We start from the raw sequence: 60,948 nt of genomic DNA on the forward strand, positions 1-60,948 counted from the left end.
GGGATTGAACCTGTGACCCTTGCATTGGAAGCTTGGCCTTTTAACTCCTGGACCACCAGGAAAGTCTCCCTAGCTGCACTATCTATTGCCTGGTTTGTCCCTACAAGCTGTGGAGGGCAAGATAATGGTCTCCCAGGAACGTCTGAATCCTAACGCCTGGAACTTATGAAGATGCTCCCTTACATACATGGTAAAGGAAATCCGCAGGTGGTATTAAGTTAAAGCTTCTAACAAGAGAGATGATCCTGGATTCCTCGGGGGCCCAGTGTCATCACAGGGTCCTTGTAAGAGGGAGGGGGAGGGTCAGAGGCAGAGAGATGGGAGATACTGCTCTGCTGGCTGTGAGAAGGGAGGGAGGGGCTGTGAGCCAGGGATGCGGCACCTCTAGAAGCTGGAAAAGGCAGGAGCCAGTGCTCCCCTGGAGCCTCTGGAGGGACCAGCCTAAGACACCCATTTTGGACTTCTGACCTCTGGAAATGGAAGATTAATTTGCATTCTTTTCAGTCACTACATTTATGGTAATTTTTGCTATAGTCACCCTGGGAAACCCATACAAAACCCTCATAGGATATTCTGTCTGGTGCAATTACCCCCCCCTTTTTTTTTAAAGAAAAGAAATATATACTAATTGAAAAAAAGTCAAATAATCAGAGAAGCAAGAAAAAAAGAAATCACCCTTATCCCACCATGTAGAGATAAGCACTGTTGATACCTCAGTGTGTATACAAAGATTATACATGTATATATATTTAAGAATAATGGGACCTTAAGTTTTGGGTTTTTTTTTTTTTTTTTTGCCGCACCATGCAGCATGTGAACCCGGGCCGCTTGCATCCCTGCCTTGGAAGCACAGTCTCAACCCCTGGACCACCAGAGAAGTCCTAGGACCTTTTAAATGTACTGGTTTGTAACCCATTTTTCTAGTTACTATACCTTGACCATTTCAAAATATTTTCTTTGGATAAATTTCCAGATATGGAATCTCTGGGCCAAAGGGTATGCATATTTTTAGGCACTTTTGGTCAAGCAACTTTTTTTTCAGGTGTTTTCATTTCTGTGTGTTTTTCTAAAATTAATATATAGGCTATAGACAATAAACCGTACAGATATTATGTATAGAGTTGGATGAATTTCACAAATGTACACACCCATGCAAACTCAATTTTTGCTTTTTTTTGTGGTTAAATAAATGTTTTATTTTGGATATAGTTTAGATTTACAGAAAAACTAAAAAGATTCCAAAATTAGAAAGACTTCCTATCTACCCTTAACCCAGCTTCCCCTAATGCTATCATACATCACCATGGTGTATCTGTCACAAGGAACCAACACCTGTAAACCCTAAACTGTCTTCACATTTCTCCAGTTTTTTCCACAAATGCCCTTTTTCCATCCAAGACCACATCCTGCAGTGAATCAACTGACTTTCCCCCCTGAAAAAAAATTGTAGGGACTTTCTGGCAGTCCAGTGGTTGGTTAAGACTCTGAGCTTCTGATGCAGGGTGCCTGGGTTCGAACCTTGGTCAGGGAACTAAGTTCCTGTGGGGAACTAAGCCCCATGCTATGGCCAAATAAATAAATAAATAAAGATAAATAATTATAATAAAACATACATACCAGGGCTTCCCTGGTGGCTAAGACAGTAAAGAATCTGCCTGCAATGCAGAAGATCCAGGTTCAATCCTGGGTCGAAAAAGCCCCTGCAGAAGGGAATGGCTACCCACTCTAGTATTCTTCCCTGGAGAATCCCATGGACAGAGGAACCTGGGCAGCTACAGTCCACGGGGTCACAAAGAATTGGACACAACTGAATGACTAACACTTTCACTTTCATACGTACCATAACATTTACCACTTTAACCCTTTCTAAGTGTGCAGTTCAGTGGCACTAAGTACATTCACATTGTCGTGCAACCATACCCACCATCCATCTCCAGGTCTTTCTCATCTTCCCCAACTGCAACTCTGTCTGCGTTCATTCCGTTGGCTTTTGAGAGTGTGTACAGAACTTTACAGCCCTCCCAGGAAGGCAAGTGTGTATTTGTGTGTTTGTTATGATACACTATGAATCCAAATTTATCTCCATTCTCTCAGAACTGATAAGTTAGCCTTCAGCATCTTGGCATCTTTATTCAAAGTCACTGGTGAAAAAGATTAGATTGATAAGGACTTCCCTGATGGTCCAATGGTTGGGATTTCCCCTTCCAGTGCAGGGGATGTGGATTCAATCTCTGACTGCTAGGCTCTCACATGCTTCCTTGCCAGGGGACCAAAACATGGAACAGAGGCAATATTGTAACAAATTCAATAAAGACTTTCTAAATGGCCCACATCAAAAAAAAAAAACTCTTTAAAAATTAGATAGATACTGCTTAGATAAGTGTAAAAACATAGACACACACACATATATATGACATGTTGAAGTCCTAACTTCCAGTACCTTAGAGGGAGAGTTTATTTGCAGATAAGGTAGTTGAAGATGTAATTAGTTAACACAAGATCATGCTGGAGCAGAGTGGACCCCTAATCCAATGTGACCACTGACCTTACAAGAAGGGGACATTTGGACAGATACAGATGACCACAGAGGGGAGATGACCTTAAGGGACCTGGGGGAAGCCAGCAACTCGCAAGCCAGGGGAAGCCTGAGGCTACTGGAAGGAAACCAGGAGAAAGGTCTGCAACTGATCCTTCCCGCAGAGCCTTCAGAGGGAGAATGGCCCTGCCCACAACTCACCTCTGGGCTCCTGGCCTCCAGGACAGAAAGGGAATATATTTCTGCTGTTCCCAGCCACCCAGTTTGTAGTCCTTTGTTACAGAAGGTCTGTTGTTGTTCAGTTGCCCAGTCATGTCCGACTCTCTGAGACCCCATGGACTGCAGCACACCAGGCTTCCCGGTCCTTCACTATCTCCCAGAGTTTGCTAAAACTCATGTCCATTGAGTCAATGATGCCATCCAACCATCTCATCCTCTGTCATCCTGTTCTCCTCCTGCCTTCAATCTTTCCCAGCATCAGGGTCTTTTCCAATGAGTTGATTGTTCGCATCAGGTGGCCAAAGTATTGGAGCTTCAGCTTCAGCATCAGTCCTTCCGGTGAATATTCAGGGTTGATTTCCTTTAGGATTGATTGGATTGATCAGCAAAAAGATGTAACACAGAAGCTGTAGAAAACGAATTTATGTACATATTTCATAGGCTCCTTATAAGAGGGAGTTACAAAGGTCGGTCAGAGAGAAATGAGAGGATGTCAAGCTGCTGGTTTTGAAGATGAAAAAAGAGATCATGAGCCTTTAAAAAATAAACATAAGGGGACTTGCCTGGTGGTCCAGTGGCTAAGACTCCAAGCTCCCAATGCAGGGGGCCTGAGTTCAGTCCCTGGTCAGGGAACTAGGTCTCTCATGCTGCAACTAAGATCTGGCGCAGCCAAATGAGTAAATAAATAAATGTTGTAAAACATAAGTGTGGGGACTTCCCTGGTGGTCCAGTGGTTAGGACTCCAAGCTTCCACTGCAGGGGGCACGAGTTCCATCCCTAGTTGGGAAACTAAGACCCCACATACCTCATCACATGGTTGAGAAAAAAAAAAAAAAAGACCTTGTCTACCTTCCCCTACTGTGGTCTCCATCTGTATAGGCCGGGATGCCCATACCAGCATCCCAACTGGCCTAGCCCTGCCCAGGGCTCTTACACAGTCATCAGTGTGATTAACAAAACATAAAGCAGGGCACAGGTCTGCTCAAACCCAAGCTGATGTCTTTCCATCAATATTTTTGGGGTAGGAGGAACATTTTAATTTTTTTTTTTTGCTGTGCCATGAGGAATGTGGGATCTTAGTTCACTGACCTGGGATCAAAACCGTGCTCCCTGCATTGGGAAGGGAAGTCCCTCGACTTTTTTAATTTTAATTTTTTGAAAAGAAAAACATTTGGGAATTCCCTAGTGTCCAGTGGTTAGGACTCTTCATTGTCACTGCTGAGGGCCTGGGTTCAATCCCTGATTGGGGAACTAAGATCCCACAAGCCATGTGTCGTGGCTAAAACAAAGAGAAAGAAAGGAAAAACATTTAGTTTTACTCATAAATGACCACAGTTCATAAAAATGGGATGTGAGAAATCACTAGGGACCACAGGAGTATCCAGACTTCGGAATGAGATTGAGCCCAGCCACTCCCATCTCTTGTTCCAGGCCTACTTTTCTTTACAACCTAAAGAAAAAAACTTGGGGCAACATACATGAGACATAAATTTTACCAATTTAACCATTTTTAAGTGTTTATTTAGTGACACTTAAGTATATTCACACTGTTGTGCAACCATCCCCACCATCATCTGCAGAACTTTCTCATCTTCTCAAACTGAAACTCTGTCCCAGTGAAACACTGACTCCCTATCCCCTCCCCCAGCCCCTGGCCCCACCATCTCCTTCCTGTCTCTGTGGATCTGACTTCTCTAGGGACCTCCAGTGAGTGGAATCAGACAGTGTGTGTCCTTCTGGTTTATTTCACTGAGCATCACGTCCTCAAAGTCCATCCAGGTTGTAGCAGGTGTCAGAATCTCCTTCCTTTTGAAGGCTGAGTAATATTCCACTGTGTGGACGGACCACATTTTGCTTATTCATTCATCCATCAATAGACATTTGGGTTGTTGCCACATTTTAGCTATTGTGGATACAGCTGTTGTTAAACATGCATGTTGCTTTGCTTTTTAAAACTGATGTCATTCACATACCAGAATATTCACTCTTTAATATGTACAATTCAGTGGTTTTTACAGAATCGTGAAATCATCACTACTATATAATTTTCAAACACTTCCATCACCCCAAAGAACAACCTCATCCCCCTTAGCAGTCACTCCCCTCCACCAGGTCCTGGCACCCACAAATCCACGCCCTGTGTCTGTAAATCTGCCTGTTCTGGACGTTTCCCATCAGTGGAATCACAACTGTGTCCTCCTTCTGTGTCTGCTCCTCTCACTGAGCATCGTGTCCCCAGGGTCCATCCATGTAGTAGTCAGTGTCAGGGCTTCACTCCTTCTTATGCCTGAATCCATGACCTGCAGGTGCCCGGGTCACTGCCCTAGAATCTATTGCTCCAGCCTCACTGGTTTCCTGCCTGATCCTCCATCATGAATCCAAGCCCCACACTTTACCCTTTACCCTCACACCTGGGAACCTGCCCATCCTTATTCAGATCTCGGTTCTCTACCACCTCCTTGGAATAATTCTCCCTGATGATCATTTCAATAAAAGAACTGACCCCTTAGACAAACCTAGTCTTGGTCTGATTCTATGGGGTTTCTTGGGGTTTCATGCCTTTTGCCATTTGGGGGCTATTTTACAACTATGGAGAAGGCAATGGCACCCCACTCCAGTACTCTTGCTTGGAAAATCCCATGTATGGAGGAGCCTGGTAGGCTGCAGTCCATGGGGTCGCTAAAAGTCAGACATGACTGAACGACTTCACTTTCGCATTTCACTTTCATGCATTGGAGAAGGAAATGGCAACCCACTCTGGTGTTCTTGCCTGGAGCATCCCAGGGATGGCAGAGCCTGGCGGGCTGCTGTCTATGGGGTCGCACAGAGTCAGACACGACTGAAGCGACTTAGCAGCAGCAGCAGCATGTTGTAGAAAATGGATGCTTATGGCAATGATTCTTTTTGTTTTTGTTATTTATTTATTAATATTTTTGGTCACATTACACGGATTTTGGGATCTCAGTTCCCTGACCAGGGATTGAACCCAGGACCATGGCAGTGAAAGTGCAGAGTCCTAACCACTACACTACCAGGAAATTCCTTGGCAATCATTCATTAAAAAAAAATTTGTTGTTATTCAGTCACTAAGTCATGTCCAACTCTTTGCAACCACATAGACTACAGCACACCAGGCTTCCCTGTCCTTCACCATCTCCTGGAGTTTGCTCAAACTCATGTTCATTGAGCCAGTGATGCTATCCAATCATCTCATCCTCTGCTGCCCACTTCTCCTGTCCTCAACGTTTCCCAGAATCAGGGTCTTTTCCAATGAGTTGGCTCTTAGTATCACGTGGCCAAAGTATTGGAACTTTAGCTTCAACATCAGTCCTTCCAATGAATATTCAGGGTTGATTTCCTTTAGGATTGACTGGTTTGATCTCCTTGCTGTCCAGGGGACTCTCAATAGTCTTCTCCAGCACCACAGTTCGAAAGTATAAATTCTTTGGCTCTCAGCCTTCTTTAAGGTCCAACTTTCACATCTATACATGACTACTAGAAAAATCATAATTTGACTATATGGACCTTTGTCGGCATATTTTTAAAATTTTCTTCCCCAATTCATTTATTTTCTTATTTTTATTAATTTACTCTTTGGCCACACAGCATGTGGGATCTTAGTTCCCAGACCAGGGATCAAACCCGTACCCCTTACAGTGGAAGCACAGAGTCTTGATCACTGCACTGCCAGGAAAGTCCCTGGGAATGATTCTTGTCAAGAGAGATACAAATTAATTGTGCTCAATCATGTCTTGCTTCTGTCTGTAATTCATCCAAGCGTTGCTCACCTGTCTCTATGTGAGTGTTCTTTGGATTTTCCTTTGAACCCATTGTAACACCTTGCTGGTTCCCTCATTAATGAATGAATGAAATAAAATCTTTTGACCTGTGTTCATTTAAAAAAAAAAAAAAGGGCCCCAGGCCCCCATCACTGTCTATTCAGTTTCTCTGGTAACTGTCTTCAGTGAATCACTGATAATTTTCTGAAATTCTTTATGTATGTGTCTATTTGCTTATTATCAGTATTCTCCACTTGAATGTGAGCTGGAGATTGGGAACTTGGCCCATGGGAGGCGCCAAGGGCTAGCTAAGTGGGTTTCCAGGCAGACCAACCACTGAGCAGAACATTCTAGAATTGTCAGGGTGTCCACATTAGGCTCAGTGACACCCCTGGGTTTTAGGACCTGCCTACAACCCCGCCATTTTCAAAAGAGAAATGCTTACCCTAGCTTTCTTTCCCAGAACTTCTTCTAGAAATATCAGCTAGGATTCCCAAGGCTTGTGTGCAAACTTCTTCAACACCTCAATCTGTGAGCTTCCTGGGCCCAGTGACAGACCCCAGTGACATCCCCAACAGCCAGGGAATGCCCCTCATCCACTCCCTCTTGGATCTTGGTTGAGAGAATAGTCAATGCCTAAAAACATAATCTAACTCGGAAAAGAATTTGACAAAGAATATATACATGTATATGTATGGGCTTCCCCGGTGGCTCAGTGGTAAAGAATCCACCTGCAATGAAGGAGACACAGGAGACGTAAGTTTGATCACTGGGTCAGGAAGATCCCCTGGAGGAGGGCATAACAACCCACTCCAATATTCTTGCCTGGAGAATCCCATAGACAGGGGAGCCTAGTGGACCAAGTCCACAGGGTCACAAAGAATTGGACACAACTGAAGCAACTGAGCATGCATACATGTGTGTACCTGAGTTACTTTATTGTACACTTGAAACTAACACAATATTGTTAAGCAACTGTGCTCCAACATTAAAAAACAAACAAACAAACAAAAACAACTAAAGACATTTGATCCAAGTTGCCAAGTGCCTTCCTTGTTTGCTGGCTGCTTTGTAAGCCTGTGAAAGAGATATGGTGCTTGCCACCATTGGTGTATTGAGGCCCAGGGGATGGAAGAAGATATTCATGTAAATGGAAATTAAAAGAAAGCTAGAGCAGCAATACTCATATCAGACAAAAATAGACTTTAAAATAAGGGCCGTTGTAAAAGACAAAGAAGGACAGTATATAGTGATCAAGGAATCAATCAAGAAGAAAATATAACAATTGTAAATATATATGCATTCAACATAGGAGCGCTTCAGTATATAATTGCCATATATATGGCAAATATCAACAACCATAAAGGGAGAAATGACAGTAACATAATAGTAGTTAGTAGTGGGGGACTTTAACATCCCACTTTCATCAATGGACAGGTCATCCAGACAGAAAATTAATAAGGAAACACAGGCCTTAAACAACACACTAGACCAGGTGGACTTAATTAATATTAATAGAGTGTTCCATCCAAAAGTAGCAGAAAACACATTCTTCTCAAGTGCACATGGAACATTCTCCAGGATTGACCACATGCTGGGTCACAAAGCAAGCCTTGGTAAATTTAAGAAAATTGATATATCAAGCATCTTTTCTGATCACAACACTATGAAATTAGAAATAAGTTACAAGGAAAAAAAATATCAAAAAAACACAAACATGTGGAAATTAACAATATGTTACTAAACTGAGCCCCAGAGTGGGAGGGTTCAACCTGGGCTGCAGAATCAGAACAAGAGGATTGGTCTTAAGAAATGCCAGCTTTGGGACTTCCCTGGTGGTCCAGTGGTTAAGAATCTGCCTTGTAATGCAGAGGACACTGGTATGATCCTTGGTCTGGGAAGATCCCATATGCCTCAGGGTCACGAAACCCATGCACCACAGCTACTGAGCCAGCTCTCTAGAGCCCATGAACTGCAACTACTGAGCCCATGTGCTGCAACTACTGAAGCCTGAGCACCTAGAACCTATGTGTCCCAACAAGTGGAGCCACTACAATGAGAAGCCCACACACTGCAACAAAGAGTAGCCCCTGCTTGCCACAACTAGAGGAAGCCCAGGTGCAGCAGTGCAAACCCACCATGCCCTCCCCCCAGATAAGAATTATAAATAAATAAATCTTTTTTTAAAAGAATTCTGTCAGCTTCAAAATACTCCTCTATCAAAAAATAAAGCCATTGTAAACCAACTCTACTTCCATAAAAAAGTAATTATATATATACATATATATATATAATATTTACTGAGATATAATTCACATGCTAAACAATTCACCCTTTTAAAGTACATAATTCAGTGGTTTCCAGCATAGTCACAGAGTTGTAAAATCATGGCCACTCTACTTCCAGAACATTTTCATCACCCCCAAAAGAAACTTCATTTCTATTGGTATTCGTTCCCCACCCAATTCTCCCCAACACCTCCCAGCTCCAGGCATCCACTAACCCATATTCTGTCTCTGTATTTGCCTGTTCTGGACATTTTGTATAAATGGAATTATACACCGTGTGGCCTTTTGTGTCTGGTTTGTTTCACTGAGCATTCTATTTTCAAGGTTCATTCACACTGTAGCCTATGTCAGTGCTTCACTCCTTTTTAAGGCTGAATAATATTCTATTGTATGGATGGACCACATTTGATTTATCCATTCATCAGTTGATGGACATCTGGACTGTTTCTAACTTTGGCTATTAGGAATAATGCTGTTATAGATATTCTCATTTTTCTTGGGTAGAGACACCTAGGAGTGGAATTGTTGAATGGTATGGTGGCTGTCTCTTTCACCACTTGAGAAACTGCCAAACTCTTTTCCACAGCAGCTGTAATATTTTACGTCCCCACCAGCTACAAATGAGGGTTCCAGTTTCTCCCCCATCCTCATCAATGCTTGTTCTGGTCTGTCTTTTTGATTCAAGCCACCCTAGCAGGGGCGAAGTGGTGTCTCCCTGTGGTTTTCATTTGCATTTCCCTGATGACTAGTGATGTTGGGTAACTTTTCATGAGCTTGATTGGTTGTTTATATATATATATATATATATATATATATTTTTTTTTTTTTAGAAATGTCTATTTAAATCCTTTACCTATTAAAAAAATGGTAGTGTTTTTATTGTTGAGTTTAAGAGTTCTTTATATATCATATAAATAGTAGACCCTTATCAGATCTACGATTTGCAAATGTTTTCTCCCATTCTGTGGGTTTTTCTTTCACTTTCTCGATGGTGTTCTTTCAAACACATAGGTTCAAAATACTTTAGACATAATTTTTGTTTTATTATAAGTCATAAGTGCAGGATACAAAATTCAAAAGATCAAAGAGAGTAAACAGGAGCTGTCTCAGTCTGCTCCCCATCCCAAAGGCAACCGGTGTTGATGGTCAAAAGAATTATCTGTTCAAATGTTATATAACTTTGCAGCCTAGCCATTGTAACTGTAATTCAAGCTCCTCTGCTCAAATGCTGTGTGTATTTGGTAAGTTTGCCAAGTTTACCCTCTCTGGGTCTTCAATGTCTTCATCGTGTACATCAGGGATGATAATTCCGGGGTCCACAGATGGACTAAAATTGCACACAAAAGTGGAATTCAGAAAAGGAGAGCTGGTATTACAACTCACCCTAGACCAAATCTATTTTGAGGCAAGTTTCAAGTATTTAACAATTTTTATATTGCTTTATTGCTATGATGGAGTTGGTCCTGATACATTCCAAGAATCCTTTAGCCAAGCATCTTAAGTAGGGGTCTGCCAATGAGATTAAAAAAAAAAAATGCCTTGAGTGTGTGTGAAGTTTTCACCTTGGGAGATGTGGGTCTCACCTCTATCCTGGCCAAGAACAGGGCATGAGGGGTCAGGGTATGGCCCAAATAAAAGTAATAATAACAACAATAACAACATAATCCCATCTGTCCTGTGTTGAGGACCTCCCACCAGCAGGTACCATGCTGTTTAAGTATGTTACATGTACCATCTTGATTCTCCTTTGTTACAACCCCAGGAAGTCTCTACCATTACTTTTTTTTTTTTTTACCATTACTTTTTTAATTTTTAAAATAAAATTTCTTTTTACGTTTTATTATTATTTTTGGCCATGTTGTGGCATTTGAGGGAATCTTAGTTCCCTGACCAGGGATCAAACTTGTGCCCCACTGTAGTGGAAGCTTGAAGTCTTAACCACTGGACCACCAGGGAAGTCTCTCTACGATTATTCTTTACAGATGACTCGGAGGATCAGAGAGGTTAAGTAGTCTGCCCAAGGTCACACAGCAACTCAATCTTTTATACTTTATTAGGTTTTTCAACTAGTATCTGATTGGGTATCTTTTTGGCGGGCAGGGGAGGGGTGGGACTGAGGAGTGGGGGTTAGGACAAAGCTTTACCCACCTTCCTCTCTTTTCATTGCAGGGGTAGGAATGGGCACAGGGTACGCCATCCTGGCATCTCCTCAAGGACTTGCCTGCAGACCCTCTGGCAGGGTCCAGAGCCAGATGAAGCTGGATCCAACATCCTTGGGCTCTCTCCCTCTCTGGGTCTCAATTTCCTCAAATGTAAAATGGAAATCACATAATCCCTGCTCTTTCCCGGGGCCTGATAAGGATTAGATTCAATGCCAATCTTACATGTAAGTTCTCTTGCCCCTTCTGAGTCAGGTTATCAACTGCTGAGAAGAGTACCAGATATCTGAGGCTGGGTGGTACAGAAGGGACACTGAGTCACCCTTCTCTGGCTGAGTGGGTGGAGCTTGCAGGATGGCAAATAAGACCATTTAGGACGAAGGTCTGAGCTTCGAGTATCTACAGAGCCCAGGTACTATCCTGAGACCTGCAAATTGTGTTTCTGCTTGGCCCTTTTCCTCGCAGGGTGGATGAGAGGGTGGTTTAAAGAAGGAAGAGGGCTTATTCCCAGGCAGGGTCGTTAGAGCAAAGTCCCTGGGTTCCGCCCTCACTCTGGATGGTTGTGGCCCCTCCCTCAGTCCCTTTCCACCTACCCAGGGGCTGGTTTCAGGCTGCAAGTCCTGGGACTGTCACTTCCCTTCTGGGGACCTCCAGGGTTTCCCCTTAAAGACAAAGTATTATTACAAAAGCCCATTCACCCCGTTTGGGAGTGGAGAAGCAGTGAGGTGCAGAAAGTTGGGGTGGAGAAGGGGAAAGCTTTGAAGTCAGAGAAGGACAGATGTGCGTTTCACTAACGGCAGTGGAAGTTTCCTGCCTGTAAGGTAATTGTGGTAAAAAATGATAATAACAAGAATAATGACCATGGTCATGGCATTAGATGTTGGAATGGAAGTAAACAGGACCCCGGACAGAGCCAGCCACCTGAGAAGCGCTCAGTAAACGACCGCTGTGGAGCAGGTGCCAGCCCTCTCCGACCGAGGCAATGAGGAAGGGGGAAACTGAGGCGCAGAGCCCCCGCCAGGCGGCTGATCGCACCAGCCAGCCCTCCTCGGGTGCCTACTGTGTGCAGCGGGCAGCCGGCCTGGCCGGGTCAGTCTGTTCTCACCGCTCGTCCCCCTCCTCCCCCTCCCCCGTCCCCCCGCCGGACCTCTCCCACGACGGGGGAGGAAGTGGGAGAAATGGACAGGGGGAAAAAAAAAAAAGTTGGGCTGAGCCAATGCCTCCCCACTCTCCACCTCCGCCCCTCCGGAGCCACGCAGACCCTTGCGGGAGCGGACCGCAGAACCCAGGCGTCCGGGGCCGGGGCCGCGTCCCGCCCAGTGGCCCGCAGTTGGGTGGGGGAACTTGGAAAGCCGGGAAAACAACAGCCCAGCCCGCCCCTCGCCAACCCCTTCCCCCGCTACGCCCCTTGGCGCAGCGGGCGGAGGCGACTCCTTTATATAATCGCGGGCGAGCAGGTTGGCTGTTTCATTTAGGGACCCGGGAGCCCAGCGGACCCGAGCCATCAGCCGAAAGCCCGCCCCCGGGTCCCCTTCCGCAGCTGGGCAAACTGAGGCCCCCGGAGAGAGCGGGCGCCAGGCCCGCCGTCCCCACCCCGTCGCCCCCTACCCACCCCCAGCAGCCAGGGCAGGCGCGACCCAAGCCCGCGTCGGTCCTCGCAGTGCGCACAGCCCTCCCCGCCCCCGCTGCCATCCTGCCACGCCCCAGGCGTCGGGGGCAAAGCCCGCGCCCCCCCGCACCCGCCTCCGCGCAGAGGCTGGGGGCCTGTTTATCTGGAGGCCCCCACCCCCCCTCCACCCCGGGGGGCCCGCTCCCCCCGCGCCCCGGGGAGCTCTGGGGCCAGATAAGCTGGCAGGCTGGCACGGCGCCGCGCAGCGGGGCGGAGAGGTCAGAGGAGGCGGGGGGGGCGCGCCGGGGGCGGGCTGGACCCCCCCCAACTTGACAAAACCTAATAACAGCCCGGTCTCCCCGGCGCAGCGGGCGAAGCCCCACGGGAGGGCAGAGACGTGGCAAGAGGGGACCTGCCGAGCCTGTTCTGGCCTCTGAGGCCGGGGTGGGGGGGCGGGCTGGGCGTGGGGGGGGGCCGGCGGCTGCGGCACCTTTAAGACAAGGGAGGACCCCTCTTGCCCTCGGAGAAACCAGGAAGGGAGTCGCGAGCATCATACGGGGCTTTGGCTGTACTGTACAGTTACTGTAGGGGCAGTGACGCCGCCGCCGGAGCGAGGGAGCGACGAGGGGAGAGCCAGCGAGGGGAGAGCGAGACGCGGACCCCAGAGGCGAGCGGCCAAGGAACCTAGTCCGAACTCCGGGCCCCGGCCCCGCGCGCCCCGGCCCCGGCCCGGCCCCGCGAGGTAAGTCAGCGCCCGACGCGGCCCCCAGCGCGGGGTGCAGGGCGGGGACGGGCCGGGGGCACTGCGCCCACCGCTGCTCTCTCGGGAAGGGGCGATCCCCCGAGCCGGGGACGTTCCGCAAGTTTCAGAGGAGGGGGTGGTTGGCAGCTGCCCGGAGGCGGGAGGCGCCCTGGATCCCGAGCTCGGGGAGGGGGCGCCGCCCGGGAGGGGGTTTTGGGGGCGAAGTGCACGGGTTTGTGCGGCAGCCCCCCCCCCGCCTCTGTGCATGATTTTTGGGGGCTCCCAGGCGCGCGGGGAGAGGGGGAGGGGAAGCGGGGCTGCATTGAGGGTGGGGGGAGCCGGCGTGGGGAGATAGGGGGCGCGTCGCGTGCTAAGTTTGCAGCTGGGTACTGGGGGCGCTCTTGCCCCCCGGGGGCCTATTCGGTGTTGCGTGCATACGTTGGAGTTGGCCAGGATTGAGCTCCATGGGGGATGGGGGGGAGGGGGCTGAAAAAACAGGGAGGGGGGCTTTGCAAAGGAGGGGGAAGGGGTGGGGTGTCCGGGTGGGCGGGCGCGGCCGCTGGGGCCTCTGGGCTTCGTAGTTCCCCCGCGCTTGTGGCTGGCAGGTGGCAGGCGGCTACGACTACTAGTTCCAGGGTGCTCTGCGCCCGCAGCCCGCCGCGGTCCGCGGGTAGGGGCGGTGCGGAGGAGGGGCGGTGAGCGGCGGGCTGGCGAGCCAATGACCGCGGGCCGATAGCGCGGCGCGGCTCGAGGGCGGGCCCTGCCGGTCCGGGGGCGGGGCCTGCAGCCGGGCTCCCCTTGCCGGGGGCCGGTGGCGGTCCCCGGCTTCCGGCTGCGCGGCCCGCGGGCCGGCCCCCTCCCCGCCCCGGGGCCCCTCCCCGCCTGGTTGTGTAACCGTCCCCAGCCCCCCTCCCCTCAGCCCCCCGCCCCCCGGGGGGGGGGTCACCCACCCGGCGCTCCCCGGGGAGGGCGGCGGCCCGGGCCGCCGCGAGGCGCAGGCGAGCCCGGGGATGCGCGGCCTAGTGCAGGCTGGGCCCGGGCGTGGGGGAGGCGGGCGGGCGGACCCAGATCCGGGGTAATTTGCATCGCCCTCCCCCCAGCCCGGGTGGGGATTGGCCGCCGGCGGCGGGGGGTGGCGCGGGGCCAGGCTCACTGCCGCCTCCCGGCCCCTCGGAGGGAGCCAGCCCAGCCGCAGCCGCCGCCACCGCCGCCGCCGGGGCCGGGCCCCCTCGCTGCTGCCCCGGGAAGGAGGTAGGAGCACCCCGCGCTGGCGGCGCGGTGGGGGCCGGCGGGCCGGGGCGGGGGCTGCGCGCTGCGGCCGGGGCGGGGGAGGGGGCCGCTTCCTGCCCCCGCCCGGGCCTGACTCAGCCTTGGGCGGGGGGACCGGCCTGGCCCCTTGCCCTGCCCGCGCGGCCGTCCGGCCCTGGCCCCGGGTGAGGGGACAGAGAGCACCCCTCTCCCCCGCCCGCGCCCCCAAAGCGCGTGACCCCGTCTCCTCTGGCCCGGACACCCCTCCTTCCCCTTGACGCCACCACCACGTGCGAACCCTGAGCTCGAGCAGAGGAGGGGGTAAGCTGGTGGGATCCGGCCCCCTCCCTCGCCCTCCCTACCTCCCTCCGTGGCCTAAGAACTGGCCCCCTCCCCCAGCCCCGGGCCTGGGAACCAGGCAGGGGCCAGAGCTGAGCGCTGGGGCCGGTGCACCCCCCTGGGCCCAGGCCTTTGCGGGTCCTGGCAGGCACTGTCCGCGCCGGCTGGCCGGTGGTGGGGGAGTCCAGTGGCCCGCAGCAAGATACTGCTGTCCAACCGGGCCTGGGCACCCAGTGGGCGCCTGCTGAATGTTTGGGGAAGGTAGCCAGCACTTGGCGGGGTGGCAGGGGGAGGCAGGCAACTCCTCTCTTCCCCTAGCCAGGCGGCGGAAGTGAGAGAGGTGTTGGTGCCCCTCCACCGGGTGTGCCCACCTGGCTCACCCATGGGTGGCGAGCTTGGTTTGCACCCCCCCACCCACCCACTGCCTCCCAGAGCAGGGCTGGAGCAGGCCCTGCCGGAGAGGGCGTCCAGGATTCCGTGTCAGCGCCCCCCCACCCCAAACAGGGCCAGGGCGTAACCCCGAGTGCGCCGCTCCCACACTGGGGGGGCCCTTCCCAGGGTCAGTGGATCATTTCCTACTGGGGAGTCCAGGCTGGGCTCTGCTGCTGCCCAGACCCCCAAGGCTCCAGGCTGTGGGCATTCTCCCCCGTGGGCCACCCGCAGTGGGGCCCTTAGATCACCCAGGCCTGGCACTTATCGGCTGGGCTCGGGGCTCTGTTTACCGCCAGCCATCGCTGTGGAGACGGGAGCCTGGGGGAGAAGGGGGGGGGCAGGAGCTGGTGGCTGGAAGAGCGAAGCCCTGGGATCCGCATGCTTAATGAAGGAAAGAGGAGCCATCGGGGACACTGAAATTTTAATTCGTGGGTCACTTTGGGGGGGTATTTATTATTCAGTCCTGATTGGCTGCATTGTGGCCAGTCAGCACCCTGGCCCCGGGCGGGGAGCCACACAACCCTTAGCACAGGCCTTCAGCAACGGGTGAGCAGCTGCAGGGAGCCCCTGCACCCTTTTCTTTGTGTGGCAGACTGAGGCCTCGCCGTGCTCAAGCCCCATCCACTGGGGAGAGTTCTCCAGGCAAGAGCTAGTCCTTCTGTGGGCTTTTTTCCTTCCTTCCTTTTCCCTGGACCCTTGTGATTGACCCAGAGTCGGTTGGGCTGGAGGTGGTCCCTGATGCCATGTGAGGGAAACTGAGGCCAGGAAGGAAGGCCCAATACAAGTGTGGGGCCACAGGGGCTTAGACAAGCCTGAGAACGGTGCCGAATGGGGCAGGAGTGACTGAGGCCCAGGGGAAGCAGAGAGCAGGCCAAGGTCACCCAACCAGGGCTGGGTCTCACTCTTGTGGTCCTGCCTCCCAGCTCAGGTGGTGTCTAGAGTTCTTTGCATGTTGCAGCCAAGGGGCACCTGCTCACCTGTCTTACAGAGGGCCTGGAGGTTGACTTTAGGCACCTGTCAGCCAAATGGAGCCTCTGCCCCAAGAGGATAGTGAGGCTCAGAGAGGGGAGGCAAGGTGTCCAAGGTCACACAGCAGGAGCCTCAGTGTCCCAGCGTCCCAGGACCTTCCCACCCTGTCTGAGCTGCAGCCCCACCCCTTGGCACCTTCGTCCCTGGAGACTGTGCGTGTTTTACAACCCATTATTCCTGAGGAGACCCAGGTTGCCTCACAGAGCCAAGACTTGGGGCCAGGCCCTCTGAAGCAGAGCTAGCCCAAGAAGGGGGTCCACTGGGGTTTCAGATTCCGGCCCACTTGCTCTGTGACCTTGGACAGGTCCCATGGTCTCTCAGAGCCTGAGCATCCTTCTCTGTGAAATGAGGTTACTGTGAATTCCCCCACTTACTGCCTGCAGGCCCACCTGTGTTCGCTTTCCTTCCCTCCCTCGTGGAGGAAGCACCTGGGTCAGCTTGGGGTACAGCAGAGATCCTGTTGGGGGTTATGTGTGACTATGACACCCCCCCACCTGTCACCTTGTGCTCCAGGCACCTGATAGACCATAAACTGAGCTGCCACAGCCCTGGGCAGTGGAGACCAGAGGAACAGCCTTGGGTGGGGGCCAGTGTGGTCCAGTCTCAGCCCGGCCCTCCCTTACCTCCATCTGAGGTCCACTTAGGAAGGTTGCCTCCCCTCTGCCAGCCTCAGTGTGGCCATCACTACAATGGGGAGATTACCTTTAGCCCCAAAGCGTTGTCCTGAGGATGTACTCCGTGATTCTCCAGGGATGTTTGTCTAGTGACTGCTGGGTGGTGTCAGGGCCCAGGAGAGCCCCTCCTGCGTCTCTGTTCTGAAGCCCGCCCCCCCCCCCCCCCCCGATTTCACAGGTGTCAGCTGGACTCCAGCCCAGCCCCAGGCTCCCTGAGTGACCTTAGGCAGACCTCTCCCTTTTTTTCCTGGGCTGTCATAAGGCAATTCTGAGGGGGTGTGAGAATAAGCTATCCTCAGCCCCCAAGGCCCCCAGGGTGGGGGGATTTAGTCCCCTGCTGGCACCTGGGGCAGTGTGTGTGTGGGGGCAGGTGGGTGGAGCCCTGGAAGGACTAGTTCGGCGAGATGGAGCCAGACAGATGACCTGTGTTCGAATCCTGCTCCGCCGTGCGACCTGGGCAGGTTGCCTCAGTGACCTGGCCCATGAAGTGGGGTGGTGATCACAGGTGCCACTTCCCAGAGCTGTGAGGGTTGATGCTGAGGCGACTGAGACCTGTTGGGGGAACAGCCCCGGCCCTGGGGGGTCTGAGGCCCAAGTTTCTGAAGCAACAGAGTGCGGAAGGCGCCCTTTGGAGAATCTGGCCAGAGAAGCAGGCCCTCCATCTGTCCCCCAGCAGGCCGGGAACGGCCATGGGGTGGAAGCGTCCCCACCCACGCCTTTCTGGTTCGACTGGAAAACAGGGCCCTGTCCCACCTCCTGTCAGGATGTGTTTGGTAGCCGGGAAGGGCTGAATCTGTAAGCACAGGAGCCTGGGGCCCGCATGGGCCATGTGCCCCTCTGTGCGTTTCCAGGCTGCGCCCTCCACCTGCTCAGGCTGCAGGTGGGGGCCGGGTGGTGCCTCCAGGTGACAAGCCGGCCTCTGGGGAGGGCATGAGGGAGCGATCTGGATGAAGAGAGGGGCAAGGCTCCTAGAAGTCACCCAGGCCTTTCCTGGGTATCTTGGATAAGCACGTGCAACCTGAGCTAAGGGCAGGGTAGACACTGGTGGGCTTCCATGAAGCCCAGCTTTGGTTACCCCCAGTGACAGGAAGCTTACTCCTTCCACCTCCACTGAGAACAGATCTGTCTTCTCAGGGCTTCCTCTTGAAACCTGGGCTTGGTGTCAGGGCTGCACTTCCTGGCCCACTACGGCGCTCAGAGCGTGGGAACAGGGTGGGCCTTGGCCCCACCCATGAGCTGGGGGTCAGATAGGAGCCCCATGACCTCCTAATCCCCACCCCCTCCGGTCTACACACACACACTTCCCAGTGGGCCCACAGCCTTCCTGCCTCTGGCCCTTTAAGGCCCGGGCAGGAAGCCCCTCCCCATTTAGGGCAATAAATGGACACATAAAATGGCCGAGGGCCTGTTTGCTGGTGTCTGGCCCAGAGGGAGGCCTGTGGGGACAGGCGGGCAGGGGGCCGGCCGACAGCTGGCAGCCACAGTCACCCTGAGCCGTTGGTGCCCCCCACCCCCAGACCAGGACGCTGCATTCCTGTCCCATTAAACCCCAGGCCGGGGACCGGGCCAGGCAGGGATTGGCACCAGGTCAGGGCGGGGTAACCCGTCAGGACCAACCTTGCAACACAGGCTGCCAGGCTGGGAGGGGGTGGGGGCGGCCAGGCGCTGGCCTGGCAGCCGCACCTGGGTGCCAGACTTGCTGTGTGACCTTGGGCCAGTTGCCTACCCTCTCTGGGCCCGTGTTTTTCCCTCTAGATGATGGCTCAGCTTCCTCCTGGGGCCTACCTCGCACTTCCTCGGCACATAGGAGATGGAGAGGGAGACGGATTCCCTCTGGTATAATGTTCAGGAGTGAAGTTGAAAGCCCCACCCCCATCCACAAGAGAGGAGGCGAACCACCTCATCAGGCCTTTGGGGACTGTCACTGGCACATAGTAGGTCCTAGGCCTAGGCTTGCTGAGTGGACTAGAGTGGAACCCTTTGCTACCGTCACAACTCCCAGGGAAACTGAGGTGCTTTTCTTGGCCCAAGGTCACCCAGCTTGGAGGTGGACAGACCAGGATGTGCTCCTGGGCTGCCGTGGCACATAGTAGGTGTCAGAGGTCCCCGAAGGAGTTCTCTTTTGTTCTCTCCCTGGGTGGGTGTGGGAGCCTGTAAACCCCATTAAGCTGCCCCCCTCCCTGACTCTCCTCCAGAAAGGCATCAGCTGATGGTTACCTACCTACCTGCTGCTGGCCACCCCCTTCCTGGGGGGTGTGGGTAGGAGGGGGAGGCCCGGCCCCAGCCCTCACCTTGCAACTGACCTTGGGGACTCCTCGGCCTCCTCCCCCTGCCTGTCCTGGGGCGCTACCCTGGGCTTTGCCCCCTGATGTTCTGGGGACCAGGTTTGGACGCTCCCAGCCTCACCGTGCATCCCCAGTGGATGAGTGCTGGCAGCTCAGGTCAGAGCATCTGCGTCCCAGCCTGGCCACTGCTCTGCTGTGTGACCTTGCCCTGGGTTTAGCACCCCTCTGAGCTCCTCATCTCTACAGCCTAGGCTCCAGTTAGGTCTTGAAAGTTAGGGCACCGAGGAGGGCCCAAAGCTGGCTCAGCTCCTAGCTTCCTGCTGCAGCAAATGACCCTAGGTTGGATTGGAGGTGGGACTGGCACTGGCCCCTGGTACTGGGTGTGCCTGCCAGTCAGGTGGGCAGGGCTGGGCGTGGGCTCACTCGAGTGCATAGCTCTTTGGTCTTTGGTTCCTCCTGCTGTTTGCTGCACCCCTACTGTGTGCTGCCCAGGGGAGGGCTGGGTGTAGGGGCCTGGGAGCAGCCCAAGGGGGAGGAGGGTGCCCCACCTCCAGCCCAGGAGGAGCCTGCCGAGGCCTGCCCCTCGGCCGGCCGCCGAGTCAGCACCAAACGGCCCCGGAAATCCCATGGAGGCAAGTGTGGGGGTGGAGCTGTGATGAAAGACCGTGCCTTGGGTGGGTGTGGGCCTGAGCTCAGGGACCCTGGCCGTTGAGGGTGTGGACACGGCCAGCGTGGGGGGGTGGGGCTTCCTGGAGGAGAGCGGTTTCGTTGGCTCATCATTACTGAGGAAACCGCCAATGCAGGAGCACCTACTAAGTGTCAGGTGCCGCCAGTAGGGCCTCTTAGAGCAAGGAAGGGCTCTCCCGGCGAGACCCTGCCATGGCGCACAGTGGGTGCTTAGTCATCAGTGCTTTCTGCCACCAGGACCCCACCTGACCTCCCTCTGCCATCTCACAGGGACTTCCTCCCCTTTCTTAGAGGGAGGGCCCCGAGAGGCCCCTGTGGGGACAGCGGCCTGGGGCGTGGCAGGCAGGTGGCATGAGTTCTTGGAGAGAGGGTTAAGCCAGGTGGCCAGTTTAGTTTCCAGGCCGAGAAAAGAGGCTGTGGCTTGCTGGGAAGTGTGTAGGGGAGGGTTGGGGGACCACCAGCCTCTCGCCTCTGTGGGTTCCTGGGTCAGCCTCGCTGGGTGCTCTCGGCCTGGCTTCTTTCTAGCTGTCTCTGGGCCTCAGTGTTCTCATCTGTGAATGGGGCTCATGCTGCTTTCTTGGGGGCTTCCCTTGACCTGCATCACCCCAGGCCTTGCCCTTGGGAGGAAGGTCTCACGTGATTTGTTGTTGTTCAGTTGCCAAGTTGTGTCTGACTCTTTGCGACCCCAGAGACTGCAGCACACCAGGCTCCTCTGTCCTCCACTATTTCCCAGAGTTTGCCCAAATTCATATCAGATGATTAGCTGGGGAAATAAGAGGCCCCAGCTGGGAAAGGGGAGGGACTCGGACCCCCAGACCCAACCCAGACCCAAGGACTGACCCACACAGCAGGCTGTGTGCGCTTGGCCTGGGTCTTCCAGCTGGTGGAGACCCAGGCCCAAGGCTTGATCCATCTCCCCAGGATGGGTTCAAGGACGGAGCCTGCTCCTTTCCAACTGGGTGACTTTGCACTTGAAGTAGGTCTGCACCAGCGCCTGGCCTGGTGGGGAGGTGGGGGTGGAGTGGCCATGGCAGGGGTGAGTCACTTGGACCAATTCAGGTCTCGACCTAGAGGCCCCAGGAGGCACCTGAAGGGACACTGGCAGGCAGGGCAAGGGTGGCCATCTTGGCGTGTTGGTGGCCTGGATCAGAGGAGGGGCTGAGGCCGGTCTGATCCGGAGGCCCATCTGCCCACTTGCTCCCAGGGGCCCGGGGCCAGACGGCAGATGGTGGCAGGGGGTGGGAGCCGCCACAGGGGGCTCTGCTGAGGCCTCCTGTGGCCGAGCCTTGGATGGGGTCGCGCCCCCCACCCCCCATCCTCCTGCTCCCAACAGCCACATCTGAGCCTCCCCCCGCACCCACCGCGGACTGGCGGAACAGAGGGGGGAGCTGAGCAGCTGGTGCGGTCGGCGGGAAAGAGGGCGGGCCGTGGAGAGAGGCGTCCCGGGAAGTGTACTGGCTGCCTGCGCGCCACACAAAGGCCTCTGTGTCGGCCTCAAGGCCCGGACCCTGCTCCCAGGCCGGCCCTGGGTCCTTGGGACTGGCTGGGCCAGCCGCCTGCATCCCGCAAGAGGCCTACCTAGCAGGAGGGATCGGGTTAGACCTGAGCTGGGTCACTCGGCTGGGGGTCCCGGGGAGGCTGAGGACGGCTGGATTCAGGCTCTCTCCCCAGGGACAAGCGGGGGCTCAGTCCTGAAAGCAGGCCAGCTGGGCCCAAGGAATGTGGGTTTTGTTGGGTGGCTCTGGGCAGCCAGGGGTTCCCCGGAGAGGGTGGAGGATGGGAACAGGAGCCAGGGGGTTGCACAAGCGTCCGAGTGGGTGGATGAGTCACAGCCCAGGGGAAGGCGGAAAAAAGGAGGGGGGGAGAGGGGCGAGATGAGTCCCCCTCTGGCCGTGCTCCGCCAAAGGCTTCTGCCCATTTGACAGATGGGGAGACTGAGGCCTTAAAAGCGGCAGAGTCTTGTCCTAGGCTAACAGTGCAGACAGGGTGGCCAAAAGGAGAGGAACTGGCTGGGCAGGAGGTGGGTAGGAGGCCCCTGGCCCCCCATTACTCCTTGACAGGGTCAGCTCAAGTAGGCAGGGAGGAGCATCTGACAGTGGCCTCGTTCCCCCCAGTTATTCACTGCAAGGGCTGAGCCACGTCCTGGGGGTCCACATGGCAGGAAGGGGTTCCTCCTGCAGAGTCGTGGCCCCACCCCACCAGGGCACACCCGTGGCCCCCATGGTTCTGGCCAGGTCCCCAGGTCTTGGCCTCACCCCTTCCTGCTGACTCAGAGCCCCCCCAAGAGAACTGGGCCTGACCAAGCAGCAGGAGGGAGGGTTAGGGAGGCCAAGGGGTCGGGCAGGGTTGGACAGCCACACCGTTTGGGTAATGGCTCTTGGGTCAGGCACCCTGGGTTTGAATTGAGGAGCAGCCACGGGGCCCTGGGACTCCCTGAGCCTCACTTTCTCACCTCTGCAGGAGAGACCACGCTGCCTATGGGACTGCTGGGCGCTCAGCCAGGACGGCACACAGTGGGTGCCTTATGTCACCATCCCCGCCTCCTAGAGAGCGGGTGGGCAGAAGCCTGTGCTCAGATTCACTAGGATGCAACTCATGCTGGGCATTTATTGAGCACCTTCTGTGCACTCCCACACCACTTCAAACTGTCCCTCAGCTGGGCTCTCCCATCCATTAAAGAGGGGAGGGGCCTCATGTTCATCTCTGAAGCACCGGGCTGGGTTTCGCCAGTGTCATCTCATAGTGATGACCACGGACCACAGACCATCCTAATGCAGAGCCAGGGAAACTGAGGCTGGGGTGGGGGCACTACTCTCCAAGGGTCCTGCTGCCCGGCCAGTTGGCCCCATCCATACCCCCCCACTCTCCACCTCCGACCCTCACGACCGCTCCTTCCTTCCTGGTGCTGCAGGTCTCGGCGCGGAAGATGGCTGGCGGCGTGGACGGCCCCATTGGGATCCCGTTCCCCGACCACAGCAGTGAAATCCTGAGTGGACTCAACGAGCAGCGGACACAGGGCCTGCTGTGTGACGTGGTGATCCTGGTAGAGGGCCGCGAGTTCCCCACGCACCGCTCGGTGCTAGCCGCCTGCAGCCAGTACTTCAAGAAGTTGTTCACATCAGGCGCCGTGGTGGACCAGCAGAACGTGTACGAGATCGACTTCGTCAGCGCTGAGGCGCTCACGGCCCTCATGGACTTCGCCTACACGGCCACGCTCACTGTCAGCACGGCCAACGTGGGCGACATCCTCAGCGCTGCCCGCCTGCTCGAGATCCCCGCTGTGAGCCACGTGTGCGCTGACCTCCTCGACCGGCAGATCCTGGCAGCCGACGCAGGCGCCGATGCCGGGCAGCTGGACCTCGTAGATCAAATTGATCAGCGAAACCTCCTTCGCGCCAAGGAGTACCTCGAGTTCTTCCAGACCAATCCCATGAACAGCCTGCCCGCCACCGCGGCCGCCTCCTTCCCATGGTCTACCTTTGGCGCATCCGACGATGACCTGGATGCCACCAAGGAGGCCGTGGCTGCCGCCGTGGCCGCCGTGGCTGCTGGCGACTGCAATGGCTTGGATTTCTACGGGCCTGGCCCCCCGGCTGAGCGGCCCCCAGCCGGGGATGGGGATGAGGGCGACAGCAACCCAGGTCTGTGGCCAGAGCGGGATGAGGATGCCCCAGCAGGGGGCCTCTTCCCAACCCCTGTGGTCCCGCCATCCACCGCCACACAGAACGGCCACTATGGCCGGGGCGGGGAGGAGGAGGCGGCCTCACTGTCGGAGGCAGCCCCAGAGCCAGGCGACTCTCCGGGTTTCCTGTCAGGCGCGGCTGAGGGCGAGGATGCGGATGGGGCTGATGCGGACGGGCTGGCGGCCAGCACGCTGCTGCAGCAGATGATGTCGTCGGTGGGCCGGGCGGGGGCGACCACAGCGGGGGACAGCGACGAGGAGTCACGGGCGGACGACAAGGGCGTTGTGGACTACTACCTGAAGTACTTCAGCGGCGCCCACGACGGGGACGTCTACCCGGCCTGGTCACAGAAGGTGGAGAAGAAGATCCGGGCCAAGGCCTTCCAGAAGTGCCCCATCTGCGAGAAGGTCATCCAGGGTGCCGGCAAGCTGCCGCGCCACATCCGGACCCACACGGGCGAGAAGCCCTACGAGTGTAACATCTGCAAGGTCCGATTCACCAGGTGAGTTGGCGCCTCCGTGGTGGGGAGTTGGGGTGCTTCCCGGGGGCTCCTGGTCCAGTGGCCGCACACGGCCCCCACGCCATCACGTGTGCACACACACGTTCACATCCTGCCTCCATGTGCAAAAACACCCTACAAGGGTGCCTACTCCATTGGTGCACCCCCCACCCCTGTGTGCCTGTCAAGAGAGCCTATGACGGGAGTGGGCACACAGCGCCTAAACAGGCTGACCCCTTAAACCTAAAGTGTGCCAGGTGGTGCCAAAATGTGTGAGGCTGGAAGGAAGAGCCCAAGGAGCAGCTCTTCTTTCTTTTCTAAAATATTTTTATTTATTGCATCGGGTATTAATTGCATCATTCAAATCTTTCTTTTTGGCGCACGGATTCTCTAGCTGTGGTGCTCATGGCCTCAGGAGTTCTGAGGCATGTGGGATCCTAGTTCCCCAACCAGGGACCAAACCCACGTCCCGGGCATTGCAAGGCAGATTTTTTTTTTTTTTTTGCAAGGCAGATTCTTAACCACTGGACCACCAGGGACATCCCTGGCATAGCTCTTCTTCTTTTTCCCTGTGGTGGTTCTTCTCCAGACTGGAGAATCTGGGCCTTGGGAGAACACCACAGCCCTACTGGGAGCAGGGCGCTCTGGTTGCTGTGTTTAACTTACAAGCCTTCCATGAGCCCAGGGAACCTGCTTCATTCAGCCAACATGTATGAGTGCCTGCTGGGTGCCAGGTCCTGTTCTCAAAGTAGAGACATACCAAAATCCCCATGGGGGTGATGGGCATATGCAAGATATGACCACAGAATTGATAACATGAGTTGGTGGAAAATTCTAGGGAGGAAAAGAGCAGAGAACCGGGCAAGAGGGCAGCTGTGGGTGCTGCCCACCACAGGGAGGCTTCCCCGAGGACTGAGACCTAAAGGAGGAGAAGGCAGGAGTCACAGGGAGAGGGGAAGGGAAAGGCAGAGAGGGAAGCGCCAGTGCAAAGGCCCTGAGGCTGGTTCAGCTTACAGAATGGGCTACAGCCAGTGGAGGAAGAAGGGCACAGGGGTCACTGGGCTTGGTCCCTGGAGAGGAGGTGTCTGAGGCTAGGTTTTAGGAGTCCAGAGGTGACAGGCTGGGCTTTGTGGGTCAGCCCAATGGAGGCGGGGGACTGGCTGGTGTGCAGGGGCCTTGCCAGGCTGGGTGACTCAGCATCACCCCCTACCCTCATCCGCGCTGGGGTTCCCCCAGCCACGCCCACCCAGGCTGAAGAAAGAGGCTATTGTCCCAGCTTCCCAACCCCACCCCATGGGGGTAGAATCTGGGGGCTGACCCCTGGCCCAGTACCCGGGCCCCCTCCCCAGCAGGCCAGGAGAGGAGGGTGTGGCTGGGACTCCAGGACTCAGGAGTGCCAGGCAGGGGCAAAGGGCACTGGCTGGGAGGCAAGCCACCTGGATGGTGGCTTGGCTTCCCCTTTTGGTGAGATTGGGGTGCTGGTGGTCTTGGGGTCCTTCCTCTCCCTCCAGACATGGGGAGGATGGACTGGGATAGCTGGGGTCCTGCCCTCAGGATCTCTGAGCCTGGGAGGAACAGCTTGGAGGAGACCTAGCAAGCCCGAGTCTGTAAAGGTAATACCCCCACCCCACCACCCATCCCGCCAAGGCTCAGTTTCATCTAATCTGGAGTTCTCCGGGCCGCCCCACATTCAGCATGGGGCTGATTCTGTTTACTGATTCCCTCAGTCAGGGAAACTGAGGCATGGAGCATCTTCCTCCCGTATGCCCACCTGGCTCCTCTCTGCCCACCCCCAGGGCCCCAGCTCCCACCCCTCCCTCCAGGCCGGGGAGCCTAGGGGCCCCTCTGAGTCACACTAGAGAGTTGAGTAAGCGGGGCCTGTGGCGGCCGGGGCTATAATTACCCGGGCCGGGGCTTGAAGTGATGAAACCCAGGCTGCCTCCACCGCCCACTGCACCTTGGCGCAGCCCCCAACCCTCTGTGCAACTCAGGGCAATTCACTTCCCCTCTCTGAGCTTCTAAGCCTCAGTTGGAGAAATCTCTCTGTGGTGCTAGAATAGTCTGAGTCCCTCCTGTTCCCTCCATGACGTGGCCCCAGGATGTGAGCAGGGCACCTGGGAGGCCATGTTAGTGGGCTCTGAGCAGGCAGAATGGGGAGCACCTGGCAACTGCCATCGTCTTCCTGGTGACAGCCTCAGTTAATCTAGGGAGCACTGAGTTCATTATGGCCCAAATTCTGTTGGCTCATGTGAGGGTAACAGGCCAGAGAGTAGTCAAGGGTCTGGTTGCATAGGGCCAGGATTTGATCCTCAGGACAGCAAGGAGCCTAGAAGAGTTAGAACAAGCAGGGACATCAGCTCTCTGAGTGATGCCAGAGGAAGAGACTTGGGACTGAAAGAGGCCAGGTGGCGGCAGGGGATGGGTGCAGGCCTTTGTCTTGGGGTTGGGAAAGACTTCCTGGAGGCAAAGGGGCATTTCATGTGGGGTTTTGAAGGATGAGTAGGAGTCTGTTAGTCCTGGCACTAAAGAAGTTCTCAGTCTGGTAGACATCAGAAGGGAGAGACCCAGAGGGACTCCATAGAGTGCAAGAGTCTGCAGCAAGGAGCAGGTCAGATGCTTGCCGGAGCTCTGGAGATCCAGGTCCCTGCCCCTGCCTTGTGGATTCCTGCCTGGAATCCACCCCCATCAGTATGAACCAGCATAGTGCAATAGAAATACCATGTGAGCCACCTCTGTGACTTTGCATTCTCTGGCAGCCACGTTTTCAAAGAGTAAAAGGAATAGGTGAAAGTAATCTTAATCATATTTTGCATAGTCTGTTAGTTCCATTTCAACATATGATTAATAAGCAAAATTATAAATGAGATATTTCATATCACTTTGAGTAAAGGAAGTCTTCAGAATCTGGGGTGCCTTTTGCACTTGTTGTACACCTTACTTTGGACCAGTCACATTTCAAGAGCTCAGCAGGACAGAGCAACACTTGCACCATGGTAACCCCAGAACTAATGAGATGATCAGTTTTGTAGGCCAGAGGTCCCAGGCTGAGCCTAGTCCACACTGCTGTTTGTGGGGTGAGAGGGGCAGGGAGGGACCCTGGAATCATACCCTGCTCTCATGGCTCACAGTTCAGACAGGGAGACAGACGAGAAACAAGATGGTAGCGTGAGGGAGCAAGAGTGAAGGAGTCTGGTTGGGCCTCTCTGAGAAGGTCACATTTGGGCCAAAATTCAGTTGTGAGGATCTGGGAGGAAAAACAGTGCTCTGGTCGTGAGAGCAGCATGTGTGAGGGCCCTGATGTAGGCTCGTGGTTCTTGGTGTGCTGGGGTCATAGCCAGGAAGCCAGCATGGCCAGAGTGGAGTGAGGCAGGGGAGGGGGGATTTGGCCGGAACTGGGGGGTTGGGGGACTTGGTTACTGCTATGACCAACTGCCCTGGATTTCCAGTGACCCAGGGGTTTCCCAGGACAGAGATCTTTCAGAGCTAAAACCAGGACTATTTAGCCCTCTCAGTCACCAATCCCTCCAGCACCCACGGCATTCTGTCTTGTTCTCTGGAGCATTTTCAGCACCTGGAACAGGGCTTCCCTGGTGGCTCAGATGGTAAAGAATCCACCTGCGATGCAGGAAACCCTGGTTTAATCCCTGGGTGGGGAAGATCCCCTGGAGGAGGGCATGGCAACCCACCCCACTATTCTTGCCTGGAGAGTCCCATGGACACAGGAGCCTGGCGGGCTACAGTCTATAGGATCACAAAGAGTCAGACACGACTGAGTGATTAAGCATGCACGCACTCAGCAGGCTTAAATACCTGTAGTGTGAAGCTATGCGTCTGCCACTGGGCAGAACCCTAGGCAGGAGAGAGGCGTCTTCCCTTCCTTCTTCTATGGATAAGAAAGGGGTTTCAGTGGGACTTCCCTGGTGGTCCAGTGGTTAAGACTCCAAGCTTCCACTGCAGGGGGGCACAGGTTTGATTCCTGGTTGAGTAGCTAAGATCTTGCAGTGCAGCCAAAAACAAAAGGTGAGGGGTTTCAGTGGGACTTTCCTGATGGTCCAGTGGTTAAGAATGCTCTTGCCATCTTGCCATCTCTGGTGAGTGAGCTGATCCAGCAGTGTTGACAAAAAAAGAAAAAGGGTTTTAGAGGTTCGGCTGTTGTCCCAAGGCCACACAGCCAGCAGGGTTGAGGCCCTTTTTACACCTTCGTGGGTTCCTCAGTGCTGTTCTCAGAATGAGGACCTAAACCTGCTCACCGTGTTCCGCTGCGGTGCCCTCCCCGCCCCCCCAACCCAGGGTGCAGCCCATCTTTTCATGAAGGTCCCAGTTTCCCGCTGCAAGGCTAGTGGGGCGGGCTGGGCAGGGCTGCCATCCCGGGAGGGGGTCTGCCCTCCGGCGCCCCTGCTGACCCTCGGCCCGTCCACAGGCAGGACAAGCTCAAGGTGCACATGAGGAAGCACACGGGCGAGAAGCCGTACCTGTGCCAGCAGTGCGGGGCGGCCTTCGCGCACAACTACGACCTGAAGAACCACATGCGCGTGCACACCGGCCTGCGGCCTTACCAGTGCGACAGCTGCTGCAAGACGTTCGTGCGCTCCGACCACCTGCACAGACACCTCAAGAAGGACGGCTGCAATGGCGTGCCCTCGCGCCGTGGCCGCAAGCCCCGAGTGCGGGGCGGGGCGCTCGGGGGGCCCGACCCCGCTCCAGCCGCGGGGGCCCCCGCGCCCCCACCACCTGGCGCCCCCGCCCCGCCGGGCTCGCCCGAAGATGACACCGCCACCGCCGCGCGGCGCAATGGCCAGGAGAAGCACTTTAAGGACGAGGACGAGGAGGAGGACGAGGCCAGCCCCGATGGCCTGGGCAGGTTGAATGTAGCGAGCGCCGCAGGGGGAGGCGACGGGGGCTCCAGGGCCACCACCGCCGACGGCAGCTTCGCGGCTGGACTCGCTTGAAAAACCAAAAAAAAAAAAAAGCAAAACAGAAACCCGAGAAAGAGAGAGAGAGCAAATCACCCACCACCCCCCAAAAACACAAAAAAAGAAAATCTATCTATATACAGATATCTATATCTATATATATATATATATATATACAGATATATATATATGAAGCGTCACAGAATCTAGGGTAGTGCTTTTCTCCGATTTTCTTCTTCATGACCGTTCTCCCCCTCCATGGGGACCCTTGCCCCACCCGCACCCCACCCCCAGCCCCCAGCCCCGCTTCTCCCCCACCCCATCGATGGCTTTTGGGGCTTGGTTTGGGGTTTTTGTGGGACACAAGGATTCTGAACTCCCTGGGTGACCCCCCCCCCCCCACCACCACCACTGCCACCAGGTTTGGGGTCTGGGGTCCCATCTGAGGCCTGATCAGGATCCCAGGTCCCGGCAGGGGTGAGGGTGGTCTCGGGAGAAGCCGGGGACCCAGGTGGTCTTTTCTTTTCCTTCCCTCACTGGTTTCTAGAGTCTTTGAGACAAGACCTTAAAAAATGATTTCTGTCCGCTGTGAGTGGACGTTAAAATGGCCCCATCCCCACCCCCACCCTCCTTCCTCAGGGCACTTCCTAAGTGGGGGTCTCCCCCTCCATCTCTCCGACTGCCTCCCTGCCTCCCATTCCTGCCTGTGGGCCCCCATTATGTCCTGGCCACTGAACACAAATCTATTTCCAGGCATGGACAAAGGGAAGAAGATGGGAAATGGGGGGATGCCAGGGTGACTCCCCAAGGGCCCCCGCCGCCTTCCTTCACGGCACTTACAACCTGGCGGGACCCAATGGGCCACCACTCAGGGCGTCCCTGCCACCCCCTGTCTTCATCCCCCTAACCCCATGAGATGCTTGGAGATTGGAAACTATTTGTCTTCACCCACTCCCCTCCCCAGCCCTCTCCCAGTTTTTAAAAGCACTTTTTATTAGATTTTTTTTCCCTCTTTTCCTCCTCAAAGACAAAATTTATATATAGATATATATATATATATAAAATATACTTTTCCTCAGAGGAGTGGACGATAGTGAGGGGGTGAAGGAGCCAAGAGCAGGAACCCAGGGTCTCACAGTGTCAGGGATGGGGGAGCTAGAGTGTCCAGAAGTTCCAGTGTCACAAAAAGCAATAAAAACAAGATTTTACAAAAACGAAAGAAAAAAAACAACAAGACAACCAACCACAAATAGGAGTCTTGGCACTTTGTAACAGAACGGGTACTACACTTTATCTTAATTTAAAAAAAAAATGTTTACAAGTTGCAACCAACTTCTATGAAAAGTCAAAAAGACAAAAAAAAAAAAAAAAACGAGCGAGAGAGAGAGCGAGCGAGCGAGAGAGAGAGCAAACAAATTCCTAAAAGTCGATTTATTTTTGTACAAAATAATAAAAAGACAAACCCACCACAGACGTAGAATCCACTTCTGTTCCCCGAGTTGAGCAAAGGGGGTCAGGAAGTCACGGGCGAGCGAGGGCAAAGCCTTCTAAGGCATTTGTGCTTTACCACAGGGGCTTGCCTTCAGGCAGGACTGTGGGGTTTTTGTGTTTCTGCCGTGTCCCCCCACCCCCACCCCACCAACCCGCCCCCTCCCCCTTCTGTCCCTTTTTTGGGTTCTGATTTTGAGATGTCTCATCAACTGCTAGCCATACAGTGGCCACCGTTGTCCGCGGGGACCCTCCTTACCGACTCCCCAGCTCAGGGATGGGCCCGAGAGAGGGCTGGCCTTCCAACCAGCCAGAGCATTCCTGTCTCCCTGCCCTTGTCCCCACGCACATACACACCCCCGCCCTTGCTGTCCCCCAACCTCCAACATGGCCGCCCTTCCTGTGGCCACCGGGGAGCTGCCATCTTGGATCAACAATCCCCGTCGAGGTGGGCAGCAGGGGGCCCCACCTCCAGGGCCTTAGATCTCCCCATGCACCCCTCTTTTTACTCAAAGGCACTGACTGTAATTGGGGACTGGCACCTGCCTCCCCCCAGCCTCTGGCCCCCACCCTCCCAAAGGCCCGGTGTTGACCGAGCCACAGGCCACGGACTGGGGCCAGGGCTGGGGAGACCATGTTGCCAGAGGCCAGGGCACCCTTCCCCCAAACCCCTAACTCCCTGTCGCATATGCAACCCTAGCGTGGGACCCTGTAAATAGACACTGCTGAGCTGAGACCCTTCCTAGTCAAAGCCCGAGGTGCAGGGGCATCCCTGCCCCGCCCCCCCCACCACTTCCAGCCACTGGCCCGTCATCCCTCACCCCTCTGTTCTGTGACAAACCCCATCTTGTTCTTGTTTTTAAAGGGAAGCTTTTAAAGAAGGCAACTTTCATCATTGTTTCTACAGGATAGTTTTTGTTTCCTCCTGCTCCCCCTAACCCCCGAGCCCATCAGCCCCCCAAATGTCTCAGGACACCCCCTCCTGAGGGGGGTGGCAGGGGAGCCCAGGGCCGGGTGGCCCCGTCCACACCCCAGTGTCCTGAGGCGAGCTCAAGTGCCCAGGCCAGGGACCCCCACCCCACCCCACCCCAGCTCCCAGAGAGGTTCCCTGAGGGGCTCAGCCCTCTCCAACACACCCCCTCGCAATAAAACCAACTGAAAAATCACAGCTGTCATCCTGGCCAGGGGGGTGACCTGACTTAGGGGAATACTGGCCTCTAGGACTACGGGGTGGGGAGGAGGGGCCAAGGGCTGAACCCCCTGCCGAGCACACTTTAACACAAACCTCCTTGGGAATTGCACTAAATCCTTGCCCCTAGCTCTGCGCTCAGCTTCCGCCAGCCCTGCCCACCCACTCCGCCTTAACCCCCCCTCTTGCCGCCCGCCCGCTAGCCTGTCTCGGGGGGCCACAGCATCTGCATGGGCCCAAAGCCGGGACCCCACCCCCACCCCCCCAGCTCAGCCCCCTACCCCCAACTCCGCGCAATCACATACTGTATATAGACGTGGATCAATTTTATTTTTATTCTTTAAATTAAGGTCGTGATAAAGTGTTGCCAAAGATAACTGCTGAATTCTCGCGTTTCAGGAAAACAAACAAACAAAAAACTATTTGAGGGGGAACGTGCTGACTGTTCAGAAAGGACACAGCAAAAAGTTTTTTTGTTTGGTTGTTTTTTTTTTTGTGGTTTCTTTTTTTGGGGTGTTTTTTTTTTTTTTTTTTAACTGCCTGGTAAAAAAAAAAAAAAAAGAAAAAAAGAAAAACAGCGAAATTGTTATTTCCATCATCTTGGTGAAGCTGAGTGGATGTGTGTGTGTGCGTGTGTGTGTGAGAGTGAGGTCCGGGCACAGGGAGAGCTCCAGGCGGGGGCTCTGGGGGCACCCCGGGGTTGGGGGCAGCGGTGGGCCTGGCAGGATGGTGGGGGCCAGAACCCTCACCTGGAGCAGTCTCGAGCCTGCAGGACCAGAGAGAGAGAGAGAGAGAATTAGCATACTTGCTGCTGCTCCCTGGCTAGCCCCTCACCTTGATCCCCACCCCGCCTTTTGAGATTAAGAGAAAAAAATAAAAAAGAAAAAAAAAACTTAAAAACCAGTGAATGTAAAGTGCCGGACCAGGCCCAGCCTGGCAAGGGTGTGGGTCTGGGCCTGTACCCAGGCAGGCTCCCCCGGGGCCATACCAAAGTCTGCCCCCCCACCATGACCGGCTCGCCCAGGAGACCCCTCATGGCCCTCCTGTCTTGTCACCCTGTTTGTACCTGGCTGTCCCTTTCCTTTATTCTAAGGGAGTGGGGTCTTGGGTGGGGGGAGGAGCGAGCCCCCAGCCCCTTAGAGGGTCTTCTGGGGGAGTCTTTGCACTACTGAGATCCATCTCATCCCATGTGGTGGGACAGAGGCAGGGGCCCCTCCAGGACCAAGGCAGTTCAGGAAGCCAGGATTGTAGGAGGTGAGAAACAGAGAGACTGAAAGGAAGAGCAGGAGAAAAAAATAAAAATCCACACAAAAAAGCAAAAATCCTATTTTTTGAGAAAGAAAGATATTTATATTTGCAGTTTTATTTTAAAAAGTTATTTAAGCTGAGGAAGCAGCCTTCCTGGAGCGGGAGTAGGGGGATGTTGGCTGGTGCAGGACGGGTCAGGGCCTGGGGCACCCCAGGAGTGATAACCTCAGAGTAAGACTAGCTCGCACTAAATATATAGATTTACAGGGGGATGGGGGCAGGGCTGGGGAGGGAGGGGTCTGGGGAGACCCCCATCCCGCAGCTGGAGCTGCCTGAAGGCTGTGGCCACGGGTTTCCCCTGCCCCACCCGGGCCCACAGACATGAGGTGCCTTGGACTTTGGGGGGCCAGGCCTGGTGGAGCAGGGCGGGGTGGCGCCCTCGGGGGGCACAGAGCACAGAGCAGACATTCCAGAGACTGTATTTGAGAGTCTTTATAAAGTGTGGGAGATTAAAAAAAAAAAATCAATTGATAAAAATGCACTTTTTGGGGGTGGGGAGGGAGAAGCTTTAAAAGTAATAATAATAAAAAAACAAAAAGACAAAAGATGATGAAAAACTAGACAAAAAAATCATTTTTCTTGTACATAAAAAAAACCACTAAACGCAGCCTGTTATGACCGCTGCTGTCTCAGTTGCCTGATTTTGATGTTCTTTGTGTTTTGTTGCGGGCCGGGGAGTGGGGAGGGAGACAGGGGAGTGGGGCTGGGGGCTGGGGGGCCCCTTCCCTAGGGCCTGGGCCCCTTGTCCACACTCCTTGGGGGATCTGCCTATTCGAGTTCCTTAAGCTCAACCTGACCCTTCCTGCCAGGCCTGGGTGCAGTGACCTGGATGCAGTGACCCCATCTCTGGGCTCCTAGGGAGGGGTAGGTGTCACCAGCAGTGCCAGACCCGGGAACCCCTACAGAGGAGGTGACATGTACCCCCCAGGCACGGGTGGGTGGCACCAGGAAGGGACCTGAGGGATGGTGAGGGCAGGGGTGTACAGGGAGAACTGGCTAGGCAGGCTCCTTGGTCACCTGCAGGGTTTCTGGAGGCCCTGGGTGGGGTGGCCTTGGCCAGGGAATCCCAAGTCTTCCAGAGGGCCCTGCTGACATGCTCCAATATCTCAGCTGACCGCTCCCCCTACATTTCATGGTGGGGGAGTCAGGCCAGGGCCCACTCACTGGGGAGGGGGCCGTCAAAAGGCTTCAGCCCCCACCTCTGGTTCAGGGCCCTGGGAGGGTCCTTCCCACTCCTGTCTCCTAGACTCACTGGAGCCAGCAGGGCTGGGGTGGGGGTAGGGTGATGGAGGGGCCACCATGACCTGGGAGGCCCTGGCTGGGAGGTTGCAGAGTGATGATTCCAGGGGTCTTCCACCAGTGGTGAGGTCACTTACCTATCTGTGCTCACGTGGACCCAGGCCTCCAACTTGGGCTGGGTGGGGTTGGGGGTTAGGGGTTCCATGGCCAGATCCCACAGGGACCTGAGCCAGCCATGAGAGAGACTGGAGGCCTCTGATGAGGACGGTGAAGGACGATGGCTCTACAGCTCCTCGGCCCAGGAGGGCATCTTCACTCAGGCTCCCCTGCCTCCCATGCTGCGAGAAGTCTTGCCGTGTTCAGAGAACTGTGCAACCATCCCCTCCATCTAGTTCCAGAACATTCTCACCACCCCATCAAGACACCCCTCCCCACTTGAGCACTCACTACCTATGCCCCTCTCCCACCCCGGGTGCCCACCCTGTCTTTGTGGATCTGCCTGTTCTGGATGTTTTATGTAAATGGAATCACACACTACGTGGTCTTGTGTGTCTGGCTTCTCTCACTGACCATCCTGTCCTCAAGGTTCATCCGCATTGTGGCGAGTGTCAGTGCTTCGCTCCTTTTTAAGGTCGGATCATTTTCCACTGGCCTTCCCTGCTGTCTCAGTGGTAAAGAATCTGCCTGTAGCATAGGAGACTCAGATGTGGGTTTTGGTCCCTGGGTCTGGAGGATTCCCTGGAGACTGTGGCAACCCACTCCAGTATTCTTGCCTGGAGAATCCCTTGACAGAGGAGCCTGGCGGGCTACCGTCCATGGGGTTGCAAAGAGTCATACACGACTGAAGTGACTTAGCACCCGCATAATCCACTGTGGATGGAGTGCATGGTGTGTGTCTGTCCATCTGTTGACAGACATCTGGGTTGTTTCCCAACCACCTTTTGGCTGTTGTGAATCATGCTGCTATGACCACACAAACACTTATGTACCAGTGTTTATGTGAACCTGTTTTCATTTACCTTGCGGGAAGACACCTGAGCAGAGCCATTGGGCCAGATGGCAACCCTGGCCGGGGCTCTCCCACTGCGGCTGCTCCAGGGCCTCACTTCTCCCTGATCCTTGCTGACTAGCCATCCTAGTGGGGATGAGGAGCACATATTCCCGTTGACTGGTGATATCTTTCTATGAGCTTATTAGCCATGTGCGTATCTTCTTGGCCCCTCAGAGTGAGCAGGGACCCTCCTTGTATTTTGGTGGCTCTTCTGAACTGGCCCGGCCCAGCAGACACACACTGAACCTCGAAGTTCAAGGTAGAACCTTTCTGACTGGACTGGATGCTGTGCCTCCTGAAGCCAGAAGGTCCCTTGGCACAGCCAGGAGCATGGAGCGTGGATGGGCTTCTGGCTTTGTCCTCTGCTCCCGGCCATGGCCCCCGACCCACAGAGAGGCGGACACTATGGTAGCTTCACCTTGACTTTTTTATTTGCGTTTTTAAAAAACAATTAAATTAGAATACAAATATTAGAAAACAGTGGCCCTCAGCTGCCGGTGCAGACAGAGGGGGGGCCGAACTGCGCAACCGAGTTTATACAGCAAAACTGAATTTGCCCTCGACCAGATTTACGTCCCTTTCTTCTCTAGACCTGAAATGATATTGCTTCCTGACTAGGAGAGTTCTGTTCATACAAAGAAAAATTATTCTGGGGTCTGAGGGTGAGGGGTGCAGGGAAGAATAAAAGCAAAAAAAGAGCGGCGGGCACAGGCGGTCTTGGAGAACCAGGTGCGGCCTCCAGGGGACAAGGGTGTTGGGCGGGGGGCTGGGCACCCAGTGGAGGCGTCTGGGGCCGCTGCGGGAGCCCCCATGGTCGTTGAACCACCCCCCAGGCTGGGAGCCACTGGGGGGCGGGTGGAGCCGGGCGGGGAGCTGACGCCCAGTCCTGTTGGAAGACCAGAGTGAGGCTCCCGGGGGAGGGGGGAGCCGGGCAGGCCTTGTACCCGTCGGAAAACCCAAGAGCAAGAAGATGGGGGAGGAACCACCCCAAATGGAGAGGCCAGGCAGGTCCGTGCCACCCCTCCGAAGTGGCAGCCCCCACCCCACCGAGGAGGCGGTGTCCGTGGACACCTGCACTGTTCCCTAGGGAAGTTAACCTGAATTGGAGTTACCGAGGTAGCTGGCTAGAAAACTGAGACCCACCCCCCCACCACGCCACACGGTGCCGCGCCCTGGGGCCCCCGCCTGCTGCCAGGGGGGTGGGGGGGGCCCTGGCCACATGCCGAGTCTTCAAAATACCAAGTTATTGCACTTTCAAAAAATACAACACATCTGTGGCTAAACCCTCCCAGGCCCCCCACGTCCCCCCATTGCCCACCCCTGCCCCCCCAAGGCCCCATCCCAACCCCCACCCACTCCATGGCTTCTTGGCTAAGAGGCTCCCTGCTCTGGGCTCTCATGAGAGCATGTTAGCAGGGAGAGAGAAAGCAAAGGAACAGATGAATGTCAAGACTTGTGGCCACTGCTGCCACCGCTGCCAGGGAGAGGCCACTTGGCTGCCAGTCCTCCCTGAACTCCCACCACCCGGTCCCTCGCACCAGCTGGAATGGTCGTCCGGGGTCAAGGCGTCCTGGGCCTCCCCTCAGGGTCGGCTCCGACTTTGGGCTCCGACACTGGCCAGGGAAGCGGCTGTGTGGGTGGCTTGCCTTGTTTTTCAGTTTGCTTTTTGTTTTCTTTTTCTTTTTTTATACTTTTTTTTTGTCATTTTCCTTTTTTTTAATCCTCCGATGGGAGAGTCCAGAGGTACAGGTGCCAGGAGCCAGGGAAAGGGGTGGAAAAAACAAAATGAACAACAATGAAAAGAAAAAAAAATCACTCCTCCCTCTGTGCCCAAGGCCCGCCTGTGCCCCTCCAAGTGGTGAGCACCAGGAAAGTCGAGAGTCCGGCTGGCATGGCAGCGGCCAGCAGTCAGCAGGCCGACACCAGACCCTTTTGGAAGGGGCAGCGGCGCTTTGGCCGGGGGCCCTCCTCGTCCTCGTCCTCCTCATCCTCCTCTTCTTCCTCTTCCTCCTCTGAGGACGACGAGCTGTCCAGCGTTAGGTCCACCACATCAGCTCCCGGCTTCCCATTCTCCACGCTGCCCACTGGGCCGCCTCCGCTGCCCGCACCCCCAAGCACGCTGCCGCCCCCGCCGTTGACGCTGGGGGTAGAGAGGAGCCCATTGGCGTCCGAGGTGCCTGCAGGGGAGAGGGGACAGATGCTCGGGGGTGCTGCTAACCTGTAGGGCAGGGGAATCAAGGCCAGAGAGGGGCAGGGGCAGCCTGGCCGTGCGGCCCACTTTGAAGGACAGGGCGAGGGGCCTGATGCCCCCAGGCCCCTTGCACTCTGGATGGGGCTGCACTTGGACCATCTCTGACTGCTCACTGACCCTTGGATGTCCCTCTCTAGAGGGACTGACTCCACCGGGACAGTCGTGTTTCAGATAAACAGGCGGTGGGGCGGGAGACAAGCCCCAGGAAGAGGTGGGTGGCCTCACCGAGCACAAGGATAGGGCACTGGGGGCTGCAGCTGCGCTCCTTCTCGGCGCGAATCGGGCACCACGAGCCGTCCACCAGGTACTCAATCTCGTCCGCGTCCTCGCACTCGCTCAGGATCTTGGAGAGGAGCCTAGGGGTAGGAAGAGGGGTGCTGACTCCAGGGTTGCACTGTGCTCCCCAGGAGCCATCTCCTTCTCCAGAACAGTGCTTCAGGGCATGATGCTGAAGAGAAGCTAGAGGCTCTGGTGTGTGCCTTGCTCCTGGCCTGGGCACTTGGCCCCTCCCCAGACCCTTGTAGCTACTGCGGAGGGTGGGCCCTGGGTCTGCCTCACCCTGCAGGCAGGGAGATCCAGGCCAGGAAGCAGCAGGGGTGAGTACACAGCACTGGCCACACCTGGTAGCCTGAGGTTCTGTGAGGGCCACACACAGTGAGCCCTCCAGTCACCACCTCCACCCCCATGGCAAGATGACGGCGGAGCTGCTCTGGAGCATGAGGCCTGGGGAAGCCACAGGAGGGCCCCCTACCTGGCCTCCACCCTCCCATCCTGACACTGCCTGCGTTTACAGATGAGGAATCTGGGGCTCAGAAAGGAGACACACGGGGCTCAAAGGCCCTGAGAGGCTCTGGGCTCACTGGGGAGGAGGAGGGGCCCAGGTCACTTGCAGCCAGCAGCACCCCCCAAGGGCGGCTGCGGGAAGCACCCCTAGGTGCTGCTCCTAATGGACCGCCAGCAAGTCTTACTTTATAGCTGGAGATGCAGAGGCCGGGGGGTAGGGTGGGGGAGTGAGTCCCCCTAGGCATGAGGCCATGTGACAGCAGGCCTGAATTCTGGTCCTGCCACAGCTGCTCCTGGGCCTCGGTCTCCCCACCTGCACAGTGATGCGGGCCCAGCACCCACACTTTACAGCAGCTGCAAGGGTCTGGGGAGGGGCCGAGAGCAGGGCACACCCACCAGAGCCCTCAGCGTTTGTTCAACATCCACACTGCACCTGCCTAGAGGTGGCTTTGATCCCCTCCATCATGATCACACAGGAGGGAGGCCTTGTCCAGTACACCCTCTGTGGCTGAATGGGCCCCTCCAAACCCCATCACCCCCTGGTCACCACAGTATGAGCACAGCTCTGGCTGCCATATGTCACACCTGGAAAACTCCTACTCACCCCCCAAAGCCCTACTCTATGCTCCTCTTCTCCTCTAAGCAGAGCATAAGTAACAGTGTCTGTGTCTGGCTCAGTCCTCCCATCTCACATGCCCACAGGGGAGTTCCTTGAAGGATGGAGTTCTTTGGGGACCCCCTAAATCACCCAGCTAAGGGCCAGAAACAAAACAGCAAAGCCTTGAGGAAGAACTGTATGACTCAAGGGCCCTTCCTCCAAGAAGCCTCCCTGGCTACACTCAGGCCCTGCAGGCTGATGGAATCAGTCTGTGTGGGACATCATCACACTACCCAGCCCTAGGCCTGTGTGTCCCTAGAGCTGTCAGAGTTACCAGCACTTGGGCCCAAGTGACCTGCTCCAGGCCTGTAGGGGGAGGCGGGCCCAGGCTGCACAGCTGCCAGGCCGGGAACAGAGCTGCCATTCAGGCCCAGCCTGGTGCCCGGCCCCAGGGGCCTCCTCACCCCACCCCAGGCTGGACACTGTGGGAGTGGCGGCTTGGTCCTTGCTGGGAGGGGACCCAGGCTCATAGTTGGCCTGACTGGACTTGCTTCTTCAAGTCCTTGCCTGGCCCCCTGGGAGCTGGGGCCTGGGCTGTGGGACGCCCCTCCTGAGACTCAGTCTCCTCATCTGTAACATGGGGATGATCAAAGCCCACCTCCCTGAGCAGATGAGAGGGAGGGCTTGCAAGACATCTAACGCAGTGAGCGGACTGAGACAAGTGTCTGATGGTGAGGACCAGCAACGTGCGGCCACTGCGGGTCAGGGCTAGCCCATTCCTCACAGCATTGGCCCCAGCTGCACCTCGACCATCGGATGTGGGTGGGGCCGTCATGCAGTCAGCTGTCCAGAGCTTCCCCATGGCCCCTCCTGCTTGGGCCACCCAGCCCCCACCCCCACCAGCCCCAGCTCTGGGGTCAGAAGTGGGTGTGGCCAGCACCTGGCAGGAGCCTGGTAGTCAGGTGCTGGACTTCTGCAAACTTAAGCCCAGAGTGAAGTTTCCCTTTGGGGAGAATGGCCTCGTTCCCCATGTTCCCCTCAGCGTGGGGAGGGCCTGCTGGCTAGGTTCAGGGGACAGTCTGATCACACACTGCTGCCCCCTAGGAAAGGGACAACAGAACTGGGCAGAGTGCTGGGGAGACGCGTGTCCGCCTCATTCTTCCACATGAAAGATGCGACTAAGCCTCTGTTGAGCACCGCTGGAGAAGCCGCTCCCCAAGCTGTGCAGGTTCCCAGGGGAAGAAACAGGCTCAGAAAATGCAAGGTCACGGGGGGGCAACAGCAGACCTGCGGGTCTGGAGCTCCTCTTCTGAACCCGAAGCTACACTATCGCCAAGCAGACAGCAAAGACCCTGACAGATCCTCCAGGGCTGACATTGGCCTCTCTTTCTTGCCCGGGGCCATCGGAGCTGCCACAGGATGAGAGGCACCGGGAGGGACCATGAAGGCCTCAGGGGTCACAGGGCCCCGCTCCTCCTTCCAAAGGCCCAGGGAGGCAAGGGGTCCCCACGCCCCTGGGACTCACCCGTCGATGATGAGCTGGTCATAAGGGGCCGGCTTGTCACACACCGGGCACATCCAGGTGGGCTTCTTCTCGTTCATCTGGAGGTAGAAGACTGCGTCGAAGCACTGCAAGTGCGCGCAGGTCTCCGCGCGGCAGGGCACCGACAGACGCATCTTCACCAGCTGCAGGGGCAGAGGGATGGGTGTGAACAGCTGCCCAGCCAGCGCCACCCACCACTGGTTGCCCCTATGACCTCATGCGCTGACTCACCGGGCAGATGAGGGAGACCCGCACGCCCGTGGTGGCGATCTCACTGTCAGGGTCCAGGCGCAGCTTCTCTTTGACTGTGGGAAGGGGTGACCGATGTCAGCGGGGAGGAACAGGGGTGCCTGCAGGCCCAGGGCTGAGCAGCGGGTTCCCTCAGCGCACAGAGATGCTTGGGAGGGCAGCAGCTAACAGCTCAGTGCCCCCACTTCAGAAGGTCCACATGGCAAGTCCATCACACCCACCTCCTCCAGTGATGGGACACATGTCTGAGCTCCAGGGCCCAGGACTATGAGGAGCAGCTAATGTTAAAGAGCCCTGGGCAGTGCCGCTCAATTCTGACAACAATCTGAGTGCACACAAGGGGGCCCCCTGACAAGCCTACCCTTTCTGGAAAGACCCAGATGAGCTGACAAAGGTCACCTGCCGTGACTGTTCTTTCTGATAAAAATTAAGGCCTCCAAGAGCTGGGAAGCCCCAAGGCCGGAAGCACCCTCTGGGGGCCCTCTAGGGGCTCACAGGAGCGAGCCCATGAGATAGCTTCCTTGCACCGCTCAAGCCTGCTTCTCTCACAAATCAGAAGACAGTGGGCGCCAACCACAAAGCTACCTGACTATGAGTACACGAGGTGTAGAGGGAAAAAAGCCTGGAAGGAAATGGCGCACTGCAGCCCTGGGGGTGGACCTGCAAGGGGCGCAGGGAACTGGAGGACACTGGAGGGCACTCTGCTCTTCCCTCCTCCTCCTCCCACATGGGGCTGAGGGCGACCTGCCAGTTTGTCCCCACCCTGGAGTGCCCTGCTGTTCTCAGCCACCCTGTGGCCCCTCTCTCTGGCTGAGAAGTACTAACGAAGGATAGACCCCGAGGCCCTGGCCCCCTCAAAAAGACCCAGAGCAGCTGAGAATGGATCCAGCGCACACCATGCTTCATAGCGAGGCCCTGGTCCCCCTCCACACGACAGAGGGAGGGCACGTGCAGCGGAGAGGTTCTGTTGAGACGCACAACAGGACTTCCGCGCTGCGAGCAGAGAGCAAGCCCAGCTGCCCGAGCAGGCGGTCAGCTGGCCCACACACTGCTGCCATACTGCTGCTCCTGGCCGTTCAGTGAGGAGTCAACCTGGGGCCCGCAGTGCCTGGATAACCCTGCCCAGCCCCATGCCAAGCCCAATGTGGGGAGCCCACCTCCTCTGGTCACGCTGGCCATTGCCCCCACAGGTAAACAGGCAGGTGGGGGTAGGGTTGAAGAAAGGGCCCTTTGAAGAAAATGAGGGGAGGCAGAGGGTTGCTTAGGCTGAGGCCCTGGGGTCACAGAGCCCTAACTCTGCCACGCTGGCCTCAGTGTCTCCACTGGTCAGACTGGGACGTGGCCAGGCCCTGCTGCCCAGAACTGCATGAGGATGGAGTTGGAAGCCAGCCCACCAGGGCCTCCAGGTGACCAGAGAGGGAATTCCCAAGCCACTGCCATACAGGGCTGCCCCAGGGTAGGATGAAGGAAGGTTCTATCTGCCTATCTAAGCTATCACTTTGGGCTTTTAATGCTCTATGTATCCCCACTCCCTTTAATTGGTTTAGAAAAAAGAAAAAAATACAACCCAAACTGAATGGTCTCAGCATCCCTGGTCAGACCCTCATCCTCAGCCTCTGAGCGCTGACCCCATGCACCCTGTCTCTGCACATCAGCCCAGAAGCACGTGCCTGGACCACTGATCACAGGGGTCCTCCCCTCCCCCACAAGCCCTCCAAGGCCCCTTGCACCATGGACCTCGGTGGCCCTCACCCTGCCTCTCTGTGCCCACTCACTGAGCTCTGGCTCGTCCCTCCTCAGGGCCTCTGCACTGATGGTTCCCGGTCTGACTCCCCACTTCCTTCTGCACTCTCTAGAGACCTTCCAGAGCACCCCAACCCCAGGGTGACAGCTGGACCCTGGGAAGTCCAGGTTCCTCCATGGAGGGCCCGCCCACAACAACAAGCCCCAGCAAATTTGGAGGTCAGCACCAGAGACTGAGGGGAGCCCCACCCAGCAGTGCCAAAAACCCCGGGGCTCACCCAGTGCCTTGCACAGCTCCGGGTGCTTGACCCCGATGGTCTTCAACCTCTGCAGCAGCTCCGAGGAGGTCAGCTGCCGCACCAGGTACAAGGCCACGGAATAACTCTGGGGGTGGCGGGGCAGGAAGGGGCGGTTTAGTCAGGGCCAGGCTGCGGGGGCAGGCTGGGCAGAGGCGCTCGGGCAGGCAGGCGGGTCCAGCCGCTCACCTTGCCGTAGTTGCCCCAGGTGACAGTGATGCGGTTGGTGGCCGAGGACAGGTACATGAGGTGGGTGAGGTTGATGGGGCGGCACGGCCTCTTGGGCTCCACTCCAGGCTTGTTTGAGGGGTAGTAGCCCTGGGGGCAGATGCGCCGGCTGCGACCACCTCTAGTGCTGTGCCCACCGCCCCCCAGCACTCGGCCCCACCCCGCAGCAGACCCGGCTGCTGGGCATCCACTCACCGGCACCGAGCAGTAGCTGTGGTTGACCTTCACGGCGATATTGGGTGGGTACTGGTCTTCCTGAGGGCTGCTGGTGTCTGAATAGCAGATTCTGCAAGGACAATGGGGACCGTGGGGTCACGAGCACCGTGGGCAGGGGTGGGCCCGCTGGGAGAGGTGGGGAGGACAGACAGGGGCCTAGGGGGAGACGACATGACCTGTGTCTATTCTGGCCTGACAGGGGGATCTCAATGCTAGACTGTACGGGTGTGGGGAGGTCCTCAGGGACCCAGTGTCTGGCCTGAGGCAGGGGGGCGGGGGGCGGGGTGGCAGCATGATGGTGCATCCAGGGACAAGGCCAGAGAGCAGAAAGGGAGGATCAGGTAGGGGCAGAGGCAGTCTGAAAGGGTCCTGGGGTGCGGCGAGGCAGGACTTCAGCCATCCAGGATGGTGGAGGGGAAGGTGGGCAAGGGTCGTGTCCCCACCCGCCCCTGTGACCAGGCACACCTGGGCTTACCTTAGGACAACCTGCACGGCCTTGACCCCAGGCTGCAGTTCTCTGTATGGGGAGCAGAGGAGGGTCAGTGAGAGGGCCTGTGCCCAGCAGCCAGTTTGAGCCTTCGCCAGGGACCAGCCAAGTGGACTAACCCGCGACCTCCCACGGCAACCAAAGGCCTCAGGGCGCTGCCTAGAACATTCTGCCCCACTGTCTTCTTGCTGGTGACTTGGGCAAATGATCTCTCTCTGGAGAATGGGGGCCGGTATGGATGCTAAGAGGGCTAGTAGGTGTGGGCCCTGTGCCCACCGGGCGGCCGCCCTGGTGGTGACTTGTCCCAGCTGGAAACTGAAGGCCTTGAGAGGCAGAGTCAGAGCCTGGGACCAGCCTGCCTCCCTTGTCTGCTCACCCAGGGTGGTCCTGCCCCCAGGGGACACAGGTGGTCACCACTGGGGGTCTCCTGGCCTTAAGGGGGTGGGGGCAGGATGTTGCCCCACACCCCACAGAGAACGCCCCCATCCTGGATGTTGGGAGCAGTGAGGCTCCCAGTGAGGGGGACCCTGTGAAAGGGGGACGACTGGCCCACCTGGGGCCTGTGGGTCAAAGGTGCTGAGAGCGTGTGGTGGGGGCCACCCTTCCTGGTGGAGGCTCCCCGGGCTGCCTGGTGGCAGGCACAGCGCACCTGGAGTTCCGGATCAGCTCCACCTGTCTGGGGGTCAAGGCGAAGATGCAGGGGCTCTCCTGAAGCTTCTCGTTATTCTGTGGAACTAACAACAAACGTGGGGTCAAGGTCAGGCCTGGGCCCTGGCAAGGGTGCCAACCACCATCATCCCTCCAGGCCTGACCCTCTTCAGATTGGGCCCACCCAGGTGGGATGGATGCAGGGCCCACCGGGGATGGTGGGGGGTTGGATCCTGCCCTTTCCTGGGGCCACTCATCACAACCTATGGTCCAGGGAACACTCACATCCCCTGTGTCCCCCACTGAGGGCCTCTCGGGGAATAGCAGCCTCTATAGCCCCTCTGTTCAAGAGGGCTGAGAACTGGACTTCCCTGGTGGTCCAGTGGTTGAGAATCCACCTGCCAATGCAGAAGGCCCAGGTTCCATCCCTAGTTAGGGGACTGGATCCCACAGGCTGCAACTTAAGAGTTCACACACTACAACTAAAGATCCCACTTCACAACTAAGGCCTGGCACAGCCCAATAAAGAAATAAATAAATGTGTGTGTTTTTAAATCAAATGGGTTTAAGACGCAAAAAAAAGAAAAGGATTTAAAAATGAAAGCTGTATGCTTCCTCCACAAGAGGCTAGAAAAAAAAAGCACAAACTGAAAGCCAAAGCCATTAGAAGGAAGGAAACTAAAGATAAAGATGAAAGTCAATGAACTAGAAAGCCAACAACAGAGAAAACCAACAAAGCCAAAGTTCTTTGATAAACACTGAGCTAGACTGAACAGTCAGACTGTGAGAATACAGACTGTCAGAACGAGAGGTGGCCAGCAGTGCAGACCCTCGGGCCTTTGACCAGGGTGGGAGGGCGGGGGAAGCGGGAGAGGGGGCTGTAGCTTCACACCAATAAATCCAACAATGTAGAGGGTACGAACAAACTCTTCCAAACACACAGATTATCAAGACTAGCATTGAAACATACAGAAGTTTGAAAAGCTTTTTATCAGTTAAAAAAAAAAATGAACTCATGATTCCATCAGATGTTTAAGGAAGAAATCATATGAACTACACATAAACTCTTCCAGGGAATTCCCTGGTGGCCTAGTGGTTATGATTCCAGGCTTTCATTACCGGGGCCAGGGTTCAATCCCTGGTTGGGGAACTGAGATTCCACAAGCCTCTCAGCAAGGACATAAATAAAACAGACAAACTCTTTCAGAAAGTAGAGGAGGAAGGACACTTCTTGACTCATTTTAATGAGGCCAACATAACCCTGCTTCCAAAACCTGACAGAACTGCATGAAGAAGGGGAAAACACAGTTGACCATCTCTCATGAATGTAAAATATCTTTAACAAAACATGAGCAAACAGCCAGGCCCCCTGGGATCTGGCCCAGGAATGCAAGGTTCGTTTAAAAACCTCTACACAGGGACCTTCCCGATGGTCCATTGGTTGAGGCTCTGCACTTCCACTGCAGGGGGGCTCAGGTCTGGTCCCTGGTCAGGGCACTAAGATCTGGCATGCCACTCAAGGCGTGGCTAATAAATACACAAACGGATGAAACCTACGAAACTTCTACTTACAACGGCTAAAATGACAAGGCCAGCCATTCCAAGTGCTGCCAAGGATGTGGAGCAACCAGAACTCTCTGCTGAGGTAACAGGGAACATAGTTGTAACATGGAACAACCATCCTGGAAAACTGTTAGCCAATGGCTAATAAATACACCTGGCCCTGTAACCAGCAACCCACTGTTAAAGGTATTTCCCAAATAAGCAGAAGTAAGTCTACAAAAAGACTTGTGCAAGAATGCCTGGCTAATCTATTCCGGTGGCTCTGAACTGGAAGCAACCCGAGTGACCAGCAATAGAAGAACACGTGGACAAGCTGTGGTCGCTCATACAATAAAACCTGTAATCCATTCATCGACATGAACGGACGTGAAGCCGTACAGCTGAAACAAAGAAGGCAGATGCGGAGATGGCCATGCTGTGTGTGTTACGTCACCTTCCTGAAGAGGCAAAACTAATCCACGGTGACAGAACTCAGAACGGAGGCGGCCTCTGGGGGCTGTGGGGCGGTGGGGCGACTCAGCAGTGATGGAAATGTTCTGTATTTGGTGGCACTGGGGTTACTCAGCACATGCCTCTGCTACAACTCAAATGACAAGCTAAGTATCTGTGGATTTCACTGTATGGGAACTGGATTTTAAAGTTTAAAAATTTAAAACTACCCTGAGGAGTGGTGATCATTCTGTGATGAATCAAAACATGAAGTCACTTTATACCAGAAGCTCGTATCAGGTTATTGCATGTCAATCATATCTCAATTTAAACATAAATTTGAAGAAGCAAGAAAAAAAAAACCACCCCTCAAAACCAAAAACAAACCAAAAAATCCTCTACACTGAGAAGTCATCTGACTGCAGACTGGAAGGGATTGAAAAGTTTGATTAAAAACTGATGAGGCTGGAACTTCCCTAGCAGTCCAGTGGTTAGGGCTCTGCACTTCCACTGCAGGGGGGCCTGGGTTCAATTCCCGATCCAGGAGCTGGGATCCCACAAGTTGTGTGGCAAGGCCAAAAAACACCAACACCACGGACAAGCTGAGGAGGCTATGGCTGGTAGGAGTGACAACCTCCAGGGAGGGCAAGCTAGCACTGTCTACCAAAATGACTAACATCTCAGAAGCAGCCACTGCAGGTGGCGCATACACAGGGGGACCAAGGACCACTGTCAGACGGGATGCGGAACGGTTTTTAGCAGCAACAGACGGTAAGGACCTAAACGCCCGCCTGTGTGCTGTGGCCCCACGTGGAGGAACACTAAAACCTATGAATACGGTAGGTCCCATCAGGTGGCTCTCTGTGCTCCGACAAAAGGCCAACCCCCAGGACAGCTTAAGTGGGAAGAGCAGGTGCAGAGCAGCGTGCAGCTCAGGCTGCCAGGTGCGGAAACAAACTCGAGGAGGGGGTCTGCGCTACAGCTGCCCCTGGGGAGGGGGCGCCAGAACTGGCTTTGACCACAGCCTTGGCAACAAGCCTTGGGGAGGCAAGGTGTCGGCTCTCTTCCCACAGCAAACCCTTTAGGACACTGGTGGGCAGACTGTCTCTAGAAGGAGCTGGAGTATAAATATTATCGGCTTCACGAGCCACACGTCCCCACTCTGCCCCGTAATGCAAAAGCCTCAGCACACACCCGGAGCAGGAGCCCACCCCTGCTTCAGAACCTTCTGAATTCCAAAATTTAAAAAGCAAACAATGTGAATGTTAAAGCTGCTGGGGCCCAGAAGCCAGACCTTGTGGGGCCGAGGGATCCCACCCCAGCTTCACTGAGCCCAAGCCCCGTTCCCACTCAAGCTTGGGCACCCCTTATGCCCGAAACCACCAGGACTGGACCGTTACTGGGGGTGTTCAGTGAGCAGTAAGCTGCCAGCTCCTGTCTGCATGGAGGGCTGGTCCCTCTGGAGTCCCTGCTGGGCACCTGAGAAGGCTACCTAATTGGAGGGCTGGGCTGAGCAGGCTACCTGCAGATGCGCCCAGACCTGCCCGAAGAGCCTGGGGCAATTATTTATGGGGTGGGGGGAGGAGCCTCAAAGCACCTGAGTTGGGCTGCGAGGCAGAGTTGGGGGTCAAACACACTCCCCCAACCCCACAGAATCTCCTGGAAGGCAAGGGAAGGGCCCGCCCACCGGCCAGCCACAGAGCAGAAATGGAGAGAAAGGTCACTGGCGGCTGGGTCCTGAGTCCATGCAGCAGGGGCAGGTGGCGCTTTCCAGAGCCGTCAGCCCAGACTGGCTGACTCTTACTCCAGGAAGCCAAGTGGCCAGGAGAGGCCAGTTGCCACCTAGGCTGGGACACAGCACACGCTGCACCGCTGGGAGAGGGCGGGTGTCCCCCAAACCCAGGCCTCTGCCGTCCACCTCCAGGGGTGGCCCCACCCTTCCAGTTGTTCAAGGCCAAGATTCCATGACTCTCACCCCCACCTTCGATCTTGGCTCCTCTTTTTTTTTTTATATATATATATTTTTTGATCTAGGCTCCTCTTGACCAATTCTGTTGGCACAGGCTTCCAAAGGCACCCCTTTCCCACCGGGGCTCATCTGATCAACATGCAGACCCCTCCTGGCTCCCCCCAGCTCAGGGGTCAGGGGCAGTGATAGCGGCAGTGATGGGGGCAGGGCTCTGTCCCCAGCCCTGGTGGCCCTGATTCCACCGCAGCCACCCTGGCTTCCTCCTCCTGCTCGCCACCTGCCAAGAACATCCCGCCTTGGGGCCTCTGCACGCGTGCCATCCCCTCTTCCAGAACACTCCTCCCCCGACAATCTACACAGCTCTGATGTCTTTTAAGTCTGTGCAAATGCCACTGGGACCAAAGCCTTCCCCAGTGGCTTTATTTAAAATCTGCAACCCCCACCCCACCCCAGCCCACCAGCAGCTCCGGCAACCCCCACTTCCCTCCCAGCTTCCTTTTTCTCCAAAACCTCTGTCCTGAGAATTAGCACTGTTTCCCCATGTCTTCGGTTCACTGTGGACACTGAACCAAAAGTACCTCTGCTGTCACCCATGCCGCACAGCCGGGGGTGGGGGAGGCCCTGCCAGGTGGTGTGGGGGCTTGGAGGAGGTACACGCCCTCCCAGCCCCAAGCACACCCACAGGCCTCAGAGCCTCTCCGGGACTAAAGGGAGAACCCTGCCCCAGGGTTCACGGCAGGCGGAGCAAGTGAACCAGGGAAACCTCCCCTGGGACCCTGACAGAGAGCCAGGCAGCCCTGCAAAGCACCGCCAGCAAAGCATATGTAATGGTCTCAGCAGGTACTCGACGTATACTGGGAGGGTGGAGGTAGTGGCTACGGGTAGACCAGCAGCAGGGGCACACTGCACAGAGAGAAGACAGCAGCAGCAGGAGCAAGCACCTGGCTGCTTTGCTGTTAACCTGCCTTTTCTCAGATAAATACATATTTTTACAAAAGTTTAAACAGAAAGAGACTTCAAGAAGTCAATTGGCTGGGACTTCCCTGGTGGTTCAGTGGCTAAGCTCCCAATGCAGGGAGCCAGAGTTCGATCCCCAGTTGGAGCACTAGATCCCACATGCTGGAACTAAAGATCCATTGTGCTGTATCCCTGGGATTTCCCAGGCCAGAATACTGGAGTGGGCTGCCATTCCCTTCTCCAGGAGATCTTCCCAAACCAGGGTTCAAATCCCGGTCTCCTGCATTGCAAGCAGATTCTGTACTGTCTGACCCACAAGAGAAGTCCTGAGACTCGGCAGAACCAGATAAATAAATAAATAAATATTTATATATATTTATTATATATATAAAATATATATATTTCATATATATAAAAGAATTCGATTGGCTATGACTGGTCATCCTCCTACTTCCATCTTTGGCTGGTAGGCCCCTGCCCCTGGGCTCCCAAGGACGCTCCTCCCAGCCAAGGCCTGTCCCCAGTGGTAACAGGATGGCAGGTGCAGTCACAGAGGAGGTAAAAGAGGTGCTCAGGACTGGGAGCAGAGCAGGGGGTTCACAATGGAGGGGGGCGGGTGGGTACAACAAGCCCCAATTAGGGGCTCTGGGTTCAAACCCCAGCTCCTCCACCTGGGGTGAGCACCCCTGACTTCCTGCTGGTGGGATTAGCAGAGGAATGAATGCAGAAGCGGGGGCTCACCATTCTCCCTGCAGCCTGTGGTTGCTTCTCAGCTCCAAGCCTTTGCTCACACTGCTTGCACCCACTCTGACCCGTGGATGTGGTGGGGACAAGCCAGCCCCAGGCCTCGGAGGATGAGAGAGTGATGAGGAAGAGAGGGAGGTGAGCTTTAGATCAGGCTGTGCAGCAGGGAGGACCATGTTGGGAACAGCATATGCAAAGGCCCCAGGGCAGGACCTGCTGGAGATGGGGAGCAAGTGAGGGCAAGGAGGGGATCTGCAGACAAGCCAGCAGATCAGGAGAGTGCTTGGAGTAGAGGAGGAATGGGATCAGCCTGCTGTCTAAAAGCTTCCTCTGGGTGTAGCGGCAGGGCGGCGGAGGTGGTGCGGGGGTGGGGGTGGGGTGCGTTAGTATGTGGAGAAAACAGGAGGGAGGAGGGATGTTGGGCAGGTAGAAACCAGGGCTGTGCAGAAAGTTGGGAGGTGAGGGGATCATGGGCAATGGAGGTGAGCCTCCTCCGGCAGGACTGATGCCTGTGGGCAGGAGGCCTTGTGAGGAAAACCACCTCCACCCAAGGAGCCCTTCACAGGCCGTGTTGGGCGCTCCCCAGGGCAACCACGTGCTGCAGAGCTGGCGGAGACCCTCCCACCACCACAGAGAAGGAAGGCCAAGGCAGCCCAGGGGCTCAGGCCACCTGCCCCTGGAGCTGGGACACAGGACACAGGATGCCTTCTGACCATCCAGGCTCCCATGGCATGGGGTGGCCAAGAAGGCCACGGAGGGCCTGTGGGCGGGGTGGGTCCCACACCAGGCTGTGGGGCAGCAGGCAGGTGACTCTGTCTCTCTGCACCTTAGGGGTATTTTCTGCCTCAGAGCAGAGGTAAAATACAGCCCAGAAAAGCTGGGAAGCCCTCAGGACACGCCAGCCGGTCCCCCCCCACCCCACAAGGCACCCACGTCCAAGCCGCTCTCCTGCCCCTGGCCTGCGCCACACCGTGCTCCGGTCACAACAGCCTCCATTCACGAGCTCTCTCACCACTGGGCCTCCACCTGGATCACACCCACCCACCTGCTTATGTCCAGCTTAACTACTACTTATCTCTCAGGTCTGAGTGGGATTGTGACCTCCTCCAGGAAGCCTTCCTGACTGCTGCTGCTGCTAAGTCGCTTCAGTCGTGTCCGACTATGTGTGACCCCAGAGATGGCAGCCCACCAGGCTCTGCCGTCCCTGGGATTCTCCAGGAAAGAACACTGGAGTGGGTTGCCATTGCCTTCTCCATTGTGTGAAAGTGAAAAGTGAAAGTGAAGTCGCTCAGTCTCGTCCGACTCGTAGCGACCCCATGGACTGCAGCCTACCAGGCTCCTCCATCCATGGGATTTTCCAGGCAAGAGTACTGGAGTGGGGTGCCATTGCCTTCTGACTGCTACCTCCCAACAAATGCACAGTACAGGGCTCCTGGTACTAACAACCCCCACTGCTGCTCAGAGCGTTCCTTGCCAGTCAGGGACCCCAGTGCCTTGCTTATCAGTTGGGCAATACCAGCCAAAGGGCTTAGACCTTGAATGAGGTACCTATGCAGGCTCTGCCCAATGGGGCGGGCGCTAGACTGGTGGCTCTCCACCAGAGTCAGCCAACCACCTCCTGGGGCACAAGGAGACCTGGGCAGGGCAGCTCGATCACCCGGCCAGGCCGCTTGAGTGGTCCCACCCAACAAGGCACTGCCCACAGGATGCTGGGAGCCCCAAGGGGCAGTGCAGGGCCAGGTCGTGCCTCCTTCCTTCTGCCAGCGCATCTCATGACAGCACCTCCTCTCGCCCACACACCGTGGCCCTGAGGTCTGGCCCTCCCCAGTCAGCCTCTGCTCACTGACAGCCCAAGTGGCCAGGCCTGGGGGACCCTCAGGCCATCAGGGGGTTAAGACCCAAGCAACAGCACTGGAAGTAAGACTGCATTCCCGGCCCCCTGTAAGTGCCTCTGACTTGGATGCTTGGCCCTGACGGCTGGGCTCCCAGTCCTGAAATGAGGCCCGGAGTCCAGAGTGGCTCAGAGACGGTGCTTCCCCACAGGAGAGCAAGGCAGCCATGACGCAGGGAGGGCTCAGAGCAGGGAAGCTGGCCGAGCACAGGGCTCCAGGGGCCCGTCCTCAGGATGCTGTGTGACCTTGGGCTAGTCTCCTGACCTTTCTGGAAGCCATCCCCACCCCTGCGGAGTGGATCATCTGCCTCCTAAGGTCCTTCCAGCTCCGGGTCTGTGGCTCCATTATTCCCCTCCCCTCCCCCAACCCGAACATTCCTCTATGCGTGATTTATGTCTCCTGTCGGCCAGGCACGGGCTCCATCCCGGAGCCGGCCAGTGGCTGCTCTGGGAAACAGAACCAGGCTGTTTGGGCCTCCTTTCAGGTGGCAGGTCAGGACCTGGGGTGCAGGAGAAGGGGAAGCTAGCTTGAGCCTCCTGAGGGGGCTCCTGGGCTGTGCCAGACACAGAAGGCACTGTGGGGAGGCACCCAGAATGGCTGGTCCCAGAGCAGAGGGGGCCAGCTGGCTCAGGGCCGGTGTACGTGCTCACTCTATCAAGCCTTCCCGTAGGACCGCGGGCAGCCCCTGGGGGTCCTGGAGACTCGGGAAAAGGGTGCATCCTGGGGGAGGGGCAGGGGAATGGGTGGGAGCACAGGCAGGGTGGGGTTGGCCTCTTTGTTCTGAGCCGAGCCGAGTGATTCCTGGTGCAGACAGGGGAGCAGACTCTCCCGGAGATCAGGTGACCGGGGTCCCCGGGGGCTCAGGGCAAAGTGATGCATTGTGGGCCGGGAGTGACTGCACATTTGCGTGCAGGAAGGAAGCCCACGGTCCAGGCCAGGGAAGGAGGCTGCCGCCCCGAGTTCAAAGTCACCTCCAGTCCTGGCCCTGGCCCCTACCAAGTGCCGAACCTGCTGCACAGCCTCCGGGTAAAAACCCAGCCTCCCTGTTGCAAAGATGGTGATTGAGTCCTTAAGAAAGAGTCTGAATTGTCAGCTCAGTCTTCAGAACAGCCAGCCAGCCAGGGCTGAGGCCCCACAGTCTACAGGGATCATGCTGGGGGTTGTTGGGGAATGAGTCCTGACATCAAGAGAGGCCAGGGTGGGGGGAGCAGAGACAGAGAAACTCAGGGAAGGGCCTTGGGTCCCCTGTGCTGTCACGTCACCTCCATGACAGGTGCGGCTGGGCCAACCTGCCCCCACCTGGGGGCTGGTGAGAAACACCTCCTGATGCCAGACAGAAGGCAGTGGAGGGCACAGCCCTGGGCTGCACTGCGGGCCTCAGACCCCAGGACCACCCATCAGTGGCACCTTTCTTTACCTCTGATCCGACCCCACCCTCCCCAAGTCCAAGGGTGGCCGGGAGAAGGAGAGAGGTAGCTGCCAGTCCTCCCCTCCCTTCCCACTCTCAACTAGGGCAGGACAGAGGGGCCAGCAGGTGGGGGCTGGAATTAAAGCCTGTGGGCAGAGAGGGGGCCCCCGCCGAACAAGGCAGGGTGCTGGGTCAGCAGAGTTGGGAGGGACTGAGCCACAAGGCCAGGGGCATGGTGGATGGGGGCGTGGAGCGGCCACGATCTCTGGCACAGCGTGCTGGGACTGACTCGTGACCAGGGCCCACCATGTTGGGCTTCAGGACACACAGCACCAGGTTAGGCTAGGGTACCTGGAGGCCCCAAGCAAAGGGTGCTAGCAGGGAGCCTCTACAAGCATGATGGGCTCTGTCTGCATCCCCCACCCTGCAGGTCCTCAGAGATACACTGTGATTTGAGTGTGTGGGTGAGGGGGAAGAGGAGTGTGTGGGTGAATAGGAACACTCAGGGACCTGGGAAAACTGGAGGGACCACAAGCACCCCATTGCATTCTACTCGCTCTCTGGAGCCTTGGAGGCCCAGGAAGCTGTGGCTCAGGGGGGGGGGGGCTCAGGGCAGCTTCTGAAGCTGAGTCCAAGCTGATACCCACTCCCAGCCCAGTCAACCGGCTGCATGGAAGCGGTGGGAGCCTATTCACGTGCCACCCTATAGGCCTGACACACAGCGGGTCCTCAGTCAACAGAAGGGATAAAGAAAGGAGAACAAGGTTCTGTGACATCATCTCCACCACCTGTGGCTGCGCCCGCCTCTTGTAGACACACCTACCCACACCCTGATGGCCTGCCTGTGTGGACAGGTCTGATCCTGCTGACCAGGGTCACTCCTACAGGCTGCCTACTAGGAAACAGCCTTCTGCTAGCGGGGCAGGGATGGTGGGGCAATCAGGTTGAACCTCAGATCAAACCTCCAGCTCCTTTACCACCAGGACTAAGAGCAGAGCAGCCACCCCTCCAGGTGGCCCCCAGTGATCCCTGCCTCCCAGTGGTCCAGCCTGGCGAAGGCCCTGCCCACAGCACAGCAGAATTGGTCCATGTGACCAGTGGGATACGGCAGAAGCAAAAACATGCTACTTCCAAGCTGAGGTTGCAGGGGAGCCCTTGGCTTCCAGTGGGGTCACATGCTCACACGTGTGACCATGTTCACTTTCTCTCTCCCTTTCTGCAGCCCCCTCCCCCTGCCCCATCACAGTCAGGGGGAAAACAAGCCACCACTCCACACCATGCTGGGAGAACACTCAATCAGCCCACAGAGGCCCATGTGGCAAGAGCTGGTGTCTCCAGCCAACAGCTGGTGTTTCGGTCCCATGAATAAGCATGCCACCCGTGCCCCAGTCAAGCCTTCAGATTAGGCAGCCCCTGGCAACAGCTGGACCATGACCCCCTGAGCGACCCGAAGCGAAAACAACCCAGCTAGGCCACTCCCAAGTTGTGACCTTCAGAAACTGAAGTGTCGGCTACTCCAAGCTGTTGAGATCTAAGGTAACTTGTTACACAGCTATAGCTCACTAATTCAAGGACCCAAGAGTGGGTCCCTGTGTCTTCTGGGAGGGGCAAGCCCCCCACACGCAGCCCCTTAGCTCTTGATGCACCCCCAGAAAATGCTCCTGATTGGCCACTTGGTGGGCCTTGGATGCCGGGAGAACCTGGGAGGCGGGGCCACCCTGGGGTGGGGCAGGGACTCACCCAGCTCGGTAGGCTTTAGCAACTCATCCAACATGTTGAAGAAGGGCAGCTTCACCAGGCGCACTTCTGGCTTGAGAGTCTTGGCAGGCAACCGTCCAAGTCCGTTTAAGTACTTCCCGTAGAGCACGGGATAGTCAATGTTGGGGCCTGTGAGGGGAGTCCTGGGTACCGAGCTGGCCCGCTCATAGGTGGAGTGCATGGTCAGGGGGTCCAGGGGCCGGTGGGGTTGGGGTACAGGCTCTGAGCTCTTCTTGGCGTAGCGTGTCTCATAGAGCTCCTTGATTTTCTTGAACAGCTCGGGGCTACAGTCAAACTGGACCAGCTGGAGGGCCCGCGTGACAAGTTCATGTTTAAGTCCACTCTTACTCCGGCCGACAAAACCCAGGAGCATCTGAAGGTCGGAGACTCGGAAACTCATCACCATGTTCTGGGGAAGAGCAACCACAGACACACACACTCAGATGGAGATGCTGCCAGGGTGAGGGGCCACCCGGGCCAACTGGGAGGGTGGCAGGGAAGACCGAGCCCCCCAGCCTGGGCTCGGTCCCACCTCCATGCCTGCGCTCACCCTCCCCTGTGAGGCCCCGTCCCAGCTCAGCCCTGCTCCCCTCCTCCAGCCTTTCTCAGCATCACCAACGCAGCAAAATCTTCTCTGACTGCCCCCCACCCCCACCCCACCCCCACCCCACGAATGCTTCTGTTTTAGGTCCTCTTTTCCCATCTTCAAGCCTGAAAGCAGTCCCAGGGCAGAAGCTGGGAATCTTGCTTCCTGGTCAACAGTCTCAGCCATTCCTTAGCTGGGAATACCGATGGCCTCTCTTCGTCAGGGAGGATGGCAGGTCTACCCCATTAGCATGTGGAAAGGGCCAGAGAAGATGACGCACAGAAGCAGAATGAGTACTCAACCAACGTCGGCAACATCGGCCACAAACACATCTTCCCTTCAATCCAGAGGACAGTAGCCACCACTTGCTCAGTACAACTCATCTGCTGGGGACTGAGCTGGGTAAGTGATTACATACTTAATTCTGGTCCTTCAAATACCCCTGCCAGGCTGGGTTGAGCTCCAGTTACAGACAAGATCCAAACCTGACTCTGAACTGGGGTGGTTCCTCCCTACCAGGCTGCCCCTGCACCGGCTTATTTCAGCTGAGCACTGCTAAGGCCATCAAAGAATCTGCAGGTCACCCCGGCAGATGTCCTCCCCTCGGCACCGTGGGCCTCGGGACTGGATCGTTCTCTGGGGTGTGGCTGTCCTAGGCATGGTGGGGTATGGAGCAGCATTCCTGGTCCCACCCACTTGATGCCAGAAGCCCTCCCAAATCCCAGTCATGACCACCACAAACGTCTCACAGACATCAGCAAGTGACCCTAGGGGCAAAATCCCCCCCAAAAGAGAAGCACAGGGACCCAACAGTCAGAGGTTGTAACTGAGCTGTGGCAAAGCGATGACTGAGGTCTCGTGAGTATCACCTGGTGGTGTCCCTCCAACGAAATCTGACCAAACACAAGAGCACAGTGGACCCTGATGCTTTCTGTGGGACTGACCAGCAGTGGCCTGCCCTCCATGATACTGTGGACTTCCTAATATGCTCCATAAGCAAAGTATCCCGAAGGATGGGTCAGCCAGGTTTGGGGGCCACCTGTGCAGAGCCCTGAAGCTGGCCTGTGCTAAATGAAATGTGGTGGGAAAGAGAAACTTCCAGGGGAAATGGAAAAAAGAAAAAGTACAGGCGACAAGTGTGGACGTGGAAAGCTGGTGAGCCCAGGGCAGGACAGCAGCCAAAGAAATCAAGAAATCACTTAAAAGCAACTAGAAAAAGTCTGGCGGTCTGAGGTGGGCAGGACCCCTGCCAGGCTGTTTACAGCAGTGGCCTCAAAGCCAGAAGGCGCTGGTGCTTCCTGGCTATCAAAGAGTGAGTGAGATGTGCCATGTGACGGTGGCCCCAGGACTCAGGAGCCTGAGGCTCAAGTGTAAGCTCTGTCCCAGGTTCCCAGAGGAGCCTGGGTCCCTGTCAGCCTCACAATTGTGAGGGGGGCCCAGTCCTGCCTGCAAAGCCTTGAAGGGGGAACCTTTTGCTGCTGCAGGATCTTCCTCTTCCCATGCTGCAGATGGGGCACGCCCACCATGCCAAGCTCTCCGGCCTTCGCACTCATTAATCTCACTGGGACTGGCGCCCACTATACAGGTGAGAAAACTGAGGCTCCAAGAGGGAAGCAGCTGGTGCCAGGCCTCCCCATGTGTCCACAGCAGCGTTGGCGGTATCTGGACTCCTGAGGCTGTCTACCTCCAGCTCCGAGAAGCCCCTCACTCCCCAGCATGCCCCCTGGGTGGGGGACCCAGCGGTCTGCAGGCCCCCACAGAATCCGAAAACTCTGCAAACAAAGAGGCTTTGCCTCCCTCAGCCTGACTTTCTACCTTGAACAGAGGAGAAAGGCTTGCAGACAAGATGTTTCTTCTGGAAGAGGCCCAAGGCACTCAAGGGGAGAGGCGAAGTCATGTGGAAGAGCTGACCGCCAGCCACTGAGCCTGAAGCAGGTGGGCCTGGCCTTTAAGAGTCTGACCACGACAGGGCACCCCGCCCTGGGGAGCCCCTGCCCCCACCTGCCCCTTCCACCAGGTTGGGGACATCCGGAAGCCGCCTGTGCACGCGCAGCCTGGGGCACACCTCTTGAGCTGCCATATGTTCAGGACTCGGATTTCTCAGCAGCTGCCACTACCCAGGAGCCTGCTCTTGACACTGGGCGGAGGTGGGAGGGGGGGAATGAGCGGGGCGCAAACATTCAGGAAGAAGCCCCAAGCACTACATAGATCACTTCCTGCCTGGCTTTATCCTGACCCGCCTGCCCCTCAGATCTGTGTTTATAAACAGCGCCAGGCCCGCAACAGCTTCCAGAGCCTCAACTCTGGGCCCCTCAGGAGCCGCATGGAGAAACAGTGGCTTGGATACAACAGCCACACTCAACTGAACACGGGCTCCTCACTGCAGGAACTCAGAACTCAGGGCATATGGCTACACACCCTCTAGGGGAGTGCCCAGCCCAACCCTTCCCCCCAACCCCTCTCAGGGGCCTCAGGTGAAGAGTCTCAGATTTCCAAGTATATGAATAAGTCCCCCTTGCTCTCCTCTCAGATCAGCCCATTTTGCATCCCAAAAGATAAGTCTCTGGCTATCACTATGAAAGGTTTAAGAAAGTGCTCAAAGAGCGGGTCATTTCAATGACATGTAAAGCACTCCATGGGACAGCAAGGCGCTGAAGATGTAGGAAGGTTCCAGAGGATCAGAGAAGGCTGGGTGGCAGTCCTGAGAGCCTCTAGGACAGAGGCTCATGGTTTAGAGAACTTGAAAAAGGATCAACCTGATCTAATTGGGGAGGGGGCCCCAGTCATGGAAGGGTCAAGTAGAGTTCATCAGATCATATTTCAAGGCCCTAGATGGTATAATAGTTCAGACCCTACTCTCTGGCTGGAGTGGCAGGCCTGCATCTAGAGCCACAGACCCACAGTGCCCTGAGGAGGTTAAATTTCAGGGCTCCAGGGGACTTCAGGCCACAGGCTGCCACCTTGGGCTGGCAGGGTTTGGACCCCTGCGTCTCTAGGGCAAGTCTCAATTTCTCAAAACAGAGCGGTGGCCGCGTGTGTGATGCAGGTATAGGCGGAGGGCACTCGGGTGGAGGGAGAGTAATACCCGATAATCACAGAACCGTGAGGGCTGTATTTCAGATCCCCGTGGGAAGCGAAGGGAGACGGAGGGAGAGGGAGGAGCGAGAGAGAAAACATTTACAGGTCAGGACCCCTGGGAGGGGAGATCAGCCGGGGAGGGGGCGGGGCCTCAGTCTTGCTAGGTCCCGTCCCCCACCTCCGAAAGATGAGCGGCCTTGAGTAAACTTCTCAGGCAAGAACCTAGCCTAGTCAGGGGCAAGGGTTCTGGAGCCTCACCTCGCAGGGGCATCTGACAGTAAATACTTCCTAGGAGAGGGATGCTCCCAACTTAGTCCCAAGACGGTTAAAAGGGGCCTCAAGCTAGAAGGAGTAACATCCGTGGGATGTAGAATGTGGACCCCAGACAGCAATACAGGGGAGACAGACTAGGACCCATTTTAAAGAAGCCTACCTTGCAACCAACTGGGGACACTTCAAGGATCAACGTAAGAGACCCGCAGAAAGAGCGGGGCTTCAGACGCCAGAGCTGGGGTGTCTAAACAGATCTAAAGAGGGGCTGTGTGGGGAGTATGGTCTGAGCAGTAGACTCGTGATGGCGTGAGTATAAGGGAAGCAGCTGGGGTTGGAAATGGGGTCTGATCCTGTGAGTGTGGAGTCTAGGGCTCCCAGGAGCAGAGTTCAAAGCTGCACAAATGCTGTCGGGAGGGGAAAGAGTGAGAAGGAACGCAAAACCCAGGACCTATGACTGAGAGAAAAGAGTTAGGAAGGAGTCGACACTAGGACCAAGGCTCCATCACACCGGGAAGGCAAGCTCAGTTAACACCGCGCCCACTCCGGGGTGAGAAGGATGTCAGGAGGGGGCGGGGCTCTGGGACCAGAGCGGGCGCTGAATAAGGGCTCTAAACCCCAGCCTGGGGTACAGACCCCCAAGAGACACCCTGTGTTTGGGGGCGGTTCAGGATCCTCAGTTCATCACCCAGGATGGTGGAAGTGGTGGCAGAAGTCAGAGGACCCTTCCGAGCAGAGAGCCGCCAAGCGCAGCCTGATCAGCTGGTTGAGGAGACTTGAGACCCAGATGCCAGCCCACTATACCATGGGAAGCGGTGAGAGGCAGACACTCCCCCAAGCCAAAGAGCGCCGACCTCGAGGAACGGACGAGCAGCCCAACCCGTCATGCTGTCCGGGGGGAATGTGCCTCAAGCTGGAGGCGCGGCCCTGTGCCTGTGTTCAGCGCGATCTGGACCCTAGTCGCTCGGGTTGGAGAGGGGAGGACCCAACCTCACGCCTGGGGGGCTGAACCCCCTGCTCGGAGACTGGGGTGAGGTTTTGGGGGCCCCGCCCCCGGCCTCCCCGCGCCCCGCCCGCAACCGGAGCCCCCAGGCCAGGGGCGGGCGAGGGGGCAGGACGCCGAGCCGCAGGCGGGCTGCGCCGTGGGGCCCCGAGCGGAAGGCACAGACCTCGGCCTGCCGCCCGGCCCCCGACCCCCGCCCGCCCTGGCCGGCGCCGCCGCCGCTCACTCACTTTGGCCTCCACCAGTTCCGCCGCCATCTTGGCCACCAGCGTCCCCCGCGCCGGGAGCCCCCAGCCGTCGCGTCACGTGATCGCCCTCCATTCGCGGGCGGGGCCCGCGCCGCGGCCAATTATCACCCTAGCGCTCTCCTCCCCTCTGGCGCGCGCGACCGCGCACTGCGCAAGCGCGCGTGGCCACCGCCCGGGCCTCGGGCCAATCAGGGCTGCCCGACTACGCACCCCCTCCCCGTTTCACTCACGGTGACCACGCCCACCCCTGGCCGTGTCTGGTTTCTTAAAGGGGTACAAGGCCGGCACAGGTTGGGGCGGGTGCTGGGTCCTGTCTGAGGAGAGAGTAGACAGTTGAGGCGACAACAATGCAGCCAGGTGTCGCGAGGCAGCCTCCAGGTGCGTGACCGGACGCCTAGCTGCCTGGGGGGAGGAAATGGTTGGCCCGCCCAGCGGCCGCCAGTGCGTTCAGTGAGGCGCCTTCGAGCGCAGCGCGGTTCATTCTCAGCGAGCCGGGAGCCCCGCGCGCTGTACATCCGGGTCCTGGGGTGGCTGAGAGGGCGCGGGCGCCACACCCCCTTGGTGCGCCGCCGGCGGAGAAATGCTGTACCCCTTACCCAATTCCC

General features: G+C 56.6%; 2 protein-coding genes across 4 annotated transcripts; one reads left to right on the forward strand and one right to left on the reverse strand.

Annotated features, from left to right (window-relative positions):
* Window positions 1-13,094: 13,094 nt before the first annotated feature.
* Window positions 13,095-33,747, forward strand: ZBTB7A (zinc finger and BTB domain containing 7A). 3 transcript variants are annotated; one of them, NM_001191247.3, is made up of 3 exons: window positions 13,095-13,332; window positions 22,938-24,211; window positions 28,629-33,725. In NM_001191247.3, the coding sequence occupies exons 2-3, from the start codon at window positions 22,953-22,955 to the stop codon at window positions 29,155-29,157; spliced, it is 1,788 nt and encodes a 595-aa protein (NP_001178176.1). In that variant the 5' UTR covers window positions 13,095-13,332; window positions 22,938-22,952; the 3' UTR covers window positions 29,158-33,725. The 3 variants fall into 3 exon arrangements, with proteins under 3 accessions (NP_001178176.1, XP_024850480.1, XP_024850479.1); XM_024994712.2 differs by lacking the exon at window positions 13,095-13,332 and adding an exon at window positions 14,487-14,901 and having other exon boundaries at window positions 28,629-33,747; XM_024994711.2 differs by lacking the exon at window positions 13,095-13,332 and adding an exon at window positions 14,487-14,583 and having other exon boundaries at window positions 28,629-33,747.
* Window positions 33,748-37,070: 3,323 nt separating this feature from the next.
* Window positions 37,071-60,365, reverse strand: PIAS4 (protein inhibitor of activated STAT 4). Its single transcript, NM_001083482.2, has 11 exons — window positions 60,326-60,365; window positions 55,141-55,567; window positions 44,440-44,524; window positions 43,779-43,820; window positions 43,283-43,373; window positions 43,049-43,177; window positions 42,842-42,947; window positions 40,803-40,876; window positions 40,554-40,714; window positions 37,873-38,003; window positions 37,071-37,573 (listed from the first exon to the last, which is right to left on the reverse strand). The coding sequence occupies exons 1-11, from the start codon at window positions 60,350-60,352 to the stop codon at window positions 37,305-37,307; spliced, it is 1,542 nt and encodes a 513-aa protein (NP_001076951.1). The 5' UTR covers window positions 60,353-60,365; the 3' UTR covers window positions 37,071-37,304.
* Between the last annotated feature and the right edge of the window lie 583 nt (window positions 60,366-60,948).

Source organism: Bos taurus, chromosome 7 (assembly GCF_002263795.3).
Source record: "Bos taurus isolate L1 Dominette 01449 registration number 42190680 breed Hereford chromosome 7, ARS-UCD2.0, whole genome shotgun sequence".
Classification (NCBI taxonomy): Eukaryota; Metazoa; Chordata; class Mammalia; order Artiodactyla; family Bovidae; genus Bos; species Bos taurus.

What these genes read in the sequence shown, in the direction of transcription:
- ZBTB7A (NM_001191247.3), top strand. Translation starts at nt 22,953, where the DNA reads ATGGCTGGCGGCGTGGACGGCCCCATTGGGATCCCGTTCCCCGACCAC. An exon ending in TGCAAGGTCCGATTCACCAG is followed by an intron (nt 24,212 to 28,628) that starts GTGAGTTGGCGC and finishes GCCCGTCCACAG; the next exon opens with GCAGGACAAGCTCAAGGTGC.
- PIAS4 (NM_001083482.2), bottom strand. Translation starts at nt 60,352, where the DNA reads ATGGCGGCGGAACTGGTGGAGGCCAAA. An exon ending in GCCGTGCAGGTTGTCCTAAG is followed by an intron (nt 43,374 to 43,778) that starts GTAAGCCCAGGT and finishes TTGTCCTTGCAG; the next exon opens with AATCTGCTATTCAGACACCA. An exon ending in ACAGCTACTGCTCGGTGCCG is followed by an intron (nt 43,178 to 43,282) that starts GTGAGTGGATGC and finishes ATCTGCCCCCAG; the next exon opens with GGCTACTACCCCTCAAACAA.